We start from the raw sequence: 72,089 nt of genomic DNA on the forward strand, positions 1-72,089 counted from the left end.
TCTGCTTTATGTAAAGATGATATATTTTATTGTACCTCTATCCCATTTTTTTCTTTTCATTTAGGTAGTTTACTAACAAAAGGAGACTCTAAAACAATATAAAACAAAATTCACAAGACAATTTAAAAATTAGTTGGTACGATCATTTTAAAATATGTATTTACACATAAAGCCTTTAATAGCAAAGACTATCCAATTTTATTTTTTTCAAGTCCTATATAAGAAACAGAGTAAGAGACTATCCCCAAGATCACCAAGTAAAACACAGGCCAGGAGGATACCAACCACAGGTCTTCCCACCTACTGCATTTCCTTTTCACAATGTGAAACTCACGAGAAACTGACATAGAGATTAGTGACTGAGACAGTAAAATGAAGGAAGAATGGCAAATCCTGGCACAGGGGCTGCCGCTAACCTTGCACTGCTGATGAATGTGATTCTCCTCCTTGTCAATTCTACGTTCTCAGCCCCAGAAGCCATCTCGACCCACTACTTCAGGTGACCATTCCCATGGATTCCCATTATTCAGAATGCGAAGCGTATTTCCCATGTCTGGTTCAGCCATTAAGTGCATGGAGTTTAGAACAGGACTGACCAACGTTCAAGTTCCAGTCCTACCACTTACTAGCTATGTGACCTTGGGCAGGTGACTTCACTTCTCTCAGCCTCGGGTTCTTCTATAAAATCGAGATACTGCCGTTTTTCTCTTAGGGTTGTTAAATGCGCAAAGTGCTTAGCACGGTGTATGGATATAGTAAGTATGCATACAGTAATCTCGCAGCGATACCAATTTTAAGTCCAAAAGAATCAACTACTTTTCTATATTTTCTGCTTTTCAACTTTGCCTCATTAGGTTTAGTGAAATGTGTGTGCGAGAGTTTTACAGAGCTACCTGACAGTGCCTTAGCCCTTGCTGCCAGATGTTCTATTAAAGAAAATTATAAATCAGTCTAGGAGGCCCTTGATTAAGAAATAAAATCTAGCTGTTAGGACCTGCTTAGTCCACTTTCAGCCACATGCTCAATGTCCCTCCAAGGTTTCTGTTGCATTGAATTGCAGTTCAGCTAAAGATGGATCATTTTAGAGTCTAAAGAAGCCCAGAAAGTTCTAGAATTCAGGACAGAGTCACTGCTCAAGCTAAATCTGGAGATGAAGAGCTCAAAGGGTGCAAGGGACAAACAACACACCCTGTGTAGCCAGGTTGGAGGGGCTCTTTTATTAGATGTTCTTTCCAGTGACCCTGTCCAAGAAGAGGGAGCTAAAAGCAGTCAAGCACAACTTGACTGAAACAAAAATAATGTTTTCAGAGAAGCCTACTGGGGCTTGTTTGCAGAGCCCGAATCTGGGGCAAACAGCTTGCTGCATCTCTTAATGCCTAGGCTCAGCACTTACTTAATTTTAGATCTATTTCTTTCCTATTAAAAATAAAAACAGTCACGTTCACTCTTCAGCATGAATTGTTTTCTGGAAAGCACCGTGGCAACGTGAGATTGTCAGGCAGTTGTATCAGATGGTGACATATTCAGGCTCCCCTGTGATGGGGCGGGGGCGGGGGGGGGAGCAGTTCAGATAATCACTTTAAATATTTCACTAACACAGTAGTAAATATTTAAAAAGTGTATAGTGATAATACTGCTGCTTATCATACTCCCATTCCTTTATTTCCAAGAAAACTTGTCTTCTGAGGATATGCAGTCAAGAGCTCTCCCTAGAATTTTATCGTTTGTAACGGATGCTCCCCAATAGTTTATTTTTATTTATACCAGTAGCTGGGGAGTCATGGTAACTCGGGGATGTGCCAAAGCAAAAAATCATTTTCTATTGAGGAGATAAGGGGACGTCACTGCAAAAAAACTGCTGGGTGCCCGTCGAGTTCTCGACCTCCTGAAGTAATGAATTAGTCATGCAGAAGGGTGTGAGCATCCCCAGCTGCTGAAGCGGGCCCAGGAAGGTGTTAAGTCTCAGCTTCTTCCGAGTAGGAGCGAGGGTGAAGTGCTCTTCCTGCCTTGTCTCTATGGGGTGATGGTGAGCGTCTTTCTTCCCTTCCGGTCTTCCACTTGTGAAAATGCAGACAAAGTCCAAATTTTATCCTGATGCCTAGCGACTATTTCCATGAATACTGAGTAATTATTGAGAGAGTGCAGCTTAAGAATTCTCAGGTATTGGCTTCCAATTCATGTTTTTCCCTGTTTACATAAAAAGTCGCTTGGAACAGGCATCTTGTTGCTGCCTTAGTGGGACCTGCTCACGGGATTTCTCAGAGATTTATGGGCTTGGAACCAAACTTAGATCAAAAAAGCCTACAGCAGTTTCCGTAAAATATCATGGGAGTGACGGAACTCGTAGTATATTACTGTCACACCGATAATTCTTTCCCAGCTAGGCTGACTGCTGGCCTAGCGGGTATTCACTTGGGAACTCTACAAAGGGTACAAAATTTAAATTTGTAGCTTCCTACAACCTAGTGAATCTCCTTTCTACAACTTCATCCCTTTAAAAAATGAAGGTAAAAGTTTGGACTCATCTCCTTTTGGAAAGAAGGCGCTATATATAGTTCAGTGGATAAATAGAGACGAGAGAGCCAGACCCATGGCTAGTCTGTGTCCTCAGGTACATTTGTGCAGGGCTCCGAGAATCAGCCGTCTCGTGTGTCAAAAGGCTTAACAGCGGTTCTCATAGAGAGGCAATGAGTGAATCTGATGATACGTGCAGAGAGCCCAGCACAGTGTCTGGCATATAGATTATAGCTCTTATTTTATTATCAAGGGGTTTCCTTCATTCAGGCCATTGGATCTCACAAACTGTTCTACGGATAAGCAAACGCTGGACCTACCCAAGTAGAAAGGAAAAGCTTCATTTAAATCGTGAGACAACCATTCTGTTGCAAAGAAGAAGGGACTCTGCTTTGAAACTTCAGGGGCACCTGGGTAGCTCAGTTGATTGAATGTCCGACTCTTGGTCTCTGCTCAGGTCTTGATCTCAGCGTCTTGAGTTCAAGACCCATGTTGGGCTCCACGCTGGGTGTGGAGCCTACTTAAAAAAAAAAATGGAGAAGAATTTAACATCTGGTGAGAATGAGTTCACCTGTGTTTGAGGCGGAGTTGTGGGGAGTGTGTCCTGCTGAGGCAGCCGCACAGCTTCCGTGAGCTACTAGACAGACGCTAGCGTCATCTGCTGCAGCAAAGGACAGGGCGGCAGGCTGCGTGCCGGGACGGAGGAACACCTAGGCTGTGCTTTATTCCACGGCTCAAGCCCATCACTTCATTTACTTCCACCTCATGTTTGGGGAGGTTTACACGTGGTGATTTTACAGCCTGTGGGAAGCTAATTAATAATAATGCAGATAAAGTGAATGCTTTTCTTTTGGCAAGGGCATAGTAGATCAATTTAAGTCAAATATGTCCAGTTCTGTTGGAATAATAAACTCTTTCATAGTACTAGAGCTACTATAAAATCCACATGCTTTGTACAACCCAAATGGGATTAAAGACAGGCGATTAATCTTCTCTGCATTTTCTTATCGGGGGAAATAGATTTTTAGACATAAGTTTTGTACAATTTTTAAATTATTTAGAAACTCAGGTCCCATTTTTCGCTACAAGGGATTTCTGCCCCAACTTAGATTCTAAATGTTATTAAAATGTCAATAATATGCAATCAATCAATGCCAGATTGAATTACCTTTTACATTAACTTTTTACTTTAGAAAGTGTGTCAGATCTAATCTCATTTGACCCAGTGATGTCCATACAACAGTTTTTTTTTAAATGATTTTTTATTATATTATGTTAGTCACCATACAGTACATCCCCGGTTTCCGATGTAAAGTTCGATGATTCATTAGTTGCGTATAACACCCAGTGCACCATGCAATATGTGCCCTCCTTACTACCCATCACCGGTCTATCCCATTCCCCCACCCCCCTCCCCTCTGAGGCCCTCAGTTTGTTTCTCATAGTCCATAGTCTCTCATGTTTCATTCCCTCTTCTGATTACCCCCCTTTCTTTATCCCTTTCTTCCCCTACCGATCATCCTAGTTCTTATATTCCATAGATGAGAGAAATCATATGATAGTTGTCTTTCTCTGCTTGACTTATTTCACTTAGCATTATCTCCTCCAGTGCTGTCATGTTGCAGCAAATGTTGAGAATTCGTTCTTTCTGATAGCTGAGTAATATTCCATCGTATATATGGACCACAACTTCTTAATCCAGTCATCTGTTGAAGGGCATCTCGGCTCCTTCCACGATTTAGCTATTGTGGACAATGCTGCTGTGAACATTGGGGTGCATATGGCCCTCCTCTTCACTACGTCTGTATCTTTGTGGTAAACACCCAGTAGTGCAATGGCTGGATCATAGGGTAGCTCAATTTTTAACTTTTTAAGGGACCTCCACACTGTTTTCCAGAGTGGCTGTACCAACTTGCATTCCCACCAACAATGTAGGAGGGATCCCCTTTCTCCACATCCTCTCCAACAATTGTTGTTTCTTGCCTTGTCTATTTTTGCCATTCTAACTGGCGTAAGGTGGTATCTCAGTGTGGTTTTGATTTGAATTTCCTTGATGGCTAGTGATTTTGAACATTTTTTCATGTGTCTGTTAGCCATTTGTATGTCTTCATTGGAAAAGTGTCTGTTCATATCTTCTGCCCATTTTTTGATTTGTTTATTTGTTTCTCGTGTATTGAGTTTGAGAAGTTCTTTGTAGATCTTGGATACCAGTCTTTTATGTGTAGTATCATTTGCAAATATCTTCTCCCATTCCGTGGGCTGCCTCTTAGTTTTTCTGACTGTTTCCTTGGCTGTGCAGAAGCTTTTTATCTTGATGAAGTCCCATAAGTTCATTTTATCTTTTGTTTCTCTTGCCTTTGGAGATGTGTCATGGAAAAGGTTGCTTTGGGTGATGTCATAGAGGTTGCTGCCTATGTCCTCCTCTAGAATTTTGATGGATTCCTGTCTCACATCAAGGTCTTTCATCCATTTGGAGTTTATTTTTGTGTATGGTGTGAGAGAGTGGTCAAGTTTCATTCTTTTGCATGTAGCTGTCCAATTTTCCCAGCACCATTTATTGAAGAGACTGTCTTTTTCCCACCGGATGTTTTTTCCTGCTTTATCAAAGATTAGTTGCCCAAAGAGCCGAGGGTCCATTTCTGGGTTCTGTATTTTGTTCCATTGGTCTATGTGTCTGTTTTTGTGCCAGTACCATGCTGTCTTTGTGATCACAGCTTTTTAGTATAGCTCGAAATCCGGCATTGTGATGCCCCCAGCTTTGTTTTTCCTTTTCAACAGTTCCTTGGAGATCCGGGGCCTTTTCTGTTTCCATACAAATTTAAGGACTATTTGTTCCAGTTCTTTGAAAAATGTCCTCGGTATTTTGATCGGGATAGCATTGAAAGTGTAGATTGCTCTGGGTAGCATGGACATTTTAACTATGTTAATTCTTCCGATCCATGAGCATGGAATATCTTTCCATCTTTTTATGTCTTCCTCAATGTCTTTCAAGAGTGATTTATAGTTTCTAGAATATAGGTCCTTTATGTCTCTGGTTAAGTTAATTCCAAGGTAACATATGGTTTTTGGTGCTATTGTAAATGGGATGGATTCCCTAATTTCTCTTTCTTCAGTCTCATTGTTCGTGTATAGAAATGCAACTGATTTCTGAGCATTGATTTTGTATCCCGCCACATTACTGAATTGCTCTATAACTTCTAATAGCTCGGGAGTGGCTTCTTTTGGGTTTTCCATTTAGAGTATCATGTCATCTGCGAAGAGAGACATTTTGACTTCTTCTTTGCCGATTTGGATACCTTTGATCCCTTTTTGTTGTCTGATTGCTGTTGCAAGGACTTCTAGTACTATGTTGAATAATAGTGGCGAGAGTGGGCATCCTTGTCGTGTTCCTGATCTTAAGGGAAAGGCTTCCAGCTTTTCCCCATTGAGTATAATATTTGCTGTAGGTTTTTCATAGATGGCTTTTATGAGATTGAGAAATGTAACCTCTATTCCTACGCTCTGAAGGGTTTTAATCAGGAAAGGATGCTGTATTTTGTCAAATGCTTTTTCTGCATCAGTTGAGAGGATCATATGGTTCCTGAGTCTTTTCTTGTTGATATGATGTATCACGTTGATCGATTTGCGAATGTTGAAGCACACTTGCATCCCAGGTATGAATCCCACTTGGTCTGGATGGATAATCCTTTTAATGTACTGTTGGATTCTAATAGCAAGGATCTTGTTGAGGATTTTGGCGTCCATATTCATTAGGAAAATCGGTCTGTAATTCTCCTTTTTGAGGGGGTCTTTGCCTGGTTTGGGGATCAAGATAATATTGGCCTCATAGAATGAGTTTGGTAGCTTTCCTTCTGTTTCTATTTTTTGAAATAGCTTTAGGAGAATAGGTATTATTTCTTCTTTGAATGTTTGGTAGAATTCCCCAGGAAAACCGTCCGGGCCTGGAGTTTTGTTATTTGGAAGGTTGTTTATCACTGACTCAATCTCTTCATAATTAATTGGCCTGTTTAAGAAAGCAATTTCTTCCTGTTTCAGTCTTGGTAGTTTATAGGCTTCCAGGAAGGCCTCCATCTCTTCCAGATTGCTTAGTTTATTGGCATATAGCTGTTGATAAAAGTTTCTAATAATCCTTCCAATTTCATTGGTGTTGGTCGTGACCTCTCCTTTTTCATTCATAATTTTATTAATCTGGGTCCTTTCTCTTTTCTTTTGGATAAGTCTTGCCAGTGGTCTGTCAATTTTATTGATTTTCTCAAAGAACCAGCTTCTAGTCCTGTTGATTTGCTCTGCTGTGCTTCTGGTTTCTAATTCATTGATTTCTGCTCTAATTTTGGTCAACTGCTTCCTCATGAGTGGATTAGGCCTGTCCCTCTGTTGCTGTTCCAGCTTCCTGAGGTGAGAATATAAAAACTGCATTTTAGATTTTTCTATTCTTTTGAGTGAGGCTTGGATGGCTATGTATTTCCCCCTTAGGACTGCCTTTGCAGTGTCCCATAGGTTTTGGACCATTGTGTTTTCATTCTCATTGGTCTCCATAAATTGTTTAAATTGATTTTTGATTTCCTGGTTTATCGAGTCATTCCTGAGCAGGATGGTTCTTAGTCTCCAAGTGTTTGAGTTTCTTCCAAATTTTTCCTTGTGGTTGAGTTCCAATTTCAGAGCGTTGTGGTCTGAGAATATGCAGGGGATAATTTCAATCTTTTGGTATCGGTTGAGACCTGTTTTGTGTCCCAGAACATGGTCTATTCTTGAGAATGTCCCATGGGCATTAGAATAGAATGAGTATTCTTTGGTTCTGGGGTGTAGTGTTCTATATATACCTATGAGGTCCAACTCATCGAGTATGGCATTCAAAGCCTTTGATTCTTTGCTTAGTTTTTGCCAGGGTGTTCTGTCTATTTCTGATAGTGGGGTATTGAGCTCCCCTACTATTAATGTCTTTTTATTTATATGTCTCTTTATTCTGGTTAAGAGTTGGCTTGTGTATCTTGCTGCTCCCCTGTTGGGGGCATATATATTTATAATTGTCATATCCACTTGTTGGATACATCCTTTAAGAATAATATAGTGCCCTTCTGTGTCTCTAACTATAGTCTTTCGTTTAAAATCCAATCTATCTGATATGAGAATTGCTACCCCAGCTTTCTTTTGAGGTCCATTTGCGTGAAAGATGGTATTCCATCCCTTTACCGACAGTCTGAATGTATCTTTGGGTTCAAAATGAGTCTCTTGTAGACAGCAAATGGATGGGTCATTTCTTTTTATCCAGTCTGCAACTCTGTGGTGATTTATGGGAGCATTTAAGCCATTCACATTAAGACTGAATACTGAGAGATATGATTTTAATGATGCCATATTGCCAGTAAAGTCTTTGTTTGTATCGGTTGTGACTTTCTGTTCTGTATCCCTGTTTTTAATGCCTCCTTTTGCTAGATAAGGAAACTCAGGGATGGAAAAGGTAAGGGTCTTACCCAGCTCTCCAGTTAGTGGCAGGGCTACATTAGAACCCATAGCTCTTATCTCATAGTCCGATCACACAGCAAGGCTTTCCAGCTGATACAAGCCATAATAACATCTTCCATCGATCCACACATGGAGACGTCTCCTTTCGTCTGTTGGTCTACTGAAGAGAGCAATCCATGAAACATCAAACCTCTAGCATGGCTAGCACTTGACCATGGTGGGAGTTTTTACATAATTAATGGAAATTAGCAATGGGTAGGTTTCTGCCTGTGTTGTTACCATGATCACCAAGGCAACTACATGGAGATTCTGGAAATCTCCCACAAGGATTCTGATCTGGCAGGTTCTATTCTGAGTTCTAATTTAGTAGACTCTGGGTAAAACCCACACATCTAGATATTTATAATATGATAATAGGTCTATTAACTTCAGTATGTAATTTTTAAATTGTGTATCACTTAAAATTCAAAAGAGGAGTGGAGTATAACTTTTTTTTCTCCTACCTCTGCCTCTCATCTACCCAGCTTCCTCTGTGGAACCAATATCATCTTTATATTCTTCAAGAGCTATGTTATTCACATACAGAAAAAGACATAGTTAAGTATTTTCTCATAATTTGGATCATTTTAAGCAAGCTCCGCTGGTGATTCTGGTGCCGGTAATCTTCAGATGATCAGTCAACTCCTCTGGAAAGAATACTGAGTCTTCTAGAACACAGGGATTCCTGGTGGTAACTCAGACAGTGGTCCTCACACTCGAGTGTGTAGGGGAATTACCTGCGGGGCTTGTACACAGACTGCTGGCCCCTGTGATCCAAAGCAATATTGATTAAGCTTGACACTCCCGCCTTAAGTGCCTTCCCAAAATAAAACCTAAAATGGCCGTAAAAACAGCAGTATGTGGTCCTTACCAGGTTGCAGGGTCTGTTTAAGCACTTACGTATACTAACTTGTGTCACCCTACAAATAGTTCTATGAGGGAGATACTATTATCTCTGTTTCCAGAGGGAAATTGAGGCAGACAGGTTTAGTAACTTCCGCAACTTCAATCATTCAGGTGGTTAGTGGTGGAACCAGCCGAATTCCAGAAGCCATAGACTTAACCCCCAGTCTGTGCTGCCTTCCAGTCCTCAAGACACTTGCTTTCAAATCCTCAACACCAAATTTGAGAGCCTCTCTCACTTACTACATAGCTCCCAGATGGGGAATGTAGTAACACAAAAGACAAATAGGTACTTTTCTTTTTTTGACAGAAGAAAGTTTCATTTTAAGAAATGCAAATAAAAGCCTTTTTGTTGGTTCCTCTGGTAATCAATTTGAGAAACTTTCAAATCACTTGCAGCTGTATAGAAACAGTCTTATAAAATGAGGCATACCAGTACTTTGTACCCAATAACAATTTTTAAAAACTTATTGTTTATTTAAGTAATCTCTCCACCCAACGTGGAGCTTGATCTTATGACCCCAAGATCAAGAGTCACACGCTCTTCTGACTGAGCCAGCCAGGCACCCCTTTACTCAATAAGTTTTTTTTTTTAATATAGTGACTCAGAAAAAATTGATATAGAAAATTGTATACAACATATAAAATATTGCCCTCGTTAATATACATATGGAACTATTTAGTTCAAAGCAGTCGGGTCCATTTATGGTGTGTGATGGATTCAACACCAGCTTTGCAGGAGTCAATTGTTAATTTTTCACATATTATATAAATGTGATAACACATTGTCAACTGGAAATTGGCCCTGGTGGGAATATTTACACCATGAAAATCAGCAAAAACTAAAAAAAAACAGATTTTTTTCCTTTGGAGAACAGGTTGTGAAAACACTTACCCACATACCGCTATTCCAGTAGGTATTATACCTCAAACCAAATACACACGTTTTTCCTTACTGGAGACTTTTAAGAAGAAAGATATTTTAAGTAGTAGATTACTAAGACTGGCACATTAAATAAATGTTAATAACAGTATTGACTTCTTAACTTTAATCACTGAATTCTTGCCAGTAACCAAAAATGTGGATTAGACACACAGAATTTATCTCTCATCCCTTTGCTATTAAGTATCTAAATAATTATTTCTGTAGTCAACGTCCCTAAAGCTAAACACATGATTAGGAAAAGGTGCCCTAAGGTCCTCATTCGTAGAGCCCTAGAATGCCAATCAGAAGTCAAGATTTGTAATCACTCCTCTGGCAACAGAATGAAGAATGTAGAGTGTGTCTGGGGTAGGTTTGATAAGTTAACGTAGTGCTTCTGACTCTTGTAGCATTTCCTAAAATCAAGTCCCATTTTGGAATTTTCTATCACTTAATAGGCTTGGAATTCCCCACACAATTAGGGCAAATGTATAAATAATCTCAACTTATTGACCCTTTCTTTCCCTAAAATGATAAAGAACTTCCTCTTTACTCACATTAGTGATGGCTGCACTTTCAATTTTTGAGTAAATTTAATGCATTTAATAGTATTTGAATGACCTCCCTGCTATTTTTTTAATTCCAGTGTAATTAGCATACAGTGTGATATTAAATTTCAGGTATACACTATAGTGATTCGACAATTCCATACATTACTTAGCGTTCATCCAGATAAGTGTCCTCTTAATCCCCTTTACCTATTCCACCCATACCTCACCCATCTCCCCTCTGGTAACCAACCTTCTGTTTGTTTAAGAGAATCTGTTTTTTGGTTTGTCTCCTTTTTTGTATTTTTCCTTTGTTTATTTGTTTTGTTAAATTCCACACATGAGTGAAGACATATGGTATATGTCTTTCTCTGACTGGCTTATTTCACTTAGCATAACACCCTTTAAATCCATTCATGTTATTGCAAATGGCAAGATTTCATTCCTATTTACAGCTGAATAATACTCCATTGTGGGTGTGCGTGTGTGTGTATGTGTGTATATCACCTCTTCTTTATCCATTCATCAGTCAGTGGACCACTTGGGCTGCTTCCACAATTTGGCTACTGTAAATAATGCTGCAGTAAACATAGAGGTGCATGTATCCTTTTGAATTAGTGTTTCTGTGTTCTTTGAGTAAAAACCCAGTAGTGCAATTACTGGATCATATGGTAGTTCTATTTTTAATTTTTTGAGGAAACGCCATACTGTCTTCCAGAGTAACTGTACCAGTTCGCATTCCCACCTACAGTGCAAGAGGGTTTCTTTTTCTCCACATCCTTGCCAACACTCATTGTTTCTTGTGGTTTTGATTTTAGCCATTCTGACAGGCGTGAGGTGATATCTCAGTGTAACTTTGATTTGCATTTCCTGTTGATGAGTGAAGTCAAGCATCTTTTCATGCATCTGTTGGCCAGTGATATGTCATCTTTGGAGAAATGTCTGTTCATGCGTTCTGCCCAGTTTTCAATTGGATTATTTGTATTTTTGTGTGTTGAGTTGTGATATTTTGGATATTAACCCCAACTATTGATGGTCAAGAATTCAATTTGGTCCTTAGAAAAATAGTGTTTTTACCCTGGGAACTTTTAGTGCCAGGATAATCCCTCAATAAAAGCGTGCAATACCATGTGGCAATGAACACAGTTATGGTGACCAGCACTGCATGGATGGTGTTGAAAGTTTTTCAAGGGTTTTCACGTTGTCCCGATAGTACCGACAGGCCTTTGGTGACACAACAGGAAGCTGACTCTATGTTTTCACACATTGCTATCATTCTACAAAACTATACTGACCTCCCCCACCACGCTCCCAGCACTGAAAAGACCCCGAAAAGCTTTCTCTAAAAACTTGTGAAACTCCTACCTGAAAAGTGCAGGGAAATAAAAACTCTCCCAGTTAGAATGGAGAGGGACCCAGATGGGCTGCATCACTGAGGACTGGAGCTCTGGGCAGCATCTCTCCTGAATCCCCACTGTGGCAGCCTGAGACTTTCGTCCTCTCAGGACCAGGAAGTACAAAGCCAACTCTCTCCCTGGGAATGACAAGATTTTCATTTGCATGAAAAAGACAGTGGAGCCTTTCATTCTTTAAATTGGCCTCACTGGTGCAAAGATGTAGGAGTCTTAGTGGTGAATCAAGTTCAAATCACAAGATTTCCATCCTGTCTGGGTCAGTGTTACCCCAGGCCATGGACTCTGGAGCAATGACTTCTTCATGACAGGGGTTGCTGGAAGATTTTTCAGGAGAATTTTTGAATGGATAGAGAGAGGAGGATTTGAGATGAGGAGGGGGAAATGTTCCCTTGTTAAACAGACTTGCAGAAAGTCTTTCTCCTGTCCCAGGTTTCTCAAATGTAGCTGTTCTCTTCAGGCAATTTTATCTAATTAACATCTATTTTTCACTTCTTTACACAATCAGTGTTCAATTACTGGAACCCAGCTGCTGATGCTAAAAAGTACTGAAAAATCAAATTCATACAATAAATCCTTAAATGCCCTCATCATCTCCTAAACTAAGATAAAGGAATTTGATTCTTTGACTACCCCCTCTTTCTTTTACCTACGTAGCTTCATTCTCTTTTTATAAATCCTTTTGTGACTTTGGTGCTATTCCAAGACCCATTACTGAAGGCCACAGGGCAAGGGTCAAAAAAAAAAAAAAAGAAGAGGAAAAACAAACATGAACACTAACACAGAAGTTTCCATCTAAGGATAGTAAGGGACTGAATAAATATTTACACATCCTAATATTTATTTGCTTTTAAGGGCTCAAACTAATTTTGAAGAGCATTTTATCTAAAGTTAATATTCATGTGTGTATTTGCTACAGAGAATTTTATCCTTCAGAGGAAAAAATGTTGGCCATTTGCACAAAGGCATTACAAATGTGACTCATGCTTAGTTAAATGGCTAATTAATGAAATTGGTTAATGATTAATTTTTAAAATGTCCTATTTCTAATTCTGTCAAATTTTTCATGTACAGTATGTACATTTTGTAAAACGCTGGCTACCTTAAATCTTTGAGAGGGGAGGGAGAGGTGGTAGGAGCGAAGGAAGAAAATGGAAAAAGAAAGGAAAATGAAGGGAGGGAAGAGAAAAGATAGTGACATTTTATGTGATTGATGTGAAAAATGCAATTATACAGTGTAGTTATAAAACTTAGGGGGTGACTTTGCTATTCTAAGTGAAAGGGAGAACCAAGATTTGCTAAGGGCTTCCTACATGCCAAATAAGTTATGTGCTTCGACTCTTTTAAAAATCTCAACAAATAGTTGAAAAACATGTATTATCCTTGACCTTAGGAGACAGGCTCCCTGAGTTTAAATGCCATGATTAACATAGTTAATCAGCAGTTGCAAGATCAAGCATTGGAGCCTTTCCATGCTGTTTCCATGATGTGTCTCTGTTTCCATGGCATACTATTATGTCTATGATTTCTTGATAATTGGTTGTGAATTCCAAGTCTTTGAGCATGAACTCAACCTCTAATTATAACATGGTTGATATGAAAATAGCACAGGCCACTATACAAAAGTTTTCACATTGGATTTCAGAACAACAATTGAGAGTCAAAGCAACTTATTTCCTCAAGGGTTAATAGAATTCATAAGCATCACTCTTCTCACAACAAAAACAAAACACAAAAATCGGTGATGTTCTGTTGGGGTTAAAATACAAACTCTTTACTGTTACAGTCTTCTGGTTGTAAAGAAAGCATAGCTCTCAAAAGGAGGATTTGCTGGATTCTAACCCTAGGTCTCTTGCTTGATTTTAGACAATTTTTTCCTAAAACTATATTTACCAAATAAGATCAAAGAAATTTTTTTTTTCAGATTTATACTGAAAGTACTCAATTAGTTTTGAGGTCAGCATCAAGTAGAAAAATTGTTCTAGCAGAACCCTGGAACCCAAGGAATACAGCAGCATGTGACTATAAGGGGGGAAATGGATATGCTCCCAGGACGTGCCTCCTTTGCCTGGGACAGTCTGTGTTTTCACAGGTTGTCCAGCATCATTCTGAATAGCATCCCCACCCCTTCACAGAAGCATCCCGGTTGGGGTGGCATATTCTGTGGTCATTCTACCTGTAGGAAACCTAGATCACCAGAGCAGACACGAATATATTTCCCACCTTCAGCTTTGCCATGCTGAGAACACGCAGTATTAATCCAACATAATGAGACGCTGGTGAAGCTAAAAGCAATGCATTGCCTACCGAATGTTACTTATTTAATCTGTAAGATATGTTGAGAGAGGGGTTCTTTGTTCCTCAGCTACGGCAGATTCTATGTGCAGAGATGGGGAGAGGAAGTTCGGCTAGGCTATGGAGTCAGTGACAGACTTGGGCTTGAATCCTAGCCCTACCACTCGTGACGTGAATGGCCTTGATCTAGTTGCTCAGACTTCCCCAAGTCCCAACTGCATATTATTGAGGACATAGAAATAATACCGCTTGTCACCCAGAGTGGTTTTTAACAGAGTAACTTGGGCTTTAGAGCCAGAAAGACCTTAGTTTAAATCCTACTTCTGCTTCTGTGCTGTATAACCTTGTACAAGTAAATTCATCTAGAGACTCAGTTTCCCCATCTGTATAAAATGGTGACGAAAACAGGTCCTATCGCAGAGGAGGTTGTTTTGAGGACTGAAAAATATAATGCATATTAAAGTAAGCATATCATAAATCTTTTATCATCATTATTTATTTTAAAATATAGACTGGGACAACACTTAATAGGGCCTATAAATAATTTGTACCAGAAATTTAGTTAATGCTGCCTTTTTTTTTTCTGGCCACACATTATTAGGTATTAAGGGGCCTAGTTTAAATCAGTTTTCTTATCTAAAAACCAAACTAAGATTTCACTAGGTTCCAAATATTCAAGGTTTCAAATAAATACTGAAGGTTTCATGTATAAATTATACCCTTGAAGTGGCTGAGCTAAAACCTCAAATGACATTGTTTCCATAAAGCGAAGTTAGAATTGATAGAATTCATTACCTTATGTAAGCTCTTTTATACACTGAGCTCTTTGTTTTTGACTGTAATTTTTGTCATGAAAATCTCAGTTTGCTAAGCCATTTATTAGTTTTCTTTCAAGACAATTTATCCAGATGAGGATAATTAGCATGTATATTGCATGAGGGTAAATATAATATTTAAGATAATATGATTCCCTATGATTCTAGAAATGTTCACCAAAATACAAATAAACTGGCAACTACAAACTTCCCTACTATGTGTGGCAATACAGAGTGTGTGTATGTATATACACACGTGCACTATACTATATACAGTATATACCATGGAGAGTGCATGTGTGTGTGTATATATAGCATGTGTGTGTGTGTATCATCTCCAGAGACACATAGGTATCCACTGAAACGCACACAGGTATTCATGTACATATAAACTTCTCATCCCTTTGTATATATTTTCAACTGAAAGAAACCAAGAAATCAATTAAGACGTGATTTCTCTGTTCCCTCGTTAGAAATAAATGAAAGAAGATTATTCACTAATACTCTATCTGTAGGAATGGCTGCAGAGCAGTAAGATGGAAAGAGATGCCCAGACCTGCACGGGAAGGAGAGAGCGGGAGGCAGACAGGAGTGTAGAAGGCTGAGCGTGCAGACAGCGGGCTGAGTGCAAGTGTCTATTCTAGCATTTGTTAGATGTTGGACTCTCTTACTGCTCTCACAGAATCCTGACAAATGAAATATTAGGAGCGAAAGGCCATTTAAGTCTTTCATGTATGTCCCAAAGTGTGGGATGCAGGTGGCACAAAATGGTTAGTAACCCTAAATTAATAGGCATAAAGTGATTCCCTTCGAAGTTTATTGTCTAGCCTCTGATTACAGTGAGGAGACTCAGTGGACAATAGTTGTAATGCCTGCATAAACAGTCAATTTAAGAAGATCAATCACAGATGAGCAAATTATTTCTCAGTGATGTGGTTTTATGCAATATTTCAATTTATTTTTAAATAATGTGATAAAATGTATCTTTGATGTTTAAAGTTATAATTTGATTCCAATTTGGGAGAATGATGTTAATGCTGAGTAGACAGAATTTCGCTACTACACTACCAGCTGTTTGAAAACAAGAATTGCATTTACTCCTATGTCCCCAGCTCTGCCTTGCACATGGAAGGTAACTAGTGTGTGTTTATAGAGTTGAATTAAATACACTTTTTTCTTTGATAGTTTCCCACTCTTTCATAGAGGGATTTTAAGCAATTGGCAGTCATTAGTTGCTAAAATAAGGGAAAGTCTACAAATATCTACTTAGAAGCTAAAATCTGTTATGAATGTCTGTCTTGGGATATAAAAAATACATGTTCTTGTTTAGTCTGTTTACGGTATAGCTTTTTTTTTTTTTAAGTTGCATTTTGTCATTTTCTCCTCTAGAAAGTAGCTAGAAAAATGATAAAATTCCTGTCACCTAATATTGACTGGGTATGAATTAAGAATAGGTAAATGGGAATTTTAGATGCAATTTTCTGACAAAGATGTGTGCGTTAGTAAATGCCACAGCTGAACCTTAGTGTGGCAAGCCGTGATTATGTTTGTTTCTTTCATGTGTTAAAAAGAAAAAAAAAAATCAGCCGAATGCAAAACTGCATCCATGATACTTTATATCCTTACCTAGCAGATTGATACTTAATATCAGTTTATATTTGTTGTCAGGAGAGAATGGCTGGCTGCTTCCCAAACCGACTTGCCAGCCTCCCGAGCGGTTAGGTGTACCCACATGGCTGAGTTCTGGCTAATGAAATGTGAGCAGTAATCATGAGTGCTATTGTCAGGTCAGGCTCTCTTACCCACAGTCCTCTTCCTGTCTCCATATGGAATGGAAAGGACTTCCAAGATTGAGAAGAGTGGGGAGACATAAAATATACAGGCACAAGTCCCTCAGTGTTTTAGTGGAGCAGAACTAATAAACTACTGGTTTAAGCCCCTGAGATCGCAGGATTTATCTGTTACAAAAGCCAGCAGAAATTTATATTTGTTCATTTCCAGAATGTTCCAGATGGGATTTAAGACAGCTATCTTGTCTGAACAGCTTTAAATAAGAAAGAAAATGTCTAGGTGCCTTCAGCACCAACTAATTAAAACCAGGTAATCTCCAGTCAGACTCCCCTTCATTCATGAATACTCACACTTCAAAAGAGTCCAGGTTTTCACAGAGCAACAGATAGGTTTCAAGAATCTGAACTTCCTAACAGAATGCTCCTCCATATGATTTGATTTTCCCAAGTAAAATTTAATAATCTTACGGAAGAAAAGTAGTGGTCCTCCGTGGTCACACATTTCATTGAGATTGGCCTGAGTGGATCTTGAGGACTGAGCAATCACGGCAGAAAGACAGGCAATCTTCTCTTTTTTTAACTGCCAAGTGAGGCACATGTTTCATAGTTTTTTCTAACTCTACCTGCAGACAGATTTAAGTGACATATTAGCAGGAATGTTTGCCCGGGATCATGGTTACCTGAGTTTTCTCATTTGTGCTACAAGATATTTAACAGCCCTTATTATCTACCTTAATAGGCTACTCTAGTGCCTGCAAACAGCCTAACCCTGGAGGTGGTGCTGTCCATCAGGAGCGGTGTTTAGGGTTCCCTTCCACTGAGAAATTTTGTATGTCTAAGAATAGCATCTGCAATATTTCCCTTTCTCCAAATCAATAACAATAATAATAGCCAACATGTGTGGAACTCCGACTTTATAGGCACTATGACATCCTGTTCTCATAAGGACTCTAGGATGGTTACTATAATTCCCATTTTAAAGGGAAGAAGACTGAGAATGAGAGTTCAGTCTTAAACACATTTTTATTTTGTACACCTATCCTCTTAGCCATTCCCTTATACTGCCTTACCGATTTCAAGTATCGTGTAAACATTTGTGAGGCCCTCAGCATCTCAAGCCAACTACCCTTTAATAATATTAATTTCAGAGAGATCTCAAAGCTAGACAAAAAGCGCTTTCATCTTTAAGAGGTTTAAGTAGAATGAGCATATTCTGTATGTCCAAGTATATCGATGTAGGCCAAAAGACTCAGAACTGTGGGAGAAGAGCAAATAATTTGCATTTCAAAGAGATGAAAATAATCACAAGAACAGAGGGCTCTCCAATTTGAGAAAAGATTAAACAGAAACTATTAATTAATGACTTAGGACAAGCTCTGCTAATTGTTTACTAGTCACTTGAATACAAAATGAACTCATGTTTTGAAATAGATACAGTCCAGTGGAAAGCAGATTCAGAACCATGAAAAGAGATACCAAAGCATAGCCCAGGGGGGAAGATGAGGAAATTTTAAAAGGAAGCATTACTTTTTAGTTGTTTAAATAGTTGCTCTCTGGGATGAGCTATATTTAGTGATACTATATGAGGAAGGATGGAAGAAGCACAGGATAAGGGTTAAAAGGTCTGCTGGTGAAGCTAAAAACCCTGCATGGAAATAGGGGCTCCATGATTGACTAGGGCGCTGCATGACCTTTGGCAAATGACTCAAGGAGCAAGAAGGGTGCTTCCCCTGAAATGGAGACAAAAGTGCTCAAACAGGATGTGGGGAACCCTTCCCAGTCTTCCACTGTAGTTAAGGGCACATCATGACTTCCACCTACTTCCTGGGAAATCCAGAGAATAAATGTTAGGCTAGACAGCCTCTTTTGTGGCAGAGTAGAGGAAGTTGCTGCTGTATTGGGATTATTCTTCACTGACAGGGTTTTTCTGGGCATGAGAGTTTTTCCCAAGCAAAATGAGGCCAACATGCATGAGCACACCAGTACAAGGCCTGTCCTAGATCCCTTCAAGAATGCCACCTGGGAGGGTAACAGGGCCTCTGCAAAAACTAGCTGGAGGTGACTATTCCTAGGGATGGTGGCAAGACTACTCCACCAGTCCAGAATAGAAATTCACTCATCCAAATCAAGGGAACTACCTCCAAGATGTCCTTTGATTGTATGAGTCCCAAAGAGCCCCAGAATTTGCCCCATAAAATGAACCAGTTTTAAAACCTGCCAGTCCTAGAGGAGACAAAGCTATCTATAAAAGCAACAGTTAAATAAGAAGTTTCCTGATCTCCTTACCTCTCTTGAATCAATTATAAAGGTACAAAAGGGGAAAAAATTATGATGCTATCCGACTAGATCTAAATCCTGCCTCTTCAATTTACTAGTTGACTGACCATTTTATATTAATTTCACTGCATTAAATCATATTAACAGCTAATTTTTATACAGATAGATACTTGCAATTATCATTTGGTTTGAAGCCCATATAGATAATGTGAGATTCTAACAGTCTCTATCCAAGCAACAGGAGATCAAAGTGCTATCTTGAGCTATTGACAGAACTGGCAATCTGCGTGTAATTAATTGAGAGGGATCTACAGTGGTGGGTAACTGTTCACCTAGCTGCATGGGACGCTGGGTGATTTAATCATTACAGCTGTGATTTTTGCTTAAAAAAATGGTCATAATATAAAACACCATGGATCCTCTCCAAATCCGGCTTTCGTGTTGGCTCTCTTCATTTCCTCCGTGAATGCTCTTCAGGTTGAGTCTTGATATGCAAAGTTTCCACTTCCGTCCTACCAAAGTGAGTCAGAAGAAAAAGGTAAAACTACATGCTTTGGAGAGTAATTGGAGATCAGGTGGAAGGACACATTTTATTCTGTAGAAAGTTCAAATCCAATTTTTCCCACCAGGTTAGGGACCCTGGGGTTCAATCTCGAGTTCACCCGGGGTCCTTCAAAGAACTTAGGTAACCCTGGTGAATTTCAAGACTTACACTAAAATTGGTTTCTTAGTTCTCGAATATTTTAAACAACTTTCACAACTCCTCAGGGTCCGATTTTAGCACAGCCCAGGATTTCTGAATTTACAGTTCTAGACACCTTGAAGTTAGCACCTCAGGTGTATTTTGGACTCCTTTATTCATTACATCTTTTCCCTTTCTTCCCCACCTCCCTCATCACCCACCTCTCCCTATTGAGAAATAGCTGTCGTGAAAAAAAGAAAAATCCTACCATTAGCTAGTGTGAAGGTTTAAAGAGATTTCTGTGCTCTCCATCTATGGTTTTGTTCCCTTGCTGGGTTGCCAGTTAGAGAACTAATCATAGAATTCCCAGCATAAACCTCATTACCTTAACATCTGTCAGTGTAGCTGCTTCTCTCCTAAACTTTCTTTTTAAACAGCAGACAGCTACCACTTCTTTCCTTTATTGCTTGTTGGTTGGTTTTGGGTGAAGGCTGCTTAAAGCTTACCATTTCTCCTTATCACTGTGTCATCTGTTTGAGGACCTTTTTCTCCAATATTCTCCTCATCTGTACTCAGGAAATCCATGTCTTTCTTTGGCATGCTTTCTTGACAAGCCAAACCATTATCCCTTAAAAAAAACTGATAATGACCACTGTTATTTATGTGGTAGTCACCTTACATGGACCATCTTTAATCCTCACATTTATTCTGCTTTATTATCGCAAACTAACAGAGGAGTTAAGAATCCTAGCCATCACGGGGCTTCTGGGTGGCTCAGTCGTTAAGCGTCTGCCTTTGGCTCAGGGCGTGATCCCTGCGTTCTGGGATCGAGCCCCGCATCAGGCTTCTCTGCTGGGAGCCTGCTTCTTCCTCTCCCACTCCCTCTGCTTGTGTTCCCTCTCTCGCTGTCTCTGTCAAATAAATAAATAAAATCTTAAAAAAAAAATCGTAGCCATCATCACCCTACCTCTGTTCCGCAGCTAACAAATGTCAGACTTAGCCTTGGAGCCATGTATTTCTGTTCTTCCTTCTTTAAGTCAACTTCCTGATGTTTCTGTTTGTGTTTCTTACATTAATAGGACGAGCTGTAAAATAAATACCCAGCACACAAAAAGTATAAGTATGAAAATATCCAACTTCATATACTAGGTTTAGAAAGGTATAATCATTGTACCTGAGATCCCCTTTGATCAAAATAGAAAGGCCCTAGTAGCTCCCTACAGATTTTACTTCCTGCTTTATTCTTAATGAAACCAAGTTCATCTTATCAAACCTTGGTCACAGTCAGACATGACAAGAAAGCTTTGATTGGAAGGCTTCTGCTCACAGTGAAAGCTAAATGGAGTCAGCAGTTGGCCCTTCTAGACTAAAACTGAAAAATATTTGTGATAAGAACAATAAAGCACAACCTTCCTACACAGTTTCCAAAGTGCATCAAAGAACGATGATGAGATGCGGCCCCGGAGTATCTACTTCTGCCTCACTGACAGACGGTAGTAGAAAGGAAAGTTATTCCAGATCTGAAGGGAACTTGCCTGCTGCCTGCTTGCTAATAAGCACTTTTCCATCCTTCTCTGAGGTGGTCCTTTACTCTGAAACCAAAAAAACCTCCCCCCCCAAAAAAAAATTTTTTTTAAGGAAAAAATTCCAATTACTATCCATCTTAGTCAAGCTCCTTTCTGGTTAAATTGCAGCTATGACTGAATTAGATACTGTCATTCCATATGTTAGACACACTCAGCCAGATTAAGGGATCCAAGCAATAAAATAAACTTTCCCTAAAGCATCCCTGAGATAAATCAGAAATAGGATGCCAGTTATCTCCTTATCTAGCTGGTGATATGCAGACTGGACAAACTTTGCCAGAGAAGATTAAACTCTCCAGTAAAATTTATTAAAAAAAAAAAAACACCTCTTTACCATTAATTCAAAATAAACTGGAGTATAGTGTGTAATCAAACATTTATCTTGAACATGAAGAGTCCTGTCAGAAAATACATTTTCCCTGCTCTACCAAAGAAATACTTTAAAAGCGTTTGAAAAATATTATTTTCAAGGAGTAAAAATATCATTAAGTTGCCCAGTGAACCCACACGTGTTGGCCCACTGCCGAACACATCCGAGGAAACCAGGAATTCCCCATCCTGTGCCGGCCCTGAAGCTTGCTCTCTCAGTGAATGACACCAAGTCTTACCCAGCTGACAAAAGGCCAGAAATCATCTTGGCATCTTCCTCTCCTACATCCCTCATGGCCCATCCATAACTAAAGCATTTCTCTATTCTGCTTCAATCTATTTACCCAAGCTTATTCCTATGACCGTAATTGAGACCACTTCTATTCCAGCTAGAATTAATGCAACAGCTTCAGGAGTTTCAACTTTTTCCCTCCTGCAAATCTATTTTTCATGCCGCAGTCAGATTAATCTTCCCAAAATATAAATCTGATCATATCACTCTTTTGCATAAAACACTTTAATGGCTTGCTGTTGCCCTCAGGATAGAATGAAAACAGCTTATCACAGTTTACAAGCCTCTTCTAAGTCATTCCTCTAATTACCTCTTTGGCCTCTGTTCTGTTTCTCTCCTGTATTTGCTCCAACCGGTCTGGCTGACTTTTATTGTCATCCAATCACAGAGGGTTTCCATTGCTTCCGTGCCTTTGTACCCCCTATTTTCTTTGCCTAGAACTCGCTCTATATCTCTCCATGAAGGATGATGGTGGGGACTAGGGGGTGAAAATGGAAATAAACTGTTGCCAGGTTACTATGTATTTTACCTGAAGCAATTTGATGACACCTCTACGTAGACTGTGAGAAATTAAAGATGTATACTATAATCCTTAGAGCAACAAATAAAAATAATGTACATAAACATATGGAGAAAGGCTAAAGAAATGCAATACTAAAAGATTAAGATAGAAAAAGACAAGAAAAGGGGCGCCTGGGTGGCACAGCGGTTAAGCGTCTGCCTTCGGCTCAGGGCGTGATCCCGGCGTGATGGGATCGAGCCCCACATCAGGCTCTTCCGCTATGAGCCTGCTTCTTCCTCTCCCACTCCCCCTGCTTGTGTTCCCTCTCTCGCTGGCTGTTTCTATCTCTGTCGAATAAATAATAAAATCTTTAAAAAAAAAAAAAGACAAGAATGGAAAAATTCAAATGGTGACAAGTAGACAACAAATAGCAAGATGGCACCCGAGAATGCAATCATTATAGTTAACTGTATTTGGTATAAGTGGACAAAGCAATCTAACAAAGGGCAGAGATTGCAGAGATCGTGAGACTGATTGAAAAGCAAAAACTAGCCACGTGCTGGCTATAAAAGAAACTCTTTAACTACAGAGACACAAATGTGTTGAGAGTTAAAGATGGAAAAAGATACACCATGGGAACATTAAACTAAAGAAAGCTAGAGCGGCTACAGTAATCATTCAAAATGAGTTGAAGACAAGGAGTATTACTAGAGACGAAGATGGACTCTTCTAATGAAAACAGATCCGTAAAACAATCGCAGTAGGCTTTGAAGGATTGAAAGGTTGCAGAGCAGTTCTCTGACCACACCAGAATTAAATAAATAGAGTAAGACTCTAGGAAAGATCTAACTACATAGTTGGAATAAGCTAACTCTATCCTAAACCATCCCTCAGTCAACAAGAAGCATAAACTAAACAAAAAAAGTCACTGAATAAGTTTTATATATATATTTAAACTTCTGAAATGCAATTAAGCATTTAAAATAGTTTTAAGAGCTTATATTAGAAATGAAGTTTCAGGGGCGCCTGGGTGGCTCAGTCGTTAAGCGTCTGCCTTCGGCTCAGGGCGTGATCCCAGTGTTCTGGGATCGAGCCCCACATCAGGCTCCTCCGCTGGGAGCCTGCTTCTTCCTCTCCCACTCCCCCTGCTTGTGTTCCCTCTCTCGCTGGCTGTCTCTATCTCTGTCAAATAAAATAAAATCTTAAAAAAAAAAAAGTTTCAAAATCAATGATCTAGGGTTCCACCTTAGGAAGATAAAATGAAACCAGCAAACCAAACCCCGATGAACCTGTACCAAACATCTGTGCACATTAGTTAAATTATTTCCTTATATCTTCAGAAAAAAAATACGGCTCATCAGACCCACCCTCGTCTGGATGCAGTGGATGCTGACGGCACAGATTGTGGTGATAGATTCCCAGATGTCTACTTATGTCCCAACTCCTCAGCTTGTATACATTAAATATATAATTTTTTGTATGTCAATCACCCCTCAATAAAGTGGCTTTTAAAAATTCAAAGTTAAGAAAAAAAGTGGCTCATAGGGATGCAATATTGAACTTAGATATATTTAAGTTTAATGTATCCAGTAACCTCCTCACTGTTGTCCCTGAACCTTCAAAAGGCTGTACCAGTTTATATTCCCTCCATCAGTTCCTTCTACTCTTGGGCAAAAATAGGGATTAAACTTAGGTAAAAATGATATGCTCCTGTTGTTTAACCTGATTTCTTTGCCTACTAGTGAGGTTGGTCATCTTTTCACATATTGATTAGCTGTTTTTAGTGTTTATTACATTCATTGCCTCATTTTCTATCGACATTACCTCTCTTCCGTGTTGATTAATAAGAGCTGTTTAATACCAAGTCGATCATTGTCTATGGGTGTTCAATGTGTATGTTGTTTATTTGCTTGTTATGCTATTATTTTTTAAATGCAATCAAGTAGATCATTTTCTTTCATGGTTTCTGGTTTTATTCATAGAAAATCCTTTTCAACTCTATTATAAAATTATTGAATTTTCTTCTAATACATTATTTGTTCATGCATTGTAGTTCTTAATTCATCTGGAATTTATTTTATTGGACCAAGTAAAGTTGTGTATCTTTTCCCACTAAATAGCTAGCCCATCATTTATAGCTTTCACACTGAATTAAAATGCCACCTTTCACCTATACTTTTCACATATATTTTATGTTAAATTCCTTACTTTCCATTTCATTGACTGTATTTTCATGTATTGTGCTGTTTCACTACTGTAGTTCTGCAACTTATGTTTAAAGATCGTGTACGGGAAGTCTTTTCCCATTACTACTGTTTAATATTTTTGATTACTCTCATATTTATCTTCTTTCAAATGAACTTTCAAATTTCTCAATATATACATAGATCACAGAGATATATTTGGATTTGAAAAACAATGTCTTTATAATATTGAATCTATTAAATAGTATATGTCTCTTTTTTTCTGTTTTCTTAGTAGGGCTGAGTGTCCTATTCTTTGCATTTCTCATTAAATTTATTCTAAGGAATTTAATTTTTTCAGAGATGCCATGACTAATTTGTTCTCCTATTCTAATCATTTTACAGATAATTTAGACATTAGTTTGAGCTACCAGCAATGCTAGTTTTACCACATCTTTTCCGATAATACCAACTCCTATGTTTCTAGATAATGGATTTTGGAGCACTGTCTGAATCTCTGCTTTGTTCTTACATTCAGAGACATTTCTCTAGTGATTCAGCATTAGCTTTGATCCTAGTTATTTTTTTTTTGTGGCTATATTTATCTAGATGTAGACACAGCTTTACATGAAAATATAGACGTCTATATAAACACTGAATGGAGAATTATACTTGCAATTGCCTTTTAGGGGTGAATTTAGGAGTGAATACTGAAGTTGATCAAATACCTTTTTATCTAAAAATACTGTTTTACACTAGCGGGACTTGTGTAAAATATGGTGTTTGTGGATGGAGTGTACCTCTCAGGATCTCACGTGGAGAAGGAAAGCTCAATAACACACGTCTTGCTATTCAGCTGAACAGGAAGTTCAGGTTCTGCTTAACTATCTACAGTTAAAAATCATTTGATACCAAATAAGTTCAGTTTAAGAGGTTCACTGGGTTTGAATTTGAATATGAAAGGATAGTTCATTTATTAGAAACTTTTTTTCTTAAAATTGCAACTTTTCCCATTCCTAAAGCATTTCCAGCATCATGGCCACTATGGTGCCTTGATTCTGTCTGTTCCCTATAATAAACACAAAGCCTATGAAGAGATTGTGAGGATCTTTTAGCTTACCTCAAAAAAGAAAACCCCTTTATAAATGAAGATTTACTGAATTCTGAAGGATGTATACCTTCTAACTGGCAGTTTTTAATAGCTCATATATGAAGGAAATAAAGCCTCAACCTCTTGCATTGAATGTAACTTTGTTTTTGTACTTTGAACCTAAGAGCCTGATACCGAATGAAGCTTGTATTAGCTTCGTTTTTGAGTAGAGGATGATTTCCCAACATTAGAGACACAGACACTGATTCAAGCTGAATAGGTTTCCTCTTAGCCATTGGGCTCTGTTGCTTGAGTTTGGGTTCAAAGTAGAGCCTTTTGTGACACACACGCTCGTGTGCCCCATAGTCTGTGCCAGTGTGTTAGTCTCTTTGTAACTGTTAAATACTGACTTTGTCCTAATCCTAGGGTGCTGTTACTATTGTCATCCTCATTTTACAGCCAAGAAAACCACCGTACAGGGAGGTGCAACAACTTACCCCACGTGGCTAATAAGGGCAGCTCTCGGGTTTAACCCCAGATCGGTGTGATTCCCAATCCAGGGTCCTTTCCGTCGTACTTGCTGCCTTATTTACGTCCCTTTACCTATCCATGTCCTAACTCAACTTCTCTTCCTGCCTTCTCCTGCAGGCCCGTGACCTAGGTGTAGACTAAGAGGTGGAGTCATGCTTCACACGGCCATATCATGTTGGCAGCCATTCCTGGGTCTGGCTGTGGTGTTAATCTTCATGGGATCCACCATTGGCTGCCCGGCTCGCTGTGAGTGCTCTGCCCAGAACAAATCCGTCAGCTGCCACAGAAGGCGGCTGATCGCCATCCCCGAGGGCATTCCCATTGAGACCAAAATCTTGGACCTCAGCAAGAACAGGCTGAAGAGTGTCAACCCTGAGGAGTTCATCTCCTATCCTCTGCTGGAGGAGATAGATTTGAGTGACAACATCATCGCCAATGTGGAGCCAGGAGCTTTTAACAACCTCTTTAACCTTCGTTCCCTCCGCCTCAAAGGCAACCGCCTGAAACTGGTGCCCTTAGGAGTCTTCACGGGGCTATCCAACCTCACCAAGCTCGACATTAGTGAGAATAAGATTGTCATTTTACTGGATTACATGTTCCAGGACCTGCACAACCTGAAGTCTCTAGAGGTGGGGGACAATGATTTGGTTTATATATCACACAGGGCCTTCAGCGGGCTGCTGAGCTTGGAGCAGCTCACCCTGGAGAAATGCAACCTCACAGCAGTACCAACAGAAGCCCTCTCCCACCTCCGCAGCCTCATTAGCCTGCATCTGAAGCATCTCAATATTAACACTATGCCCGTGTATGCCTTTAAAAGACTGTTCCACCTGAAACATCTAGAGATTGACTATTGGCCTCTGCTGGATATGATGCCTGCCAATAGCCTCTATGGTCTCAACCTCACGTCCCTCTCGATCACCAACACCAACCTGTCCGTGGTCCCCTTCCTTGCCTTTAAACACCTGGTATATCTGACCCACCTTAACCTCTCCTACAATCCCATCAGCACTATCGAAGCCGGCATGTTCTCGGACCTGATCCGCCTCCAGGAGCTTCATATAGTGGGGGCCCAGCTCCGCACCATTGAGCCTCACTCCTTCCAAGGGCTCCGCTTCCTTCGTGTGCTCAATGTGTCTCAGAACCTACTGGAAACTTTGGAAGAGAATGTCTTCTCCTCCCCTAGGGCTTTGGAGGTCCTGAGCATCAATAACAATCCCCTGGCCTGTGACTGCCGTCTCCTCTGGATCCTGCAGCGGCACCCCACGCTGCAGTTCGGGGGCCAGCAGCCCATGTGTGCCGGCCCCGACACCATCCGTGAGAGATCATTCAAGGATTTCCACAGCACTGCCCTTTCTTTTTACTTTACCTGCAAAAAACCCAAAATCCGTGAAAAGAAGCTGCAGCATCTGCTAGTGGATGAAGGGCAGACGGTCCAGCTCGAATGCAGCGCAGACGGAGACCCTCAGCCTGTCATTTCCTGGGTGACACCTCGGAGGCGTTTTATCACCACCAAGTCCAATGGAAGAGCCACCGTGTTGGGCGATGGCACCCTGGAAATCCGCTTTGCCCAGGATCAAGACAGCGGGATGTATGTTTGCATCGCTAGCAACGCAGCCGGGAACGACACCTTCACGGCCTCTTTAACGGTGAAAGGCTTCACCTCAGACCGCTTCCTTTATGCCAACAGGACCCCTATGTACATGACGGACTCCAACGACACCATGTCCAATGGCACCAATGCCAATACTTTTTCCCTGGACCTTAAAACAATACTGGTGTCTACGGCCATGGGCTGTTTCACATTCCTGGGAGTGGTTTTATTTTGTTTTCTCCTCCTTTTTGTGTGGAGCCGAGGGAAAGGCAAGCACAAAAACAGCATTGACCTCGAGTATGTGCCCCGAAAAAACAATGGTGCTGTTGTGGAAGGGGAGGTGGCTGGCCCCAGGAGGTTCAACATGAAAATGATCTGAGGGCCTACCACTCACACTGTTGATTCCGTGTCGGTGTTGGTCACCAGTGAGACAGCGGGCACAGTCAATTACTAGGTTCAAAGGTGGCCTCGTGCAGCTGCCCCCGTGTCCAAGCAGGGTTCATAGAAGCAGGAGGACTTCTTATGGAGACTCTTCACCACGAGGCAGGCAGACACTGTCAGAGCCCTTCACAGTGGGATACTAATTGTTTGCATTGCAAATATTGGCATTCTGGGGATCTCAGTAATGAACCTGAACCTTTGGCTCATGCTCATGGACAGTTACTCAACATTTTCTACCACAGCAAAAACAAAAGAGGAACACCCTACAATGTAGGATTTACAGATTAAAAAGACGCATTTGTCTAAAACATACTCTACAGAAAAATTTGTATCTATGATTCTCATTTGTTAAAGCCTTGCATCATACCATACTGTTGATTCAGCACCACAAAGAAATCAATATATTCTTTACTCTTTTTTTTTGAAACATATATGCTGTATATGTTTTAAAGCAATATGAATGAGAGGTTGTGCTTTTAGTTACTCACCACGATAGATCCAAGTGTGATTTCACCTTTCTTTCCATAGCGATGACCCTGAGACTAGATCCCTGGAGTTATGGGCGGAGAGATGCGGGCTGATGCGTTTGTCTGATGTAGGATGCCAAGAAATAGGGCCCAAGGCAAAACTGCTCAACTCTGTTAACTTCTGTTACTATAAATAAAGGCATGTGCCTAGTTTTGATACAGAATGGAATATTTTTTATACCTGTGATATCACACTGGACCAGTTTACTGTAACAAAGCCCTCGGTTTCTCCGGAAGGTTGTATGCCACTAGTTGTACCTGTAAAGTGCAAGGTGGGTGTTCGTGATGAAGATGATCCATTTAAACACCACTTGATTTTACTTCCTCAGTTGCTACTAATGGGTTAATAGGAAGAGCACGTAGTTGTTAACTATATTCATAGGCTAATATTTACCTTGTAGCGAAGATCAAGAATTCAGATGTGCAAAAGCTCTGTGGATAAAAGAGAGTTCTTCTCAGATGCCAACACAAACCAGGGTGATCCAGGCATCACGTGATGTTAAGCAACTAAGGATCTGTAACATGATAGCGGTATGAGGGCTGGATTGCTGCCGATCAAAGGAATAGCTAGCTTCCACTCTGATGTTTTCTATTCAAATATTTACTGTACATACAGTATTACCTTGAATGGGTAACTTCAGGGCTTTTCCCTGCTTCCTTTGAGCTTGAGAATTATCGTGTACACAAGAGGAATCTGTCTCGATTTTAAAGAGGTGAGGTGAAACAAGGTGAATTAAAAAGCTAAAAAGCACTTAGTTTTTTTTTCCTCGAAAAAACTAAGTTCCAGAACCTACAAATAGGTTAAATTGTGAAGATACTTTTGCCTCTCTGACCCAAGGATCTCTGTCCAATTCAGTTTGTATTAATGATTGTTACTCAAAGTTAAAACATTATAGTGTTTGTTTGTTGGCTGGTTTTCTAATGGCATCCTGCCCCTAACACCAGTGATCTGGTTCAAACGAGACATAATTCCATTTGGCTAAATGTTCAGTGAATGGCTTTCAAGGCATACATTCATATGAGCCGAGAAAGCACTGAATACAGAGTGGATTCATGAAATGTGATCTATTTAATCAGCAAAGGATAGGAAAGATCTATGCTTTGTACATTTTGAGAGGAACCTGAAAGCCCCCTTCGAGACAGTGAATAGAAGTCTGAGGTTTGTTTCTTAACATATCCATCTGGGATCTGACTTTCAAAAAGCTGGCTTTTTTTTTTTTTTTAGCGTTTGAAATTTTGAGGAGCTTCGATAAAATGAAATTGACCCCAGTAAAAAAGTGACAGGTCCAGAAATTGTTTTGCAGATTGGATAGTAGCACAGTTAAACCCCTTTCTCCCTTAATAAAGGGTGGAAATGAGACAGAAAGATTGAAGAATTGCCTGTTTAAGTCATTTTTCATTTGACTTTCCTAATGACTACCATAGATCTTTTAGAAATTCATTTTCCACTTTTGGAAATTATATTACATATCCAATACAAATCAAGACTTTTTGGCAATTTCTATTTCCTGTGTGCAGGTGGAATGGGGTCTTTCAAACTGAAAAGCGAAAGTGGAGAGCTAGTCTTCCACAACTTAATAGAAAATACTTCATCTTAATTTTGCAACATTGTAATTGCCACCCATTGTCCAACAACGAGACACATCCAGCAATTAATAAAAGGGCTTTGTGATTATAACTGCTATTTTCTGTTAAAATAAAAGTGGACCAAAAACAGTTTAGTCAAATGAAATTGAATTAAAGTTAACCCATCTATGAAAAGATTAAGTGAAAAGATTTCATGATTATTCCATTGGAAGAAGAGAGACTCTACTCTTTCAGGGCTTCCATGCTCTCGTCTGTGGAACAACAGGTATTTAAGATATTAGAAAGCACTCTTCCAAAAAAGAGATTGATAGACTACTAAATGGGGAAAATGCTGCATTCTTTAACCACCTCTTGACATTCAAAATAGACATGAGCCTAACAAATCCTCTGCAAGTCCTGTAAAAAAGAATTCTGTTTAATATTGCTCACCTTATGGTTTCTCTATCATTTATTTGAGCGCAAAGCTCTTCCTTTTCTGATTTGACTGTTAACATCTTGAAAAACGAGTTTCATCAAACCCAGTTTGGTCAACAGTGAACAAAAGTAGTGCTCTTCTGAAATATTCCTAAACCCAGTGTTACCACTAAGAGTAAAATTGCTATTTGAATTGGGCTCCAACAGATAAAAAATATATCACCTGCATACATGATCTGATCATAAGAATGTATTGGCCAGGTATTTCTAGGAGAATCTCCTACTTTCTGCCAGAAACATCATAGTAATGGATTTATAGTTAATTGAATGGCTACCTAATTTTCTCTATTCTCACTAGTAGTGCAGATCTATCTACTTTGTATATCTGTAAAGGTCCAACCATGGGTTCCATTAATTAGCTCTAGGGCTTAGTATGGAGTTACACACGAGGAATTTTCCCTTATGGCTTTAAATTACCTCTTTGTTAGAACAAAGTAGACCAGGGTAGAGAGTAACAGCTCAGAGAGCACATGGGCCACATTCTCTCCTAAGTAGACCTCTCCGAGTCAACCTCTTCCCAGAGAATTTGTCTTCAAGTGTCCCAAGAAGAAATACAGTTGTTTGGCTTAGCACCAGTTCAGTTGCGTGTGTGTTTATCATTTTCAGATAAATATTTATTTTCTCTAGGCATTAAATCTCTAGAAGAACAAATTCTCTGACTAGAGTCTCAATAGTCTGAGAGAATTGATCCATGTCCCCAAATGTCTGAAATGCATATCACCAGAGCAAGATAACTCACCAATCTGGCTTAGTGTGTTCCTGGTGAGGGATTTCTACTAGACCAAATTCTCCTAGTACTCACTTTTCTAAACCTCATTTCATTTCATTGCTGTTGTAGCTATGAGATTTTCAACTCTTCTCAAAATCTGAAAATGTAAACCAAGAATTGCCAAGATTTATACATCTCAGTTCTTGAGAATGTCAGATTTTCGGTTTTGCTCAAGCTTCCCAGAATTGTGCTTCTCACCAACAAGTCCCCAGTAGTACGAAGGCATTCAGGATTTGCTGTACACAGTCAAGGGTGGGTTCTTTTTTCACTGTTCGGACAAATATTTTGCTCTCCTCAGTTCTCAGAGAAACCCAGAAGTTATATAATCTTCTATGACTTTTCTTCTTTAAAAAGGATTATTTAAATCTCACCTGCATTAAAGCCTGACTTTTGTCACTTTCCATGACTAAAGTAGGAACAAATATATTTTTATTTTAGAAAGTACAAAAGAGAGGATGTGATCTCAGAGAAGAAAAATTGAGTATAGCCCCATGTAAATTAACTTACCCTTCTAGGTTCTCTCTTCATCTCTGGGTCAAGACATTTGTTTTAACTTCAGGGACTCTGCTCAGAAGCTCTTTGGCAACATGTAATATGTCTTGAGGCTTTCTAAGAAAGACAAAATACATCATTTTCAGTGTGGAAGGCTAAGACTTGACAAAAAGACATTATCGAGGGTTTAAAGAAAGGTTAGAGGGAGATACTTGGATCCATTTTAATTCTATTTCCTCTACTGCTAAAATTTATAGTTACTATCTTCTGAGAAAGAATCCTAAATTATCTTCATCTTTAAATTTCGTTTCTGCTTTATCCCTGTTTCCTATGTCCGAGTCACCTTTACGTAGCTCACACGATCTATTCCAAATGGATTTTGTGGCATAGGAACCTAGTAACAGAACCTTTGGGGCCAAAGCCATTCATTCTACTTGGTACTTAGGTAAAGATACATCGTTCTTTATTACTAGGATTAGGTTCTAGCAACGTCCCCCATTGGACTTGTACATCCTGTGCCTGGATTTTCTACCATTGGCTTTGGGAGCTCCATCCTTTCTGCTAAAATCCTTGACACTTTGTGATTAAGGAGTTTTAGAGTTATTTGCCTTTGTGGGAAGCCTTGAGGAATGAAATATTATCTGACTTGTTGATTTCAGAATTCCACGCATTGGTTAGGCACCATAGGGTGCTTCCCGGTATTTTGGCAAACGCTTGATGAATCTCTCCGTTACTGTCCCCTTAACTCCTTCAAAAGCCAACCCCAAGAGAGCACTCTCGTTCTCACTGTAGTGAAGGTATGACAACAGGGAAAGGACAGCTTCACGACTTAAGTCCGGAAGACCAAAATGCTAGCTGATTTGCTATGATATTTACCTAAGTCATGTAACTAAAACTGGGTCTAGGGGCCATAAAAGTCTAGATTTGCAAGGTTTAGCCAAGTCATCTATGGTTTAAATCAACAATGACAGGTTTTCAAATCTGAAATTGGTTCGTCTGTTTGGGGAGCAGTAAATGCGGCTGTTATTTCTCAAAAAAAAAAAAATGATACAGAATGAAAACTGCTTACCTTGGGTTAGTGTTGCCTATGATAAAATGTTCGCAGCAAATATATATATATAATATATATATCATATATATATAATATATATCTAAGTATATATTATATATAGAAGATTAAGAGGTTTGTAAAAGGTTTATTTTTCTAAAACGGGCCTGGAGCTGTTGTTCCTCTTTCAAAATACGAGAATCTGATCAAGACACACTTGCATGTGCCTCAGAGCACCCGTCTCAGTTGGCCAAGGTGTTTAATACCACTTTTCCCTCCCCCGCCCCCATCTTCCTGGAGAAGATCCTGAATGGGAAGGAGGAAGAGAGTGGGGACTACGCAGTCCCCTGAGAGCCCACAGAGCAGAAAGCTTTGGTATCCCTCACATTCCCGCCTCCTTTCCTGAGACCACAATTGAAATGATCCCTCATTCTCCAGCTCTGCCCTCCTCTGAAGTGTCATCTCTCCCTGCTGCTGTCACACCTCATCAATGAATGCTCTCTCCAGGGATAAGTCTGCTTTCATTGGTACTCAGAAATTTTAGGGTAATTGTTAAACTGGAAATTGCTTAAAAAAGGAAAAAAAAAAAAGCTCCAGCCTATCTCACATAACACTTTAAAAGACTTACCATTCACATAATCACAAGCTGACAGCACTCTGCAGGTCGAGTGATTCTGATTTTTTTCTCCCTTCTAGAAGCAGGTGGGTTGATATAATGCCAGCCCTAAATAGAAGCTTTATTTATAGCCTTAGCAGAATGAGAAAAGAGCTGGCATAATCAAGAGTGTACTGCATATTTTAAGGAAGGCTTTACCTTTAATATGCAAAGTCGCCATTAGAAGACAACAAAAATGCAAATTTACATTCTATTAAATTGGTTAACTGGATTAATTCCAGTCAAGTTCAAAAGATAACTTTCTATGCTGAAAATGGGTCAAAGATTTTATGTCTACTCAACAGGACTAAAAAAAAAAAAAAGAAAAAGAAAATCCAGAAATGTGGTTGCCATGTTAACTTTCTTCATTTTGGTGCACACCTCCTATTCTAAATTGCTTTAATATCTTTAATCTCCACTACAATATAATCAGTACAGTCTATAATATCACATAATCAACGAGTAATGATTAAGCAGATTAACTCAAACTTGCAAAAAAAACTTCTCACGTTATTTATAATGAGATGTGTTTAGCAAGGCACTGACTCATATACACACATATGTGATAGCAAGAGATGGGAACTGAGTCACAAACTTTGATTAGAAGCTATTTGGAAGAAAGCATAATCTTTTCCTCCTTAGTTATAAAATCAGGTGTATTACACACAAGGGTTGCTTGATATGCAAATCAATTGTCTTACGTTTTTTTCCATACAGTTTGGAATGCCCCAAATCATAATTTAAAAACTATTGTTTATATATACATATATAAATATGTGGGAGAGGGTGGTTTGATTTTTTAAGTGTTTAAAATGTAACTGTTTTAAAGACTGATATGCTTGAGCAGGAGGGAACAAGGAAAAAAAAAACAGAATGTGTGTCTGTGCTTTTCTTTGATGTTTTTTTAATCAAAATCTTATTCTGGGAACATCCCATGATTGGAAGCTATTAACAACCTACAGAACTTATTTTTGTTTTGTTTTTAAATGCCTGATTGTTTTTGGTCTCAAAAAATTAGTGCTACTGACAAAAGTATCTCAGTTTAGGTTTCTGTCTCATTGACTATTATTGATTCATTGTTGTGGGCATGTTTTTTAACATGTAAAACCAGGTTAACTTATTTTATTAATATGTAAAATAAGTTAAGAAAACATGTTTTCTTTACGGATGTAAAGGGCTTAAGCATCTGACATCTCAGTTAAATCCACTGGGGTATTATTAAGACATGAAATGTAATAAAAGGCGATTAAAGTCATACATCAGAAAATATTTCCTTATTGAGAGAGGCAGGTTCTATGAGCCTTACGGGGAACATGAGGTTGCTTACATATCTTTAGCACCGTTACTAGATCGAATAATCTAATAATCTTCAGTCAGGGAAGAAGCCGATCCAGTGGAATCCGATTCTAATGCCAGGGTAGGTGGAGACCACTCAGAGCAGAAATCAGAGGCCAAGCTATTCTTTTTTGCAAAATTACCGAGGGGCCATGGTTTGATCTGCTGGATATCCAAATCTAGGTAATATTAACCCACTATAATCTATTTTAGTGAAGACAAATCCTCTATCACTTGAAAAATTATCCCAAATTCATGTGACTTGGTTACATGACCAAGTAATGGGCATGACTTCAGGCATGAAGGGTTCAACCAGCCATACACATAACGTCTAGTTCTTCTCAGTTACTCTTCACTCAGTCAATATCAGTGATCCGAGACATCCTATAAGGAGGAAGGCACAACAAATTTTAAGAAAGAGCACTCATCTTCAGGCAGATTGGTAACAAGGGGAAGAGAAGGCTGTCTAGCATTAAAGAGTGAAAGAATTAAAAATGTAGAAAGTGCACTTGTGCAAACTTTCTGCTGAACGTGCAGGTGCGCTCTCTTCACCTTCGGGACTGAAGACAATGGGCTTTAGGGAGCCGTGCTCAGGGAGCTATTGCCCCGTGATCCCGCCTTGCTGTCCTGTGGCTTGTTAGACGCCTTCCAGGGGAAAGGGAGTAAGTGGAGGAGGAGACGCCGAGCTGGCAGGACTGGTACCTGGAAGTCTTGATACAGGACAAGACAGCCCGGGATTCACCTCTACACAGCAGCAAACACTCGAATTCTGAGACTGCTGGCTTCTTTCATTGCCAAATAAAGAGCTTGCCACCAGAGAGGGATTTCCTTCTCCCTGAAGGTTCTCTAGTAATGCCAGAGCTGCTTGGGTAAGAGTGCCATGTCTGACCATGTGACTTTCATTCTATACTATTAAACTCACATGACTAAAATAGATGATCCGCGAAGGGAGATGTGAATGTGTTGAGTACACCCCTCTGCCAACGAATACATCGCGGGTTGGGACACACTGATCAGGGCGAAGACGGTTCCAGTACTTCAGGCCTTGTTCTTTAACAATGGGAAGAAGGTAACATCACTAAGTCAGATTTTTAAATGAAAGCTAAACGTACTTTCACTCAGCCTGTCTTCTGGCTCTACTTACGAAGACACTCTGGCCACATGCTGCTTCGTAAATTTGGAAGCCCATCATAGTTTTTGTTTGTTTGTTTCTGGGGGTTTTTTGTGTGTGTGTGCCCCTCATTTTCCTCAGTGTTGAGCATACTGTGGCAGCGGGCTGGCTGTTAATTTTTCTGTGTCATTTAATATAGTTGAAATAAATATTTAGAGTTCCTACCTACTCCCTTTAAGGCAGATAAGTTTATTATAAAACCCGATATTCTTTTCTTAGTCACTTCATTGTTAGAACTAAAACCAAGGACATGAAGATTTATATGGCATAGAGTCAAGTTAAGGAGGAAACTTCAGTGGAATTTCTAAAGGGAAATTCACCTAGAAATTCTGCTGCTGACTGGTGGAAAACCTAAAAACACTGGCTTCGAGGGCTGGTCACTACAGTGCTTTTCATCAACGCTTATAAACCTTACAAACAACAAAATACAAAAATTATAACTTTCTATCAGAAAATGTGGACTGAGAAGGAAATCCATTGGTATAGCTATACAGGCATTGTTTGATTCAAAAATACCGTGAACCAGGTAAGTCAGAATGTTGGGACATGTCAATAAATCTCAGTAGTACTTGTATTTTACCTGCCAGATACATACACCTATAACTAAGAACCATCTAGAGAAATAATAGAAGGCAGATGGGAAACGTGTATCATATCTGAGGACTCTCACTGTTTTACTTGGCCTCTAATAAGGAAAACTAAGAACAGAACTCAATCACTAAGGAGTCAGGGTCTGAGAGATGAAAATCCAAACAGAGTCTCCATAAAAAACCAAAAGACTCCTCTATAGGTTACCTCTTTGCTCGAGGACCCAAATCTTGAATGTGATTGCAAAAGTGACATCTATATTGAATACGGTGAATAATTTTTTTCATTGTCACATTCGGAAATAAATTTATTTACCAGACTTCCCTCCCCCACTCCTGAGGCAGAGGTAGCATTTATATGAGCCTTTCCTAACTGCAGCATCACTGGTCTTATTCTTCCTGAGCTCAAGCATGCTAGTACCATAGCACAGAGGCAATTCACTACATATCATCTATTCCTTTAGCCCTGGGCTATTAGACAGAAGACTAATCGATTACACCTATTATGTACATTCAGGGCTCTCACGAAAGTTAAACACTTCCTTAAACACACACACACACACACACGCATGCACGCACGCACGCACGATCCATACCGTGGCATCCAGAGTTTCTTAAGCCTCAATGTATATCAAACATCCTCCTGGAAATGAATTCACGCAGCCCAGAACAAATGTGCGATGCAAAGTGACTACCCAGGCAGCTCCACCATCTTGATTTATATGAGCTCTTCCATCTTAGCAACACCTGCAGGGTCGGTTGCCTCTGCGTCAGTGGTCTCAAGATCCTTCCATGGCACTGAATAAGAAGTTTGCTGGAATTAATGCAGGGCAGGTTTCAATATATGGAAGCTCTTTCTGACATGGAGTCTTCTGGAGTAGAAAAAAAAAATGAGTTCACAGAAACAAAGTAACTGGTTAGCCAAGAGAAGAGTAGTTCATTGTTTTAGTCCAGTGTATTTTAAGAATAGCATTTGATAACTGGATAGCACAAGTGTTTCAAATGAATGGCAATGAGAAAATAGATATATACAAGCTAATTTCACTTCAAAGGAAAATGGATCATGTTTATGTATGTATCGCTGCTTCTAATATTGGTCTTCGTAGTTCAGGTTCCAAACCCATAAGTACACAAATTCTTTATTAAAAATTACTTTAAATGTCTATATATTTATATCCTTTTAAATGCTACCAGTATTAGCTCAAATACATGCCCACAGGAAATTCAGGAATCTACTCAACTCTTGCCTTTTTATCCTTGATTAGAAATTGCAAATCAAATTTCTCCAGCTTCTGTTTTAAAGTATGTAGAAATTTTAATTTTCCATTTACCCAAGCACAATCCCCTTTCATCCATCCATCCATTTAATAATGCAACATCTACTGAGTAGTCATTATCATGGTAACTTAATAGCACATCGATGAATAAAGTCATTATCAAATTGTGGTCCAAACTTTATTCCTGCATTTCTCCACTTTACCTTCTTTGATGTCCAAGGTGATCACAACCTATTTCTCATTCTATCACCCAAATCATGTGGTTTAGAAATGGGCCTTAGTGTCCAACTAGCCAGGTACTAATCTGGCTTTAAGGACCTACCTGCTTTAATGATCCACTCTCAGGGAGTCAGAATAGTTAAGTACTAAAAAAAAAACAAGGATCTGGGGTAAGGGTCCCCAGGGCTCTGTCACTGGATTCACGTTTCTTTATGAGCAAGCTACTTAACATCTCTGCATCCCCATCTCTCAAAAGGACCATAACACTACCTACCTCACAAGGGTGCTGTGAGGCTTACCATGAAAGCATGAGGGAATGGTATGTAGAATTGGGGGCCTATTACAAAGGTGCTATAGGATTTCCAGTTGGTTGGGTAAAGTCATTGAGTATGAACCCCTCTCCCTCTGGGAGTCCCAGGCCTGCCAGCTTATGTCAACTCCCTTTACAATTAGAATCTCAAATGTCATTGACCATCAATTGGCTTGGTTTCTCTTTAATACAACCTCTTCAAGATTTATCACAAACCCCACTCTCTTTGAGAGATGTTGGCTTGGGAAAATTATTAAACTAATTTTAACAAAGGATAATAAAATTATTCACTTCCAGGTGCTGGGGGTGGGGGAACATTTATTTCAATATGATACAAGAGTTTGAATGGATATCTTCAAGGGGATGCATTTTATTGGAGAAATTTATTGCCTAGGGCTTTCTGTTGTTTTCAGTCTGACTCCCCAGCTTTCTGTACCATTGTTTTAACATACATCCCCTTTTCTCTTTCAGTGGAAGGGAAGCTATAATCCTTCTCATTTCATGATGATTCTTTTAATGAAGTCTGTTTTGCTCAAAGGAGAAATCCTTTTCAACAACTATTGTAATTATTTTCTTAGAGGGGCATTTTTAATTGCCATATTGTTTAGCTAAGCCCTATTGTCCTGGTGTCCTTCATAACTGTCAGTTGCTTTAAAATACGGGGGTGGGAGGGGGGAGCTGATAAGCACATTGTTGTAATTGATTTGTATGTTTGAATTGTCTTATCAGAAAACAAGGTTATGAATTTCATCTGTTGAGACACAAAAATAAAATAATTTCCTAAAAAAATTGTATTTGGTTTTTGAATGTTCTAAAGTAGCATTTATTCTTCATCTTTTAATGTCTCATTAATAGTGTTTCATTATTAATCATATTATAATGGAGCTATGCCTTCTATATTCATCGGTATTGCTCAATTCTTTTTTTATATATGGTTGGGAAGGAATCAAATAAAAATGTTCAAGATTTAGAATTGAAAGAAATCAAGAAGAGCCCATTCTCAGGGATCTGCAATTCAAGCCTGACAATGGAATTACCCAAGACAAACAGGTATGAAGAAAGACCTTTCAAGCTATATATAGTAGTATCACCTCTTTTTTTTTTTTTCTCTCAGTGCAAAATGTTACTCCAAGTAATGGAAAATGACCAAGATATATTATTTTTATCAGTCAGGAAACTTCAAAAAATGAGGTGAAAATAACTGAGCTTGATTTTAAAAAAAAAATCTCTGGGCCAAGATTCTTCTATAATAATTTAGAATAACTCCCCCTCTCCCCCCCACACCAAAAATCCAAAAACCACATTGGTATCTGAGCTTGGGTTGTCACAACAAAATACCATAGATTGGGTAGTTTAAACAACAGATTGCTTTCTCACAGTTCTGGAAGCCGGGAAGTCCAAGATCAAGGTGGCGGCAGGGTCCGTGTGGTGAGAGCGCTCTCCTTGGGCTGCAGACAGCTACCTTCTCACTGTGTCCTCATGTAACCTGCCTTTCCTTGGTGCGTGCCCATGGAGAGACGGAGACAGCTTCTTCGCCCGCTTTTCATAAGGCCCACCAATCCTATCGGATTAGGACCCACCCTTGTGACCTCAATTAACTTTAATTTCCTCCTAGAAGTCCTACCTCCAAATACAAACACATTGGGGGTTAGGGCTTCAACATATGAATTTGGGAAGGGAGAAGGGGGGGACACAATTCAGTCCGCAGAAGCTGGTTTCTGCATATTCATCAAAATGCCGCATCACCCATCTTGATCATGAGCATGAGAGACGGTATACGATATTGGGAAGGCAAGTCAGGAAAGTTGGTATAAACAAGCCAAGATGCATTGAAAAAGGATTTCAACAACTAGCAAAGATTCCTCTCCTTGTTTCACTTCCTTTACTACTCCCTGACGCTTCAAGACTCTGGCCTAGTTGATATTTTCTGCAATTACATATGACATTTCATTCGACAGCACCCAAGTTTAGATAGAGCTGCTGTGTCTTCTGATTTCTCACAACACGCCCAGAGTTCTACTACCATTTTTCAAAAATCTTAACCTCTTCAATTTCTTTTGTTATCCCTAATTATAAAAGTAATATATACATGCTCACTGTAGAAAAGTGGGAAAATAAAGAGGTTGAAGAAAAAAATCTTACGTTCCTATCTTTCAAAAGCACAGCTATTATCATAGTTTCATTCCTTTTGGGCTTTCCCAAGTGATGAGCTAGGTTTTAAAATAGCAATTTAAAATGTCTTACTGCTACCACCGTAACTCCCTTCTGCTCCTCCAGCTCCTTCCATCTTTTCTTCCTACTTCTTCTCCCCATTATGTATTTCAGGGCCTCTTGTGACGTGGCACCAAAACAGCTCCCAAAGCAGAAACAAGCTACCGTCTCAGTCAGGACCTCAGGAACGGGTTCTGAGAAAATGCTCTGTATTGATCATTATGGGAGCTGAACCTTTGAAAGTTCATTTTCTTAAAGAAAGTTACTCTCAGCCGAGTCAATATGGTCCTCTGAGAAATCTGCAGAGCCAAAAACGACAGGAAATACTGGATACCAATTACCTGGTGCCCACCAATTACCTGGAACTTGAGCTCATTCATCTTCCCCGATGTCCTAGAGGTGGGCCCTCTCTTGTTTCATAGGATTTTCACCTGATGCCAATTCCAAAATCCATCTTCAGTGGAAACTCTGCCACGCTGCCCCCAACTCTGAAACTCTCCTAAGTAGAACAAAACTTTGGTCATCTCACAAGGAGGCCTCTGAGGATCATTGCTGCTGTACACATGACATTCAGCTTCCCGAGCTCCCCTTCTCCGCTGAGATTTGTTTCCTTTTACTGTTGCGCCCCGCACCCCCTGTAGCCACCCTGGGTTGGATCCCTTATTCATTCCCCCGATGTTCTACGCAACAACATCCATCCAGGTGAACTCTCCTCCTACTAATGTGGATCTAACCAGAGATGCTCTGAAAATGCTACTGGAATTTGGAATTAATTGAAATGATAGTACAGCGTACTCTTTGCTGCCTGCTTCTAAAAGCTTGACTGTCTTAGCAGGCAAAGGGGCATTTTGGTTCCTCTGAAGTTACCATCCCATGTTAGTGATCACAGCCACAACAGGGAAAAATACTGTTGCTTCTCACCTTCAAACAGCTTCTGCCCTCATGTTAATAAAGTCTCTTTTTATTACCTAGTTTGGGATATTGGTTACGCAATGGAAAGGCAAAGGAAAGGCAAGGGGGAGGGAAGGAAAGGGAAAGAAAGGAAAAGAGGGAAGAACAGAAATAAAATAAAAAGTAGGTTGTGCCATACACAGGTACAGGAAACCCCATCTGCTTTTTATAGGAAATCATCTTTGTCTGTTGTACAGAACTTCAATTTTTTAATGGAAGGAAGATAAATCTTGGCATAAATGAAACACTGAAGCATGCTTGCCTCATTTGGGAACACCGGGTGTTGTGTAAGGCTGGAAACTTCTGCTAATTGGGGGAAGGAGAGAGAGAGAGGTTAATGATGCAGATGGACACTTTGCGGCAACTCTGACCCACACATCACAACCACCGACCCCAGGAGGATGAGAACCATCTTCCAAGTACCAGGAAAGATCATTAACAGTGGTTGCCTGCTAGTGTTGAATAAAGCATTGTAAGCATGCCGCTGGAAATTCATCTCATTCAGGGACAGATCAGCAGAATGACACAGAGTGATTCCAACACAGAAACCTTAATATATTATTTAGGTTTCCAATTAAATGCCCGCATGTCAACCAGGGACAAGGCCAACTGCCCGTGCATGCTTCTGCAATCTTTGCAGTGCAGTGCGGGCTCATGGCGTGCCACCTCGCCTCGGTCTCTTTGCTATAACCTACCTTCATTTGTTAGAGTTACTGCGTGCATAGTATTGTTCGCAAATTCCTTCTATTGTCACACATTCAGAGAAAGGACTCTGCACTCGTGAATGCGTCCAGTGAGATGAGGAACAAGGGAGCTTTGTAAATCATTCACTCGCGTGGTTACTGAGATCCTCCTCTGTGGCGGGTAGATGCCAAGGCTCTGCATTAAACAGACACCTGGAAAAGGAGACATCCTGTCAGCTTCTGGTCTGTCTGGAAGTCTTTCAGTGCACTGGCTTTTATTGCCACCTTTGTCCACCTTGTAAGGTGGAAAACAACGTGTGTCCGCTCTGTCACGGGCAGCTGGGCCAGGCATTCAGTCCACTGACCCAGAGAGAGAGGAGGGCCTCAGCAAAAACTGCTGCAGGCCACAGGTTCAAGTTCACTTTCAAGGAGTTGCTCTCCTGAGAGTGGACTGTCTCAAAATGAAAAGCCTGGGGATCAGGCTAATATAGACCCTCCCCACTTCAGAAATATCTTCAAGAAAAAAAGAGATAAAGTGATATGTGAAAGGTCTCTCCTCTGTCCCAGGGAAATTCTTACAAAGGTGGTGAAGGACTGTTGGAAGTTAACATCCCCATGCTGGAGGGATAGCCTGATAGGGAGTTTGGCATATAGTAGGTGCTCAGTAAATGGGTACATAACCTTAGAAGACAGGACCTATCACTCAGAAGCATATTCATAGACAAGAAGGAGTAGGAGCTTACCTGCGTGAAGCTTTTTAACAAATCATTCAATTCTTGTGGGGGTTATAGGTGTGTATTTTTAATTGCACAAATAATAAATGCCCATTATAGGACCATTAAAAAACAGAAAATAGAAAACTTAAAATTTTCAATAACTCAAACTGAGATAATACACTGTTAACATTTATGTGGTTAAATCAACATAAGCATAAACCAATTTTTCTATATAGTACATATAGATTTTTAATGGAGGGCTCTTGTTTTCATAAACTTTTTTCACTCAGCATTTTTAAATTTTACCTTTACTTTTTTTTAAAGATTTTATTTATTTATTTGAGAATGAGAGAGAGAGAGAGAGATTATGAGCAGAGGGGAGGCAGAGGGAGAAGCAGACTCCCCACCAAGCAGGGAGCCCCGTGTGGGGCTTGATCCCAGGACCCTGAGATCATAACCTGAGATGAAGGCAGATGCTTAAGGGACTGAGCATTTTATTGTGAATCTCTTTCCATCATAAGTAGCTGCACAGAATTCCACTAATTGTACTATAATTCATCAACAGGTATAAATACCTGTTGTAGGGTAGGTCTCTTCCAATTTTTTTCCTATTATAAATGACTGTGTATTAGAGGTCTTTGGAGATAAATCTTTACTCATGTTCATAATTATTTCTTTAATCTAAATTATCTGGACTAGAATCATTGAGTCAGAAATTAATGCAACTTTCTGAGGCTTTTGCTAGGCAGTGATACCAGAGAGGAGCTGGGGTAGGGTGTGAACGGTAAGGTAGAAGAGGACTCTTTTCCCTGAAACCTCATGAAATACTCTAGGTTTTGATGAAAGCATCTCTAACAAAGGCTGTCACTCTGTCCTTTTCTGTCAAATACACTTAGATTCCACCTGACCCCACATCATCGTACAATACTACCAGATGCTTTGTTTACGATATTTTTTTATTGTCTGGTGTAATTTCCTCTCAAGCTTTTGCATTAAGAGGCACAGACCCAACAGTTTCTTTTGAGTGTGGTAACTGGCTAAAGCCAAATGCCAGTATTCATTTGACTGCAGGCAAGAAGATTCACTCATTCGTTTCCTCAGTAATCACACAGTGAATACTTTTAATGTACCAGGCACTCTTCAGACTGGTGCTATAAACACCCTGAACCAGACAGATAAAACCTCTAAGCATAAGGAGCTTGAATTTAGAGAGAAAACGGTCAAGCATACAATATAATAACAGGTCGCCACAAGTGCTACCTGGTGTCCTAACTAGGGCAGTCAGAGAAGTCCCTTCTGAGGACACACTGGGGGAACTGATCACACCGTGCTTACATCTGAGGCAAGTGACTGCAGAGAAAAGGAAGAGCATGTGCAAAGGTCCTGAGCAGGAAGTGAGTTGGACATGCTCTGGGAACAAAGAAATGCCAGTATGATTAGAGCAAAGTAGAAAAGACAGAGGAAGAAATTGAGATTGCAGAAGGGGCCAAATCCAGTGGGGCCTGCTAGACCATTTAGAGGACTTCGACTTTTGGTCTAAACCATGGGAGGCATTTGAAGGTTTTACAAAGGGGTGCAACAGGATCCAACTCACATTTCCCAAATCGCATTTGGACCACTGAGTGGAGAATAAGTTACAGGCCAACAGTGCGAGCAGGCAGACAGTTGAACAGCTCTTGTGACAGTGTAGGCAACCGGGTATTTCAAGCTCCTGAATCCTGTTTTGGAACGAAGCAAGAAACTAAGAAGTGATATGAATATTCGTAGTTAAAAGCAGAATCCAATCATTACATTACCTGGCACAGCAACTCAAATGAAAAGCCTTGGGATGCCTGGTCATCTTTGCATTACCACTTCCACTCCTCTCGGATTGGGTTCCACGTGAAGAAGTGCACGGAGCAACTTCCGAGCATCACTAATGTGCGAGAACTCTGCCAGCACAGACGATGACACACCCCAGCAGTGTGAAGCCCCAACTGTCACAAAAAGCCTACATCAATGTAGCCTCCTAAAGAAGACGTCAAATAACCAGGTGGGACTACAGGGAAATTCTAAGCTGCCTGGTGACCCTCAGCCTGTCCCGCTACGGACCAAGCTGGCCTCTGGAGTCAGACCTGAACTGAAAGCAACAGCATTGCAAATATGAGTCTAGTTCTCGAGCTATTTATAATCGAACATCTACTAGGAAATATTAACAAAGAGCTAAATTAAAAGCTTGTTTCCAGGGGCGCCTGGGTGGTTCGGTCGTTAAGCGTCTGCCTTTGGCTCAGGGAGTGATCCCGTTGTTCTGGGATCGAGCCCCACATCAGGCTTTTCCGCTATGAGCCTGCTTCTTCCTCTCCCACTACCCCTGCTTGTGTTCCCTCTCTTGCTGGCTGTCTCTCTGTCAAATAAATAAAATAAATCTTTAAAAAAAAAAAAGCTTGTTTCCATTTCTAGAATCCTGTTCACTGAATATTATTTAAGCTTTTGAGGCGGTAAAAGTGGGATTAACTTGATTATCTTAAGGATCACTGGATTTTTGAAGTATGTCAAAACAGAACTCAGTACTTTTCTTTTAAAATCACATGCAAAATTAAAGGGACTTCTGAATCCACAAGGACATACACTGAGCACAAGTCTTGGGAAAACCACGGTGTCTTGTTCTCTGTATGTACATCTTTTTATTTTCAAGTTTCTCCTTTTAATTCCCTCTGACATGAATGTGTAATGCTGAGAATCTATGCTAATGAAGAATGTGTCCACAAGATGTATAATGCATGCCTTTTAATTAGTTCTGCTGCTATAATTGATTAACATTTTGCCTGTGCAGTACTATTCCAAAGAATGAGCAGTGAAACACTGTATGCATCTAGTCCCTGTAGAAAAAAAAAAAAAAAAAAAAAGCACCAAGCACTGCCATTGCAGAACATCTGCACCGCCAAAGCGATCCTCCGAACTCCTATTCAAAGTCTGGTGGGAGGCGCTTTAAGCAGCCTGGCAAGAAGCAGCAGAAATAAAAGACAAAATGAAAGGGTGAAAGACCCAGAGGAATGAATCTGGGAAATGTCAGAGGGGGAGGGAAAGAGATCAAGATGAATACGAAGAGTCTGAAAACAGCCATAACTCCATAAGGAATCTGGGGCAGACGGAGGAAATAGAAGTCAAAGCAGAGGAAGGAGAGAATACAAATTGTGGGCACATCTGTGTGTGCAGACATCTGCATACATTCTGGGACGCACGTGCGGGGACAGGCATGTATGTAACTGTATGTAGGGTAACAACGGCAGAAACCAACTGTAGAAACGCAAGGCTCCAGCACCAGCACGCAGCCTGCTGATTCGGGGACCTCACGCTGGGCCCGACCGCCCTGATGAGCACCGCTAGCAATCATGCGCTTCCCCTCCCCTGCCCGACGTGAGCGGAAGGACCCCTGGCCCCCCAGCCACTCACAGAGTGTGTACAATGTATGAATCCTGTGCTCAGTGCTGGGGAGACATGCTCAAGAAAGCAAATCTCCTTGCCTCGAGTTGCTAACAGTCCAGTGAGGGAGACTACAAGCACACAGGGAGTTAGGATGCTAGGACCTGCGAGCAGGAGCACAGATTAAATACACACAGGGGACACAAGGCTTGGGCAATTCGAGGAACGATTTCCAGCCTAAGATTTTTTTTTTTTTTAAGATTTTATTTATTTGAGAGAGCAAGAACAAGAGCAAAAGCAAGAGCAAGATTGAGGGGGGAGGGTGAGATTGCGCGAATGAGTTGGGGGGGAGGGGCAGAGGGAGAAGCAGACTCCTGCGGAGCAGGGAGCCCAAGGGACACAACCCCAGGACCCCAAGATCATGACCTGAGCCAAAGGCAGATGCTTAATCGTCTGAGCCACCCAGGCGCCCTCGCCACCCAGGCGCCCTCGCCTAAGAGATTTCTATCCCAAGACAGCTGTATGAAAAGTGGATGGCAAAAAGGATGTTCCAGGCTAAGGGACCATTCTGGGCAAAGAACTTGAGAAAAGAATGGTTGGGATTTTAAAGAAATGTGAGTAGTCCAGGAGAATGGGGAGGCAGCGGGCTGGGAGATGGGTAAGTGGCAAGGTCACCAGGCATAAGCCAGATCCTGAAGACCTCTCCTGGGGGGGAGTTGGTTTAAGCAAAGTTTAGCAAGTTCACTCACTCACTTCAAGATTTTCACAGACCACACAGCACAATCAAGTACACTGAATTTCCCCATGAGAGAGACAACAGGCAGAATTCCTTAAGGTTTTTTTCCCCATTTTTTTTTTTTTTTAGCAAAATATGTATTCACATCTTCAGTATTTAACATAAGACCTGCTAGACACATTGTGAGAATCGCAAACCTACATACATACATTTGAACTCAGCTCTGGATCCCCCATAATCTGCCCCTCACCCTACCTGCTCAGATGCCCAACGCTCCTGCTGTTTCCTTTTTTCCTTTTAGGATCATCTCACTCTTCCACCCTCCCTAACAGCAATTTCAAAACTCCTCTCAAATCTCCCATCTTCTCCCCATTTGTCTTCACTCTCAGCAGATAACCTCCACTTTTAAGAAATTAGAAGCCAGCAAATGGAAATGCCTTAGTTTTCCGCTACCCAGTACTCCCACACCTAAGGCACCTGTCGCAATAGAGCTGTTCAGCCCCTCCTTATTTAACTCCTATCCTTCCATTATTTCAACGTACGCGTTCTCACAGAAGTCTCCCATTAAAACAGCACCTCTATCCACTAACCCACACCACCTCCCACCAGCAACTAATCTCCTTCTTCCTCTTCCTCCTCACAGACTTCCTCAAATAATTTGTTCCTTTGTTTCTACTTCCTCACGTCCCACTCTTTCTTCCACTTGCATCCATGCCCCAAAACAGCTCTTGCTGAGGATCGCCAGTGCCCCTCTGACGCTAAATCCAAGGGGCATTCTTCAGCGTGCATCTTCCTTCTCTCACTGGCATTTCACACTGTTGACCACACCCAGCACTTAAAACACTTCTGTCCCTTGGCTTCCACAATAGAAGTCTCTCCAACCTGTCTATGATCTCTTTATCAGCGTCTGTTCCAGGTTTATCCTCCTTCATTTCACTATCAACTCTTCAAGCCTCACAGGTCCCAAACTTAGCCCTTTGGTCCTCACTCTATTCTCGGTCCTTGGGTAACTGCATCTATTTCCATGTTATCAATTATATTCTGAAAATCCCATGAATTACAGAGAATTCCTGAATCTCAGAGTATTCCAGAGAACACTCATCCCAGTCTTTGTTGCCACCCATCTCACACTGGTTTTTCTCATACGATCGTTGGGCCCCCCCAACTAGTCTCCCTATATCCTTGTTGGTGCCCTTACAATGTGTTCTCCTTGCCATAGGAACAATGAACATTCTCCAGAGCAAATTTGTTGATGTCAAACCATTTCCCCTTCTGTGTGCACATGCACACACACAGAACATTTTTTTATAGCTCCCTATCATTCTCAGGGTAAATGGCAAAAATACGTAACATAATTCTTAAGGCTCTGAATGCTTTGGCCTCTGCCTCTACCTCCACTCTCATTTCTTACTTCTCTTTTGTTCAATCTCTGTGCTTCACTCTACTATTATCCACTTAGAGATTTCTCAGATACACTACCCTTTCTCTCACCACAAGTTCTTTGCCTATTCTATTCCCTCTGCATAAAACACTCTTGACCCTTCCTCCCTTCATCTAGCAAATGTCTTCCCATGGCTTAACTCTCAACTCAGCTGTAAACTCTTTAAAGGAATCTTTTATGACAACCAGGCTCTCCATCCTAAACCCTGTGCAAAGCCAGAGATCTTATCACGTACCTCATTATCTAAAAGTAGCTGATACTGAAGGATATGAAAATAGTCACTGAATGTGGATCGAGTCCTAGCTGGGAGAAATATCTTCTAAAGTTAGAGTGATGTCTTGTAACATATGTATATATCTGAACTCATGGCCAAGCTATTGTGCCTTTTACCGACAAGCAAAATAACACCTCTGAGAACCAAGCAGTGAAAGTGTGGATGGTACCTCTTGATGACACATTTAATGGTCCACATTCAAAATGTCTGCAGCTTGATCCCACACTCAGCACTCCACTGGGCCACAGCTTTAACACCATGGGAGGGACATCTCTACCGGGGCACAGAATATACTGCCACTAAATGAAAGCTGAGTCTCAGTATGGATGTTTGGAAACTATATATCTTATGCAAAAAAGGAGGTCATGAGGTTGGCTGGGGTGACTAACCCTAACAATTGTAGCAAATATTGTTGCTACACAGTAAGGGCCACAAGGATTTTGAGCCCAGAGGATACCCTAAATCACCTCGTAATTTACTCTGCTAATGTTAAGGGCAGACTCACTCAAACTACACCTAAGTAGGACCCCCACAAGCTTTGTCCTTCAGAAATAATATTTAGATTACCATAGCAGGCAAGGAACCTTGACTATCTGAAAGACCAGAGAGAGAAGAGGAGAATGCAGAAGGGTTAATAAAGCAAAATAAAAATAGCCAACAGCAGTTGTGGCGTCATGCTCACTCTGGAAACTGGGTGGTGCATCTACTTATGTGTGCTTGGTATGTCTCTGCCCTCATCCTTTCCCTCACTAATTACATCACAAACGTGGGCGGTGGTTATCTTTCCCATTTAGTCCAGAAGTCACTGAATATGGAGGTGGATTCATAACAGAACAAAATGGGAAGGAGACATTACCTCGAATTCCTGGATGTAAAGGACACAGATACCCTCTTACTCTGCATGAGTTTTGGAGATGGACACCTCTGGCTCATACTCATTTACTCATTGAGTCAGTGACATACACCTGAAATAAACAGAAATTCATCTGTGGCAGTTCACAAAGCGCATGTCAGGAAAGGGGGTTTTCAAGTTTGATGCATGAGACCTCTTCAACAAGTTACAGCAACACCCTGTACTCCCTAGAGTATGGCAACTTTATGTTGACTGTGCCCTTGCATAAGCAAGGACAAGAACTTCAGCAGCACATAATTACATTTCCTGTCTCTTAAATCACAACCATCTTTATATGAGTGTCATACACTCTGTTTCAGTCCTTGCATGTTTTATAGTTTGTGATTATTTTTGTAAAGGAGGGTAGGCTAGTAAGCCATGATAAATTCAAACATAATTTTCTGCCTTTTTGAATGGACAGCAGAATCTGAACAGCAGATGAAGGCACATGAGGGACCAAGACCTGTTTCCCTGGACATGCTGCTATGCTCGCCATGGTGCAGGGACAATGCCATTTTGGATTACAAGATTTTCTGCATGAAGGTTTCATCCTTGCAGTCCAAATGTGGGTGGTTTTACTGCTGTTACATCTGATGTTCTGAGGCTCCAAAGGGAAAAACATACATCCTGGCAGACGGATCCCAGTGCCTCCACATTTCCCAAAGAAGCTAGACATTGGAGCTTAGGGGGAAAAAATGCCTTTGTAAGCACTATCAGAAAATGCCTTTGTGCACACAAAGGCATTTTTTTTTCAGTAGACCTTGTTAACCAAAGAAAAACAAGGAACTTTTATATTGACTCAGGCCATAAAGTTACCCAAATCTGGGGTAACAAAATCAATGGGGACAAAATCAATGGCATGCATTTATTGAGCACCTATTATCAATCGGACAACAACCTGGGAATTTATCTCCAAAATATAACAAAACCAAAGAGCTGTACATTTGAAAATGTTAATTGTACATTGTGGCAAGAAGCCGAAAATAATCTTTATGCCTGACAGTAAGAAAATGGCACTGTAATAATGGCCTATTAACAAACCAGAAAATTAGGCAACCAACAAAAATAATAATTTTGAAGATGATACAGATATATGGAGCTATTCATGATGATATGGGAGTGTGGGAAAAGTAGAATTCAGAATGCTACACAATGAAACTCTGCAATGAGACTGGCAACCAAAGAAAGGTAATACTGTTAAGGAAAATAAAAAATAGTTCTTGGTGAGGGTCAGTGAAATTAAAATTTTACTTTTCAAATATTAATTAATATCACTGATTCATAACCTGGTAATTATAAAATTATACACCACCCAGTAATCCTAGAGTACTTCTGAGCAGTAGAACACTGATTTGTTAGCAGGAGAGGAGGGTAAGAAGTACAAGTAAAATCCTGTCCCAACAGTGTTTTTGGTCTGTAATAAATTAAAGCAAATGCATGAGAAACATTAGTGAACAATACAAGACTCATTGTTATAAAGTTCTACGCTCATAGAAGCAAGATGACGAGTGTTGGCAGTCAAGAATGGCTTAGAGGAGGAGCGCCTGGGTGGCTCAGTCGGTTAAGCGTCTGCCTTCGGCTCAGGTCATGATCCCAGGGTCTTAGGATCAAGCCCTGAGTCAGGCTCTCTGCTCAGCGGGGAATTTGCTTCTCCCTCTCCCTCTGCCTGCTGCTCACACTGCTTGTGCTCACTCTCTCTCTCCATCAAATGAATAAATAAAATCTTAAAAAAAAAAAAAAAGAATGGCTTCAAGGAAGAGAGAGGACATGAGCTGGGCCTGGAAGACGATGAGAAGTCTGGACAGGGTGAGGTGGAGAAGGCCACTCTGGCAGGATGGTTACGCACACAGAGCAACAGCACGGACACAAGAATGATGGTAGCCTTGTCTTATCTTGATGTGCTCTGACGAGGCACAGGCATAGATAACGGGAGAAGAAAGAGTACCCTGATCAGAGAGAAGATCCTCTGCTAGAGATTAGACCTTATTTCTGCTTCCACCTCAGACACGTAAATAACTGAATGAACCAGGGTTTCTGGTGGGTGCGTGTTCATTTATTATCTGCAGAGCAACCAAGACCAAAGTATTCGTACCCTACAGTTCCTTCAGGATCCCCAGTATCCACACAGGTGCTCAATTGATATTGGCTGTAGGAGAGTCAAGATTTATTGCAAAAATGATCCCTCTCATGCAAAACTAGCTCGCTGGGGGACTGTGGTGTAGGGGCGTGTGTGCTTGTTGCAGCTGGCACATCTGCTGAGGCCCGTCTTCCCTACACCCAGGAGCGCTTCTGGAAGGCTGGCGTAGCCCCCATAAAAATAACCACTAGCTAGTGGACAAAGATGCCACAAGCTGGTTCATCTTGCTAAAGTCAAAACGCCATGTGAAAAAAGTCTTAAAACCTGTGGATTCCAAAACAAACAAACAAACAAACAAACAAACAAACAAACAACAACAACAAAAAACAATCTATGGATTCCACTTGCAGCCCTTAAAAACAGGGCAGAACTCTAGAAAAGTAGCCCATTACCCAGGATAAGGCCACATCAACCTGCCAAGGTAAAAACCTTAAGGGTTCCTTTCATCCCTGGAGTTCCATTCCTTTTACATCTCTCAAGGCTTATCCCTTCTGTCCCAAGCTAGTTCTCAATTGAATAAGAGAGAGACAATAAAGACTAAGGCATACAGAGGCCAAGATGCTGCTTTCATCACTATAAAACTGGTATTGGAGAATATGGCTTAAAACGGTCTGCAGCAGAACTTTCCAATAATTTAACCCAGAATTAGAAGATTTATCCACCTAGCTAGAGTTACTCCCCTACACACACACACACACCAGAACTACAAGATGGAGAGGCAGAGCGGAATGTGAGCTTCCTACAGGCAGGCAGCTTCCAAAAGAAGGGACCAGGGATGAGGCAGAACTACCTATGTCTGTCTCTGCTTCCAAACTCTCAAAACAGGTCATTCCACCCCCATCAGGCGTGAATGAGAGAGCAAAAACAAGGGAATTCTCCCTCCAACATAGGAGAGAATGTCTGTAGTATAGAAGAAAGGATCTATCTTCCAAAAGATAGATCTCCGCACTGTTTTTGCAAGCATATCCACAGAATAAATTCCTAACAAAGGGACTTCCAGGTCATTTGTAGCTTCATAGATATTGCTCAATTTCCCTCCTGAAAGGTCACACCCCTTTTCTCCCAACAACCAAGTATGAGGGTTCCCAATATCTACCCTCTCACCACTAAATATTGTTGTTTTTTAACATCTGGATACCATTAAACAGTAATTTTTTCCCCATCTGATGGGAAGGAAGGGGAATAGTATCTCATTGCTTTAATGTGCATTTTCTTAACTATGAATGAAGTTGAGCTTCATTTCATGATTTAGTTTTTTTTTTTTTTTTACTATTTGCAGTTGTTTTTTCTACAAAATTTCTTGAATGTGCTTTGCCTTATTTTTTTAAGATTTCCCATCACTTAAGTACTGATTTGTATGAATACTTAGTGACCTAAGGGAGTTAGTCATTTGTCTTATAGATTGAAAATCCATGTCTTAGATTGTTATTCTTTTTTTCACCATCACACAATTTTCAACTTTTATGTAGGTAAATTGATCAATCTTTTCTGTTATGTTTCTAGGAATATAATCCTTGTTTTACAGTGGCTCATCCGGCTAAATGAACACAGCACAGTGTAGGTTTAACTAGATTTCTTTCCCAATCTTGACAATAAATAATCTTTGCTAACCTTTCAGACTATGAGGAAGGCTTCCACACAGCATAAGGAGTAGATCTCTAAGCCACTTACTTGCTTTTACAGAGCAGGTCAGATTTTATCTATTAATGTTTTATATAAAATTTCATTTGAAAAAAGGATACATCTAAGTTGGGGGGGGGGGGACCAAAACTCATTTCTCTGGTAAACTGTAATTTAGAAAACCAGACAGTGATACCCCCAATCCACACTGTAGCCAAAGTGTCTTATAAGAACTGTGTACACTGAAGGCTGTTCTCCATTTACCTTCTCCCAATCTCCTGCTTGCAGGTCTAGCTAATGTTCACTCCTCTGATACAGGAGGGCACACTAACCCAAACTTGTGCCTTACACATTTATGCACACACAACATTTCACCATGTGTTTGACGAAATGGTAGAGACTCTGGGGAACAGGACTAGGATGGAGAGAGAGTGAAATGGTCATCTTTCAGCACCTGCCGTTGCAGACCCTGCCCTGGCAGGCGAAAAAAGGCTGCAGGCACTCACGGAAGCCAGACACCTGGATTAGAAATCTCCCAAAGCAGGAATGTCCAGGTGCTGAGGGCACCACTCCTAACCTCCTGGCGGCCACCGACTGGAAGGTACCTCCTGAAATGGCTACATTCCAGGGATTCCTAAAAAGAACTACATCTTATGTTCATTTGTGTGGTGCTTGATAGTGAACAGAGCACTCCGATATGCACAATTTCCCCCATGGCATAGTGACAGTATCACTGGACTTATCATCAGAAAATGTGGCTTCTGTTCTAATACCTGGGTGATAGGCATATGTGTAACAAGACACAGGGAACAGTAAGCATAAAAGGAAAAAAAAAGTCATATGTTTCATTCAATTTGGAAACTTCCTTAACTTAATCAAAGAAACTTAATCAAAAGAAATTAACTTTTCTCCTCCTTTCTTTAAATACTTATGACTGTTTAAAGAGAGTATCATGGGGGTCAAGTGGGTTTCCTGTGGCATACGGCTGGGTCTTTTCTATCAAGTCTGAGTAGCTCTGTCTTTTAAATGGAATGTTCCAACTATGTACATTTAATATAATTATCAATATTATTGGGCTTAAATCTATTATCTTGTTATTTGTGTTTTATTTTACCCTTCTGGTTTTTGGTTCCTTTTTTCCTATCTTAACTGCCTTCTTTTGGGTTAACTGAGTATTTCATACAGTTCTGTCTTTCTCCATTGGCTAACTGGCTTTACCTCTGTTTTATGTTTCAATGGTTATGCTATGTTTCATAATATGCATCTTTAATATATCTTAATTTTACTTCAAATTATGTCAGGTAAAATGTATGACTGCTATAAAACTATAAAAAATACACTCTATCCTTTGAACCATTGTCATCTATTTTAATTCTGCATTATCATAAACTTCATGACATGTTGTTATTATTTTTAACCATTCAATTATTTTAAAGGAGTTTTTAGAATGAGAAAAATTATCTATGAACACAAAAATATTCAATAATTTACTTTCAAATCAACTCTGGAAATATATGCAAACAGAACTGGATCATTACCCAGGAGGATTTGCCCCAGAAACACTTGGTAGGTTTAACATTCAAAACCCAATCATGTAATTCACCATATAAATAGAAAAAAGGGTGAGAATCCAAATAATCATCTCAAAAGGTAAGGGGATAACATTTGACAAAATTTAAGGTCCATTCATAACACAGCATCTCAACACTTAGGAATATTAGAAATATAAAAGAACTTCCTAAATCGCATAAAAAGCAACTGTGAAAAACCTAGAGCTAAGGATGAAGGTTTTCTTCTTGAATCTTAGAACAAAGTAAGGATATCTATTCTTGACACATTTATTCAACATTTTACTGGATGCCCTATTGGTGCAATAAGGCAAGAAAAAGACCATAAAAGAAGAGGTCAGCTCTCTCTATTCACAGATTTACACATGATTGCTGTCATGAAAATTCTAAGGAATTTCCAACTACTATAAATAATAAGTAAATTTAGCAAGGTTGCAGAATATAAGGTCAATATTTAAAGTCAATTATATTTTTATATACTAGTGGCATCAAATGGAAATTAAAAGAACAATTTCATTTATAGAGGCATCAAAAAATACAACATACATACTAAGGAATAAATTTAACAGACCTTTAAGACTTAACTGCTAGGAAGACTACAAAACTTTGCTGAGAGTAAATTTAAAAAAAAAAAAACCTTAATAAATGGAGAGATATATCATACTTACGGATTAGGATATTCAAAATTGCTTAGATGTCAATTCTCCACAAAATAATCTACAAAACCAATGCAATCATAATCATAATTCCACGAGGCTTTTTTTTTTTTTTTTACAGAAATTGGCAAGCCAATTTTAAAATTGACATAGAAACTTCAATGAGCTAGGATAGCAAAAGCAACCTTGGAAAGAAGAATAAAGTTGGAATACAAGTGCTGCTTGATGCAAGCTTTCTATAGAGGTACAGGACAGTATGGTATTGACCTAACAGGTGACAAAATGGTCAGAACAAAATAACTTGCACATATAGGATCATCTGATTCTTTTCAAAGGCACTAAAGAAATCCATGAGGAAATCAAAATCTTTACAACATATGATATTAGAAGAACTAGATATTCGTATGGAATAAATAAATGTTGACCTCTACCTCACACCATACACAAAATTTTAGTTGAGCTGGATTATAGACCTAAATGTGAATGCTAAAATTAGAAAGCTTCTAAAAGGAAATAGAACTACCACTTGGAGGTAGGAAATGTTTCTTCGACAGTACACAGAAAGTAATTACCATAAAAGAGTGATATATTAGACTTCATCAAAATTATACGTTTGTGCTTATCGAAAGACACCCTCAAGTAAATAGACAAGTTACAGAACGGGAAATACTCACAAAACACCTGACAGAGAATTGGGATTGAAGATACATGAGAAAATTCCCTAACTCAGTAATAAAAGACAACCCAACTCAAAAACTGGACAAAAGTCTTTAACAGACACTTTGGGGGGGGAAAGATATAACATGGCCAATATGCACATTAAAAAGTATTTAATATTATCATTCAATAGAAATTCATATTACACCATAATGAGATACTACTACACATCTACCAGAATAGCTAAAAATAAAAAGACAAATAACTCCAATTGTTGAAGAGGAAGTGCAGCAACTGTGAATCTTATAAATTATAGGTATTAATCAAGAGACAGGAAAGCTTATGTTCACAAAAAGTCTTGTAGAAGAATTTTCATGGATTTATTCATCCCAGCCAGAAAGTAGAAACAGCTCAGATGTTTATCGACAGCAAATATTTTTAAATAGGGATATATTCATATACAATGAAATACTACTGAGTAATAAAGAATAAATCTCAGAAATAGTATTGCTGAATGACAGAATCCTTTCACAAAGAGTACACACTTTAGGCTTCCATTGATATGAGGTTCTAGAACAGGCCAAACTAAAATATGATGAACAAAATATCAGGACAAAGATTGCCCAAGGGGGAAATCCCATGACTAGGAAGAGGGAGGAGGGAACTTTCTGGCATAAAGGAAATGTTCCATATCTTGACTGGTGGAGGCTACACAAGTGTATGCATTTGTCAGAAGTCGTAGAATAGTGAGCTTAAGATGTATACATTTCATTGTGTATAAATTTCGTCTCAATAAAAGTACTGTAAACAAATATTGAACTATAATTAATGACATAAATACTGACATATTTAGGCATATATGTACTAATATCTCTTAGTTTAAAATGCATCGAAAATTGATAGATGGATAAATAGATGGATAGGTGATGGGGTAAGTATAGTAAAACATTGATGGCAGAATATGGGTGCTCACTATACAATTCTTTCAAATTGTCCATGTTTGAAATGTTAGAAAAAACATTGCATGTAAAAGCCTTCTATCAATTCCAAAGTGCTAGACAATAAAACACATTCTAACTATCTCGTTAATTCTTAACACTTTCTAACTCTGAAAGTTTACGTGGCTAACTCTTCCCAAAAAAACTTTATTAGCCAAGCAGTAACGTGGTACTACCATGGGTTCTTAGAAGAAACTCCTGAGATAGGATAATGAAAGTCAAAATCAGAAAGATACATTACAGGATGAAAGACTTTAAGATGCTTAAACCAGACTCTTTCTACAGTATCTGTAATAGGTGGCCCTAACAATTACAATTCAGGCTCCTAATACGTGTCACTTTAGAAGGAGCCTTATTTACTTTGTTTTATTTAATATTCATGATTACCTCGTAAGGTAGGTATTCCTGTCCCTGTTTTACCAGTGAGAAGGTTGAGTTCCCTGAAGAGAACAATTTGCCCAAGTCACACAGCTGTCATGGGGTGAAGCCCAAGTTTTCAAGCAGGGCAGTCTATCTCCAAAATCTATGTTGTCAACAGCTATGCTTCACTTTTTCTGTTTGAACGTCCAAGGAACGGGAGAACTCACAACCCTCTACAATACCCTGTTCCACTGCTGAATAGCTCTGCCTGATATATTTCTTTTCCCTCGTCTACAGTTGGACTCTAAAACATCTACCAAATATACAGTTCACATTTTTGCCAGGTGTCCTTGTCAAAAACCAAGCAAATTTGTCCTTTCAAAGTCCTAGTTCTCCCTGGACATCCAAGGAGAAAACTTTCAAGAGAAAGTGAAGACGGAGAAGAAAAGAAGACATACATATGCATAAACATAAACACACACACACACACAGGTGATCCTAATGTTGGGAGAAAGCAGGTGTCTAACAGTTGGCCAAAATGTTAAATTACTAGAGCAATTCTGTTCCCCAATTTGCCATGATGCCAGCTACCCAGAATTAACAAAGACCTGCATATATCAGCAAACAGCTGAAGATAATTTTCAGCAACACTGTACCCAAAGCAAAGAAAGGCATTCTAAAGATCTCATTAAACCTTTAGAGCCTGAATGATCAACTGATTTCATTGTAAGCCACAGACTCTGCCTCCTGCACTCTCCAAAGTATCTCTCGAATCAACATTTTTCTGGGAAAATGATGTGTCACAGTGAGCAAGCCTCCTTGTCAGGTCTTGCAAAATTGATCTGTACTAGTCCTCTCTCAGGGACTTAAGAAACATTTCCTTTTGTTTGTCCTGTTCGAGGTTTGGTGCTGTGCATTGTAGGGTCTGCCCTTCCCAAGATGGCCAAACTATAAAAGACAATTCTTTGGACATCATTTGCTTCTTGTCTTCTCAGAAATGAGTGCAGCTTCTGAGATGGCTTATCCATCAAGGCAATCAGTGGCAAAGAAGGTTCCCATCCTTTATGGACATCACTGTCCCACCTCTGTTATTACGAAATCAATAGATTTTCAGAGTGTTTTAAGGTTTTAGGGAACATGAATGGGGGGGGGGGAGGACAGAGAAAAGGAGCAATTGTTCATAAGTGTTTTGGTTGGCTAAGTACCATTCAGTAAATGCTAACTATGAAGCTATATTTTAAGAGGCTTGGTGGTATCCACGTCCCAAATTCCTTCACTGCATATCATAAACACACACACACACACACACACACACACACACACACACACACACACTTCAACAATTCCTAATCCCTAAGTAACCAGGTTCAATGACATGAAATATTCCTCCTAATTCCACCCCTCCTACTGAGTAAGCTCAAAGAAAGCACTGAGACCTGAGGGCACTTGTTTCCATGACTCCTCAGACTCTAAAATTGATGAAATCATCCTTTTCTCCCTCATTCTGAATAGTTCAAAAGGGATGTAGGTCAATCCTAAAGCTATTGTACTTTTATTCCAAATGGTAACTCTGAAGATGGTGGGAATACAGAAACAGAAGTGTCAAAAAACTGCCTGTGGGACTGAGTTATCTGGGAAGTGAAAGTACACCTTGATCTAAGTGTAGCTCTCAGTTCGACAACATAACCCATCAGCAATGCGGCTAGGTCTGGGTCCGCCCAGCCAATGACTGCAAGCCTGGCTAATCTGGATGAGTCCCCAGTTAACTGTTACCAGCCAACTGCCAGCTCTCAAGTGTCACATCCACCTCAGAAGGTAGAATTTCCATATTAGTTCAGAAAGAATAAAACCACTCCTATCTAAACCAAATCTATCCCAAGTAGAATGGCCTCGGCTATGCTTTAAAAACAGTGACTAGTAAACCAATTGCCCATCTTCAAAAGAATTCAAATGGCATTTGAAATAAATAGCAGAAGCTTTATTCACAAATGTATAGGGAAAATTCTTATAATGAATACTATTTCTTGCCTTCCATCAACCACACATGGGATGGGAAACAGAAGTTCTTAATTAAAATCAGAGTTTTTGTTTTGTATGTTCATTTTCTTGTGATTCTTTTTTCATGGGCACTCCTAGCGAATTCAGAGGCAACTGACTCATTTCAACCCTAGTGCCATCTTGAAACCACCTTGAAGATTATGATATTATAAGCTCAGAACGGCAGCAGGAAATGCTCTAGCTGCAACCGTAGCTGTTGGCTTGAACAAACTCAAGCATTATCAAAGACAAATTCACTTTAATATTCTGAATGCCTCCCAACCATTCATAGATCACAAACCCAGCAGCAAGAATCCTCAGCAATACTTCTCTCCAAGTCAAGGCCAACTTTTTCAAATACCACAAACCGAATATTTTTCTTCTTGAGTTGGCCTGCTGGTAGCCTGAAATGACTAAATCAACATTCATAGAAGAATAAGACCATGCAGAAAAACCAAAAACTCATCTTAATTATGCCTCAGATGCCTTTTACCTAGAGGATAGTATCTTGTGTTTTCCTAAATTTAGAATTAGACCATTAAACATAGTGGTCATACTCTCATCAAAGTAAGTCATACAAAATTCCTTTGCTTTGGAATTTCTAAGGTAGAATTTTCAAAGTCTTCATATTAGAAGAAAGATTAAAAATTTGATTTTTAAAAATTCATTTAAGTAGAAGAAAGCACATCCTCTCAATTTATAATAGCTGCCATAGACTTGGCAAAGTGAGTGTTCTGTATATTCCACCTAAGAATTATTTACAAGGCATCCTATCAAAGCTCAACCTTATTTCTGACAAGACAAACATCCAGAAATAAAAGACATTTTTTAATTCCTTCTGAATCTGTCAATCTATTACCTTCTGTGTCAAGAGCATGAACAATTGGGAACTTTACTCTGTGTGTGACACAAGAAAGTTGATACACTTTAGTGAATGCAAAATGAACATACAGCAAGATGGAAAATTGTCAGCTCCCCAAATGGGGAATGTAACAGTTCCCTTCTAAAGAGGAAGGGTGTGAACTGGAAAGAGCTCTGGATTGGAAGGATTCAGTTTTAGATTCTGACCCAGGGTTGTAAACCTGAAGCAAATCACATTATTTTTCTGGGTCTTAGCTTCTTTGTATAAATAACAGAATATATAAACCAGACCTATTTTGCCTACAGGTGATAGAAACCCCAAAATACTCTAAATGAAGGGGAAAAATGAATTATCTCATATAATCAAAATATCTAGGTAGATGGCCTCAGGAAAGGCTGGATCTAGGTACTTAAGGGGTCTAACAGTGAACTGTCTCTCTTCATTCCTTTGCTCAGTGTTCCTTTCTATTGGCTTCATTCTCAGAAAGGCCCTTCTCAAGGAGAGAGAAAGGAGGCCTTTGGAAACTCCAGGCTTATATTCTACCTGCTGGGTAACAATAGCAGAAGAGACCATATATCCCAACAGTTTCAGCAAAACTCCTAGAACTAGTATTCATAAGCTTTAGTTGACCTGATGAACTCACATCCACTCCTGAACCCATAAATTTGACCAAGATAATACATATTCACTTTGGCTTGAGACTGAGTCACATGCTCACCAAAGGAAGTCCATGGTGCTATTATCCAACAGACATTGGTAGGAAGAAAATAATAGTTATCAATTACATAAAGAAAGTGAATTAAAAGATATCAAAGCTCCCCTCACATTAGAATAATCTAAGACTTGTGGCTAGCTTGTAACAACAAAAAAGTGGAGTTACATATGTAAAACATTGTGAACAAAATTGAAAAGGAATTTCAAGATCATTGTAGAATCCTACTTTTGAAATACTCAAAAATAACAGAGAGATGAAAACCTTAATTTCATTACTTGCCCAAATCAATTTTAATCTCTTGATATAAATTACATAAATTATTCTAAGCGAAATAATTAAAATATAGTCCCCTAAATGGAGTGGCTGTAAGTTATATGACTTTTTTTTTTAAAAAAGGTAGGATTTGGTGGAATTTGTCGATTTGTTTCCATAAATCTTCCCCTAGAGAAACATGTGGTCACCATGGAAGATCAGTTGTGTACCTAAAGAGTAGCTCATTTGATTCATAATGTTAAGCAATTAGAGATAAAATTAAAGATACTAGTATATGACAATCATTTATTCTCAAATGGATTAGGAAAAGTCTAACAATTATAGGCGTATTCTTAATAATTGTGGGAAAATCCACTGGATTATGGTTGGGGCATGTGAACAAAATTCAGGTATGGAAAGAATGATGAGAGTAGTTAATAGAGAGTGCAAGTAGTTGACAATATAATCTCTAGGTTGTAGGAGATGACAGAGGAGACACTAATGTTGATACAAATTAAAAATGGCAGCCTCATAGGAATGGATCTGATGATCAGGATTTTAAGGAATGGTGTTTATAGTGGTTAATTATATGTGTTGTCTTGACCTATCTAAGCGATGCCCACACAGCTGGTAAGACATGATTTCTGGAAGTCTGTGAGGGTGTTTCTAAAAGAGATTGGCACCTGAATCTATAGACTGAGTAAAGAAGATATGGGCATCACCCAATGTTGAGGACCCAAATAGAAAAGCAGAGGAAAGGCAAATTCTTACTCTACATGAGCTAGAATGCCCATCTTCTCCTGCCCTCTGACATCTGATTTGGCTTTTAGGCCTTTAGACTCTGGGACTTACATCAGGGGCCTACCCCACACCTTCTCAGGCCTTCAGCTTACCCATGGGAGTTACATCATCAGCTCCCCTGGTCTTCAGGGCTTTAAACTTGGACTAAATTATATCACGAGCTTTCCTGTCTCTCCAGATGGCACACGGCAGATTGCATCATGGCTTATCCCAGCCTCCATGATCACATGAGCCAATTCCCATAGCAAATCTCTTCTACATGTGTATCTATAATCTGTCTTGTTGGAGATTCTCTGGAGAGCCCTAACACAGTGTTCATGTTTGACCTGCAGTTGGTGGTTACATAAATGAAGGTTCCACAGGCTTTTTTGTTGCTACTTTTAAATAAAAAACCATTCCATGAATTATATATAGTCAGCATTAGCCTTTTTTTCCCTTTACTACTAGTCCTGGTCCCTTTTCTTCCATTTGCTTTGATAATTGCTAACCTTTTGAAGTAGTCACTACATCCTTGGAATTCTCAATCGAGGTCATATTTGTTGGAAGCATCAGCTCTGTAGAGTGCAAGACTTCTTCCTCCCAAAAGAGGCAATCACCTTAGTACCTCAATGATGTCACTATTACATATGCCACTGATGCAAAGGATAATTTTCAGTGCTTTGGGGATGTCTAAAGAAATAGCAAAGACAGTAAGAAACGACTGCAAGATTTTACAGGGGCCAAGAAGATTGGAGGGTCCTTGAAATTCCTTTCAATGTTGTTCATAATGTGTTACATATGTATTTAATCCACTTTTTTGTTGCTACAAGATAGCCACGACCAGTGGCTATAGCAGAGGTTCATTTATTTATGTGAGACAGAGAATAACAGTACATGGAAGGTTTTCCAAGGAATGTGAGAGTCTTCTAGAAAACACTCAGTCCATACATTTTTCCTTTACCACTTACAGATCATCAAGGCCTGTAAAACATACCACTAAAGCTGTGGAATTTTGAAAAGGCATTATTTTAAAGGGCAATACATGGTCTCACTCATACAGCTAGCATTTTGTGAATCTGTATACATTTGTACAATGGTACATAGTAACTAAAATCATTGAGCAATAAAATGCATTTAATAGGTTGCTATTTAGTCTGAGCAGAAAGTTTCTATACTGTAAAGGCTGAAATTCAAACAAGATTGTTTGGCTGAACTTCAGCCAAGATTAAGAACCTCATAATTAGTATATACATGTTTACCTATCTGAAAAGAAACAGTGTCCAGTAGAATAAAAGGTAAACCTCCATAAATATTAGTCAAGAAAGACTAGACTGTGTTTCAGTAACAATCTCCCAACTCTTAATGGCTTAAAGAGAAAAGAGTTAGGCTCAGTCATTAAGCCTCTGCCTTCGGCTCAGGGCATGATCCCAGTGTTCTGGGATCGAGCCCCGCATCAGGCTCCTCCACTGGGAGCCTGCTTCTTCCTCTCCCGCTCCCCCTGCTTGTGTTCCCTCTCTCGCTGGCTATTTCTCTCTCTGTCAAATAAATAAATAAAATCTTTAAAAAAAAAAAGTTACTATACACACTACACACTCATCATGGATCTGCAAGAAGATTCAACACCAAGGGAAGCAGTCTGATGAAGAAATCACCATACTGAGTGTTGCCAATTCAACAGCCACCTCAAAGAGAAAAGGACACTTCTTGGAACTGCCCACAGGTAATTAGAAACTCCTCCTGGAAGTGGCACAGGTCACTTCTACTTAAAACTCCTTCAAAAGAATTGGCAGTATCATCCCTATCAGAGTTTAACATCTCTATCAGCCACAAAGAAGCCAAACAGTACAATTCTATCATGTGTCTGGAAGGTAGAAACCTGGATATGTTCAGTGACAAATATTGATGACTACCACAAATCAGTTTGCAATGGAATAAAAGCAATGAAAACCAGGACTGAAATAGTGACTCTACCACAGTTTGCATAAAAATGGAAGACCACTTGAATCTGGTAAGAAAGAATTGGAAATGAATAGTGGATAATGCAATTGCACACTATAAAGTATTTATTAACTGCTTAACATGCACTCTTTAGTTCATTGTGTGGGTTCTATTCCTTCCACTTTTTTTGCTATCTTTACAAAATCTTGAGCAAAGAAAAAATTGGGAGGGGGGGATAATATTAAGGAAATGCATCTGAATTCCTGAACTAGCTATTATCTTTTTGTACAAGGAGATTAGAAAAGGTTAATAACATCTCCTACCTGATGATATTAAATAACACATATTCCTATGTGAATGGGCACCCCTTACCCAGGCACACGTGAAGCATGTTATTGCCTTCCTTCTTGGTGTGCAAATTATGAAATTTAAGTTAGTTAATTTAGTTAGTATCAATAATGTTTTAAGCACTGTAGGAATGTATTATAGGAACTTCTTGGATTGACATCTCAGATGGTACCCCTGACTTTAAAGATTTCACTGTGAAGCTGGGATCCAGCTTGCTGCTTCCTCAGGCCCATAGACCCCCAATCTCTGGACTGATGTTGTAGGTGGGATTCTCACAGTTCATGGATAGAAATGGTTTTGATCAGTATATGCATCTTAATTTATGTAGCTCTAAATCCTTGCCACATTTACGCCATTCTGGGAATATAGGAAAACTTCTCTGTTAGTTACTCCCTCCTCTTACAGATACTTTCGCCATATCATTATCTAACCCTTGGTGTGATTATTTGATGGTGCTAATTTTAGGACTGCAGAGAAAATGTTTTGGTCCCTGGAGAAAGGTTGCTCTTATCTGGCCAACTTTATACAAACTATTATAAAAAATGGCTTTAAAAAAATAATTATAAATCCCAGTAAAATTTACAAAGAGGGATGAACAATAAATATAAAACGATGTAATGGTCCTCTTTGCTTCCTGGCTCCCTACTTGAGTTGGAATATCTCATCTTCTCTGGACCTGAGAATAGGATTTAAACAACTGGCTCCTCTGATTCTCAGGCTTTCATATTTGGACTAAATTATAACCACTGGCTTTCTGGGGTCTCCAGATTGTAGGTGGCAGATCATGGGACTTCTTAATCTCCATAATCTCCTTCCTCTATGAAGGTCATTTTTGTATATCCCCGTCCACCATGCCCTTCTTATCTGATGGCTTCTTTGAAATCTAAACCAGTTAATTACTCTAAAGTGCTTCAAATAGAGTCTAGCAGGGACAAAAATGCAGATACTGGAGGATGTTGAATTTCCCACCTCCTAAGGATGCACCAAATGTACAGCTACACATGAAGCAATTCCCTCTGGCAGAAATCCAGAAACTAGTTGTGAGATCCAGAAACTCCTACACATTGGACAACTGAGAAAATACCCATATCAAAACTGGTAGAGTGTGCCGAGTATGAGCACAGTGCCATACAATAATGAGGGAACTCCCAACTCCCAGCTTCTCCCTAAGGAGTGAAGGGTTTGGACCACTTATATAGCAACTCAACTTTTAAAACTGCCACTCAAGGGACCTAGGTCTGAAAGCCAATGGGGCTTACATTCAAGAGTCACAAATGACTACAGCAAACAAAGAACCAGTTGTTAACAGGTGCATCAACACTTGCACAGCTACTCCCCAGGCTCAGGACAGAGGGACCAAGTAAAAATGTCTATCTACCAGTCTTTCCCTGGGAGGGGTTTGACTGCATACTCTAGAAGCTGCTGCCTGAGGGTCCAGCTTCACTAATATACCTTTACGAGCTGACATAAATACTTCCCAGAGGCTGTTTCTTTCTTGTTGTTGTGTCTTTGGAATTTTCTATATATTCCGGATGTTAACCCCTTATCAGACACGATTTGCAAATATTTTCTCCTGTTTTGTGGATTACTTTTTATTCTGTTAACATTATTTTTGATGCACAAAAGTTTTTAATTTCCTATGAAATCCAATGTGTCTATTTTTTCTTTTATTGTTTGTGCCTTTGGTGTCATGTCCAAGAAAACACTGCCAAATCTAATGTTGTAAAGCTTTTGTCCTATGTTTTCTTCTAAGCATTTTATAGTTTTAACTCTTTTTTTAAAAAGAGTTTATTTAATTATTTATTTGAGAGAGAGAAAGCACAAGCTGGGGGAACAGCAGGCAGAGGGAGAGGGAGAAGCAAGCTCCCCGCTGAGCAGGAAGCCTGATGTGGGACTTGATCCCAGAACCCTGGGATCATCACCTGAGCCAAAGGCAGAGGCTTACAACTGAGCCACCCAGGCACCTCTATAGTTTTAACTGTTATGTTTAGGTCTTTCATTCATTTTGAGTTAATTTTTGTACATGGTATTGGGTAAGGGTCCACGGTCTTTTGCATGTGGGTATCTAGTTTTCTTAAAACCATTTGTTGAAAAGACTGCCTTCTCCCCCACTGAATCATCTTGGCACCCTTGTCAAAAATAACTTGACCATTTATGCAAGAATTTATTTTTGCTCTCCATTCTGTCCCGTTGTTCTACGTAACTCTCTTTATGCCAGTGCCTCCCTTTTTCTGAGTACTATAACTTTGTAGTCAAAGTTTTGAAATCAGGAAATATAAGCCCTTTAACTTTGTTTTACTTTTTCAGGATTATTTCTGCTATCTAGGGTCTCCTGAGACTCCATATAAATTTTAGGACTTTTTTTTCTATTTCTGCAAAAACATTGTTGAGATTTTGGTAGCGATTTATGAACTTTGTAGATCTCTGACATCTTAATAAGATTAAGTCTTCCAATCCATGAATATATGATGTCTTCGTTTACTTATGCTTTTAATTTCTTTCAGAAATGTGTTATAGTTTTCACTGTATAAGTCTTTTGCCTCCTTTATTATATTTTATGCTATTTTAAGTGGAATCATTTCTTTAATTTTCTTTTCAGATTGTTCACTGTTAGCTTATAGAAGTGCAATTGGTTTTTAGGAGTTGGTTTTGTATCCTACTACTTTGTTAAATTCATTTATTATTTCTAATAGATCTTTTTTTGTGCAGTCATTAGAGTTTTCTACATATAATACTGGAGTACTTGCAAGCAGAAATAGTTTTACTTCTGCCTTTCCAGTTTGGATGCATTTCTTTTTCTTGTCTAATTGCTCTGGCTAGAACTTCTAGAACTGTGTTGAACACAAGTGGCAAAAGTGGGCATCATTGTTTTGTTCCTGATTTTAAAGGAAAATCTCTTAGTGTTTCTCCATTGACTATGACTTTTGCCATTGGTTTTTCATATGTGGTTTTATTATATTGAGGTACTTTTCTTCTACTCCCAGTTTATTAAGTGTTATTATCATGATAGGCTACTGAATTTCATCAAATGCTTGAATTTTGTCAACTGAGATGATAGTGTTTTAAACTTCATTCTATTAATGTTGTATATTATATTCATTGACTGTCATATTTGAACCATCCTTGCATTCTAAGAACAAATCTAATTGGTCATGGTGTATAATAATTTTAATACTCTGAATTTGGTTTCTTAGCATTTTGAAGATTTTTATATTAATGTTCATAAGGGATACTGACCTATACTTTTCTTATAGTGTTTTTATCTGGCTTTGGATCAAGGCAATGCTGGCCTCATAGAGTAAGTTAGGGAATGTTCTCTACTCTCTACTCTTTTGGAAAAAATTGAGAAGGATTGTTGTTAATTGTTGTTGTTTTAATGTTTGCTAGAATTAACCAGATTTTCTTTATTGGGTGATTTTTTAATACTGATTTAATCTCATAATTAGTTATAGGTTATTATAAGCAACACCATAACTTATAGTTATACTAGCACATATAAGAGCCCCCAAAGAAGTTTGGAAAATATTTCTGAATTCCTGAAATCACTTTTTGAAAAGCTACGGTTAGATCTTCTCCTGTTTTCATATATTCTACAGCTTGGTAGCTTGGTAGGAACCACAGCAATGTATCACTATCCCCAGTAGAGCTGAGGCTGTCCCTGTAGCATCATCAGCATAGGTCCCAGCCCCAGATACTGGCGAATCTCCTATTCAACCATGTGTTTTGAATTTTATACTATTTGTAGATGTAACAGAAGCAGTAAATCCCATCTTATGGATTTTCCAAATTCATCAGGACTTCTCTCAAAGCCCATAGTGCCATCGCAGTGCTCTGTCCCATACACACCAAAGCCACTCTCAACTGTATCCAGAAGAGAACTTTCAAATGTTTACATTCTCCACACTGCTTCAGTTACATTCTTAAAAGGCCAGGTGTTAAGGACTAAAAGAAGGCTTGAGCTGTGCAGCAGGGCCAGGCTGTGTAAGAGCAGCATGATAAGCAGAGGCAGGCTCAATTTCTATACCATGACTGCATGCCAAGTGGTCAAGATTGAGAAAAATCACAGGCCCATGCAACTGGCATAGACCTAACTGCTGGTCCCTACTTTGGGTTCTGATTTTAGTAATTGAGGTTTCTCTTTTTTCCTAGTCCATCTAGCTAAATTTTAATTTTCTTGATCTCCTTGAAGAAACAATTTTTGGTATTATTGATTTTTCTCGATGGTTTTTCTATTCCATATTTCACTTATCTGCCCTAATCTTTATTATTTCCTTCTTTCTGCTGGCTTTAGGTTCAGTTTACTCTTTTCCTAGTTCCCTAAGTTGTAAAGTTACATTGTTGGTTTAAGATCTTTCTTCTTTTTTAAAGTAAAGATTTTAGTTATAAATTTTCCCCATAGCACTGTTTTCACTGTGTCCCATAAGTTTTGGTATGTTATGTTTTTGCTCTCATTTCTCTCAAAATATTTCCTAATTTCTCTTGTGATTTTTTTTTTATTCATTGGCAATTTAAGAGAACGTTGTTCAATTTCCACAAAACTGCATTTCCAGTTTTCCTTTTGTTATTGATTTCTACCTTTATCCTATTGTGGTCAGAGAAGATAGTTAGTGTTATATCTAGCTTTTAAAATCCATTGAGACTTAATTTTTGGCCTAATATATCATCTATCCTGGAGAATGTCCCATGTGTACCTAGGATGAATGTGTATTTTGTGCTGTCAGGTTGGGTAGTATGATCCATATAAGTTAGATCTAACTGGCTTATATGTTGTTCAAGTTCTCTATTTCCTTACTTATCTTTCACCTGGTTTTTCTATCCCTATTGAGAATGGCATACTAAAAAATTCAACTATTATACAACTGTCTATTTCTCCTTTTAATTCTGTCAATTTTTGCTTCATTTCTTTGATGGTCTGTATATTACATGCATAAATGTTTGTAACTGTTTTATCTTCTTGCTGTATGCAACTTTCATTAATATACAATGTCCTTCTTTGTCCCTTGTAATCTTTTTATTTAAATAGGCTTTTGCTTTAAAGTCTATTTTGTCTGATATTAGTATAGCCATCCTTGTTCTCTTTTGGTTACTGTTTGCATGAAATCCATTTTTCTATCCTCTCACTTTCAACCTATTTGTCTGAGACCCTTAACAAACAGATGGAAAACATAAAAAAAAAGAACCAATCAGAGATGAAGAACACAATAAATGAAATTAAAAATACACTTGATAAATAACAAGCTAGAGGAAGCAGAGGAATGAATTAATGACCAGGAAGACAGAATAATGGAAGTTAATCAAGCTGAGCAAATCAGAGAAAAAAGAATCATGCAAAATGAGAAAAGAATAGGGGACTCAGTGACTTCATCAAATGTAATGACATTAGCATTAAAAGGATCCCAGAAGAAAAAAGAGAAAGGAGGGCAGAAGATTTATTTGAAGAAATAATAGGTGGAAGCATCCCTAATCTGAGGGAGAGAACAGATATCCAGGCACAGAGATCCCTAATAAAATCAACCTAAGGAGGTTCATACCAAGACATATAATGATTAAAATGGCAAAAAGTAGAGAAAAAGAAAAAAAAATTAAAGCAGCAAGAGAAAAGAAGACCATTATATACAAGGGAATCCCCAGAAGGCTATCAGAGGATTTTTCATCAAATATTTTGCAGGCCAGAAAGGAGTGGCATTACATACTCAAAGCACTGAAAGTGAAAATCTGCAGCCAAGAATACTCTATCCAGCAAGGCTATCATTCAGAATAGAATGAGAGATAAAGAACTTCCCAGACAAACTAAAGGAGTTCATGACCACTAAACTAGCCCTACAAAAAATATTAAAGGGGACCATTTGGGTGAAAAGTAAAGATCATAAATGAGAGTATGAAAAATAAGTATATTTGTAAAAATCAGTCAAGAGATTTGCGAAATAAAAGAATGTAAAATAGGACACCATATATCTAAAACATGAGGAAAGGAGTAAAGAATGGGTTAAAACCCAAGTGACCACCAACTTAATATAGACTGCTGTGTACAGGAGAAGTTATATGCAAACCTCATGATAACCATAAATCAAAAACAAGTAATAGATATGCAAAGAATAAAGAGAAAGGAATCTGGGGCGCCTGGGTGGCTCAGTGGTTAAGCGTCTGCCTTCGGCTCAGGGCGTGATCCCGGCGTTATGGGATCGAGCCCCACATCAGGCTCCTCTGCTATGAGCCTGCTTCTTCCTCTCCCACTTCCCCTGCTTGTGTTCCCTCTCTCGCTGGCTGTCTCTATCTCTGTCAAATAAATAAATAAAAAATCTTAAAAAAAAAAAAAAAGAGAAAGGAATCTAAGTTCATCGCTAAAGAAAACCAGCAATCCATGAAAGAGATCAAGGGAAGAAAGCATCAAAGAAAAATTATAGAAACCACCACAAGTTACAAAATGGCAATAAATACATATCTATCAATTACTTTGAATATAAATGGATTAAACTGCTCCAATCAAAGGACCTAGAGTGACAGAGTAGATTAATCCAACTATATGCTGTCCATAAGTGATGCATTTCAGACCTAAAGACACCTACAGATTTAAAGTGAGGGGATGGAGAAACATTTGTCATGCAAATGGATGTCAAAAGAAAACCAGGGTGGCAATACTTATATTGGAAAAAATAGACTTTAAAACAAACTCTATAACAAGAGACAAAGAAGGACACTATACAATAATAAAAGGGGCATTCCAACAAGATGATATAACAATAATAAGTATTTATGCACCCAACATGAGAGCACCGGAATACATAAAACAGTTAATCACAAACATAAAGGAACTAATCAATAATAATACAATAATAGTAGGGGACTTTAACACCACATTTACATCAATGGACAGATCATCTAAACAGAAAATCAAAAAGGAAATGGTGACTGTTATGACACAATGGACCAGATGGACTAAAACATATATTCAGAATATTCCATCCTAAAACAGCAAAATGCACATTCTTTTCAAGTGCACATGTAACACTCTCTAGAACAGGTCATATATTAGACTATAAAACAAGTATCAACAAATTTAAAAAGATCAAAGTCATATCATCTATATTTTTTGAGGACCACATCATGAAAATAGATATCATCCACAAGAAAAAATCTGGAAAGACCACAAATACAT

General features: G+C 39.3%; 2 protein-coding genes across 4 annotated transcripts; one reads left to right on the forward strand and one right to left on the reverse strand.

Moving 5' to 3' along the window:
* Positions 1 to 7,391: 7,391 nt before the first annotated feature.
* LOC123781103 (uncharacterized) lies at positions 7,392 to 26,350 on the reverse strand. Of its 3 annotated transcripts, none has more exons than XM_087869603.1 (5): positions 22,218 to 26,350; positions 20,628 to 20,745; positions 20,167 to 20,299; positions 19,390 to 19,490; positions 7,392 to 17,324 (listed from the first exon to the last, which is right to left on the reverse strand). In XM_087869603.1, the coding sequence occupies exons 2-5, from the start codon at positions 20,670 to 20,672 to the stop codon at positions 17,205 to 17,207; spliced, it is 399 nt and encodes a 132-aa protein (XP_087725729.1). In that variant the 5' UTR covers positions 20,673 to 20,745; positions 22,218 to 26,350; the 3' UTR covers positions 7,392 to 17,204. The 3 variants fall into 3 exon arrangements, with proteins under 3 accessions (XP_087725729.1, XP_087725728.1, XP_087725727.1); XM_087869602.1 differs by having other exon boundaries at positions 7,392 to 11,923; positions 17,170 to 17,324; positions 20,628 to 26,350; XM_087869601.1 differs by having other exon boundaries at positions 20,628 to 26,350.
* A 15-nt stretch (positions 26,351 to 26,365) lies between these two features.
* Positions 26,366 to 28,186, forward strand: LINGO2 (leucine rich repeat and Ig domain containing 2). The gene has a single exon (XM_045780438.2). It carries the CDS (start codon positions 26,366 to 26,368, stop codon positions 28,184 to 28,186), a length of 1,821 nt encoding a protein of 606 aa, XP_045636394.1.
* The last annotated feature ends 43,903 nt before the right edge of the window (positions 28,187 to 72,089 follow it).

This window comes from Ursus americanus, chromosome 18 (assembly GCF_024610735.1).
Source record: "Ursus americanus isolate L20-20 chromosome 18, mUrsAme1.1.p, whole genome shotgun sequence".
NCBI classification, from domain to species: domain Eukaryota; kingdom Metazoa; phylum Chordata; class Mammalia; order Carnivora; family Ursidae; genus Ursus; species Ursus americanus.

Excerpts from the sequence above, each read along its gene's own strand:
- LOC123781103 (XM_087869603.1), bottom strand. The coding sequence starts at position 20,672 with ATGGCTCCAAGGCTAAGTCTGACATTTGTTAGCTGCGGAACAGAG. Across the intron at positions 20,300-20,627 it reads TTGTTAGCTGCGGAACAGAG|TTTTTTTTAAGGGATAATGG; the intron begins GTAGGGTGATGA and ends GGTCATTATCAG. Across the intron at positions 17,325-19,389 it reads GGATTTGGAGAGGATCCATG|GTAGAGTTAGAAAAAACTAT; the intron begins GTGTTTTATATT and ends ATCTGTCTGCAG.
- LINGO2 (XM_045780438.2), top strand. The coding sequence starts at position 26,366 with ATGCTTCACACGGCCATATCATGTTGGCAGCCATTCCTGGGTCTGGCT.